Below are 72,089 nucleotides of genomic sequence, written 5' to 3' on the forward strand. Positions count from 1 at the left end.
TGAATTGTCATGATTGAACTTAAGAATTTTGCTATGCTTTTGTGCTTATATGTTGTGATGAAAATTTAGCTTCATGTTACAAAAACTTGCATATCTTTTAAAATAGCTAGAGCTACTTCTCCTTTTGTTGATAACAAAGGGGGAGAAATATATGAATTGATACTATGAGTGCCATATTTGAATGAGAAATATATGAATTAATTTGAATTATGTTAAGATATCAAAAGAAGCTTGTATCAAAAGATATGGTAAATTGATAATCGAAATGCTATGATTGCCATATGCCATGTTTGCATCATGTTAAGATATCAAGAACTTGCATCATAATTTTACTTGATAATATCTTGCCATGTGATGAAATGCTACGATTTGTTGCTAAAATGATGCATGCAATACTTATGCTTTTTATGTAACGTATTGCATATGATATGAATCATGATTAAAATGGCTTTAATTTAAATTCAAGGTTTATCTCAATTATGAAATTTTGAAATAAGAATGATTACTCACCTTTGTCATGATTTAGAAATTAACATAAAGGGTCTTCCCTTCTTTAGAAAGGGTCTTCCCTTCTTTTTGACAATGACTAAGGGGGAGATAACTAGTGTGCACAATTCAAGAAGAAAGCAAAAATTACACTTCTCAAAAGAGAAGAAATTGCTATCTTGAACATCACCGAGAATTGCTAGCTTGAAACATCAAGAAAATGCAAAAATGTGCTATTGTGCCTATCTCAAAAAAAGCAAATATGCCAACTTGCATATCTTTGAATTTGCTAGCTTATAAAACTTGCATATTTCAAGAAGCAAAAGTTGCTTTCTTGAACATCTCTAAATTGTTAGCTTGCAAGTTCTAAAATGTTGTAAAATTGCTAGATTGCATGATGATAAAAATTTAATATTATGTTTTTCATGCAATGAGTTGAACTTATATTACAAATACAAGAATAGTTGTACTTCTCCTTTTTGTTGATGACAAAGGGGGACATTTTAATGCATAAGTCCATGTATAAGTTCATGATGATGTGTTGCAAGTATTCATGATGAATATTGCAATGACTTCAATTCAGTTTGAATTCAAGGTTCTATCAATATGGCATATTAATAGGGGGAGTTTGTTTAAACTCCGGGAGTTAAGTTTAACTCCGTCATCAATTGGTTGTCATCATCAAAAAGGGAAAAATTGTTGAATCTCATATTTTGATGATAAAACCATTTGATAATTGTGTTTATGTTTTAATCTGCGTTTTGAGTGACGCAGGATGCTTTGATCAGGATGAGACAATTAAAGCAGGAAAAATCATGTTGTGTTGGAGGAACATGTCAGAAGATTGGACGTCGGGCCGGTGCAGCGGTCGACGTATCGACAGAAGGCTTCGGGTCGTGGACTCGGGTATCGAGCTAAGAAGAGCGGGTATTGTGCCAAGGATATCAGAGTTACGAAGTCAACTAGCCGATTGGGCAATAGGCCACAAGAGAGGACGATGCGCCGAAGAATCGGATGAAGCATCGAGGGACCAATGACATGTCGGACAACTTGGTTAATTGCTTAGGAATAATTGTCTCGATCGAAGTTTTGTTTTATATGTTTAGGATTAACTACGATAGATGTAAGACATGCAGCAGGAGTTGCGCCGGAGTCAAGACTATGATCACATTGGGAGTTCGAGAGTTTGTCGGAAATCCGTCGGAGCATCGCCGGAGGTTCATCGGATGTTCGCCGGAAGCTCGCTGGAAGAAGCGATTGACGCACCGGAGCAAGCTGTAGTAAATGTCTTAAGAATTGTCATAGTTAGCATGTAGATTAAGTTAGGAATGAGAGGTGATCCTATTAACTTAATCTGGGAGCAATTGGGCCCTTGACATACCCAAATTGGGCCGAATGGATCAACCCATTCGGACCAGAATTCCTACTAGGTGGTGGCACCGCTAGGGTCAGCGGTGGCACCGCCCAGGAGAGGGTCTCCCAGGAAAGTAGGGCGGTGCAACCGCCCCAGACAGGCGATAGCACCGCTTGGGCTCAGTCTCCGAGCGAGACTAGGCAGTGCAACCGCCCCTAACAAGCGGTGGCATCGCCAGGGCTCAATCTCCGAGCGAGACTGGGCGGTGCAACCGCCCCTGTCAGGCGGTGGCATCGCCCAGAGGCTCAGTCTCCGAGCTCTGCCAAGTGGTGCAACCGCCCCTGACAAGCGGTGGCACTGCCCAGAGGCTTAGTCTCTGAGCTCTGCCAGGCGATGCAACCGCCAAACCCCGAAATTCCGGGATATGACAGTTTTGAGCTCGGAATTCAAACTGGTTTGGAGCCTATAAATACCCCTCCCATCCCTGGGTAAAACACACAAGCATAGAGAGATTAAAAGAGAGAAAACGCTGCTGCAATCTCTAGAATTTCCCTCCTCTAGCTTAAGTGTTAGAATTCTGTTTAAGAGAGGAGAGTGAGTGCTTGTAAGGGTTGTCTCTTAAACCCGGTAAAATGAGAAGAGGGGTGTAAGAAGGAGATTGATCTTCACCTAGTAAAGGAAGATTGTTAGTGGATGCCGGTGGCCTCGACGGAAGAGGAATCGGAGGAGTGGATGCAGGTCACGATTGACCGAACCACTATAAACTCTCGTCTTCTCTGGTTTGCATTTACTTTGAGCATCATATCTTTACTGCAAACCTCCTCAGTAGCTTACTGCCTTCTGCTCATTTACAAATGTGTTTCTTAGTTAAGTAGTTTCCGAATCGGCGTTAAGACGAAAATCGATTTTATCGTACGAACATCATATTTTAGTTTGCGCTTACATTCTGATTTCTATCTTAATTGCAAGCTGCCTATGTTTCTGTAAGCTTTCAAAGTTATTATCTGCACGAAATGACTTTTACGTCGGAATCGGATTTCAACGTACGAACATAGTTTTAATCGTCGAAAGTTTTCCGCTGCACTAATTCACCCCCCCTCTTAGTGCTCTTGATCCTAACAGGTAGATTATGAGATGTGAATTACAATAAAGGTCTTATCATTTATAGGACATTTTAAACTATATTTTATATTCTTGTATTGGTCCTACAATCACCAAAGTGACTTGGACCAATAATCTATAAAATATATTATAAAATTAGTCCTAAATGATATTAAATAAAATAATATTCACAATGACAACATGAATCACGATAAATAAATTTGATGAATATTATTTGTAATTTATCTTCCTAAGTTTTATTTGACTTGTAACTACCAAAGTAGCTTGAGATGATAGACTTATGGGATATGAATTACAATAAAGTTCTTGTCATTCATGGGATATTTTATATTATATTTTATCTTTTTGTATTGATCCTACAACCATCAAAGTGACCTGGAACAATAATTTATAAAATATATTATGGAATTGATCCTAAATAATATTAAATAAAATAATATTCACGATGACATATAATTAAGAGATTTAGATAATATCAACGAAAAATCTATTTCAAATAATTACGTGATGGGGGTAGAATGATACTGTTTTGAATATCCTTATAGTTTATGTTCGTATACCGAAAGGTAATAATATTATTCCACAAGAATTACATTAATCCCCCATAAATGATCTTGAGTAAACAATAGATATGTTAATATTTCACCCAAATGTGAAATATATATAATATCAATAGTTCATCATATTTTAGAAACTCAAAGCATTAATGTTATATTATTATAGTGTTACTTCCTTCATTGTATTTTTGTAAATGTCCTTGTACTTTTTGAAATAAATAACTTTAGCATATGCAATTTATATTGAATGAGTAAGACCTTGATCAAATTAATTGAACAAGACACAAACTTAATTATTGAAAATTCTATGAAATAAATAACTGAGGTGACTGATCAAGAAAGGTATGAAAGACTCGATGATACTTATACAGTTTATAACTAGTGTATGAGAATATCTAAGGATCAATTTAAATTTTCTGATAAGTCATTAATTGATATATTAAAATGATAGAATTTGAGGAATTCAAGATTATATCTCAATATAAATGATAAAGCTGTAACCTCAAGACTCATAATATTTTGAGTACTACTCAGGGAATAGGTAACACTAAAATAAGGATGAAGCATAAGTCACCTGAGTTTATAATTGCTATATAAACTCATAAAAGAATATCTTTACAATAAAGTGTTACTTCTGTAGCAAAGAAAGTTATGTAAAAAATAAAAAACACTATAAGATTTGATTTGAAATGAAAAGGTATAAATATAACCTTTATATGTTCAAATCAAATATTACATAAATTATTTTTCTAATACTTGATGGATTAATTTGATACTTCAATATATGTTACCAATAATAGATATTTATTAAAAAAAATGAAAGGGGATAAAACTAAAAGAGAATGAGATATTCATCATTATAGGGAATCATTTTAAAATGAAAGCGATATTAGTTTGTATTTATCGCCTACATCTACAAATAATTCATTTGATAGATCTTGAGGATCCTATTATTATAATTCTAAAAATTTAGGTTTTTTACCTATAATTATTAGAGTATTATTTCCCTTTTGGTGGTTGCAAATTTACTATGATTCAATAAAATTAATCTTCGAATCCTGTATAATTGTCTATAAAAAATTAATATGAATCTTAAATTTATAATTATTCTATAATTAAATATTAAAATGAAATATAGTTTTATAAACTCCTTGAGATTATGCTTATATCTGTGGGTCACTATATGTTTTCGTCTCGTTAAAAAGAGACATTTTGTCACAATATAAATAACCTGTTGAGATATAATTGATTATATATATCTAATTTATGTAAAGTCTATGACTATTCATACTTTTGAAGTGTACATAAATGAAGTCAATAGATAATTAGATAGAAAAGTCAAGATCATCATACCTGACAAGGGTAATGAATTTTATAGTATTTATGATGAACCTAATTATAATTTTAATTCTTTTGCTAGATTCTTGAAAAAATAAGATATATATATATATATATATATATATATATAATTTATCAGATGCATTATAACATAATATGATTGCTAAAAAATATAATCATACCTTTATAGATATGGTTAGAAGCATAATATGTTATTATTCTTTTGTACCAAAATCAATGTGAGAAGAAGCTCCACCACTATGTATTTCTTGAATGGTGTTCCTAGTAATTACTTTTCTTTTAGTTATCAAATTATAGAAAACCTAACTTAAGATATTTACATATTTGATATTATTCTATAGAGATAAGGATCTTCAACTCACATAAAAGAAAATTAGATTTAATAACTATTCTGAATATTTTATTATCTATTCAGAAAACTTTAAAAAGGGTATATATTTTATTGCTCTAATCATAGTACGAGGATAATTAAATATGACAATGTAAGATTTCTATAAAATAGCAAATTAGTGGGAGTGAAAATCTCGAAATTCAATATAAAGGAGATACAAGTTGATACTTCTTTATTATTCGAGAGATTGTTGTTACTTAAATCATTAAATGATTGATAAAAGTGAACAACAAAATAACATTACTAAACTCTCATATTATATTGATATCGTTATTAATTGTCTTGTAGAATAACCATAATTAACAACCTTTGAAATATCTCAAAGAAAAAGGAATCTGTGATTTATGGTTATTATGTGGTATATCTACAAGAATTATATTATGATATATAAATCATAATGGATCCCTTATTATTTTTATATGTCATGAAAAGTAATGATTCTAAAAAATAATATGATATAATAAAAGAAGAGTTAAAATTAATAACCAGAATAGTGTTTGATAAATTTATCGAATTATCTAATAATTATAAAAAAAAAATCTATTATATAAATGTAATTCAAAGGATAATGTTGAACGATATAATAGTCAGGCTTGTAGTTAAAAGTTTTACTCATAAAGAATGTATCGATCATAATGAGATATTTAGTTTTTAATGAACTCGTTAAGAATCATCATGAAATTAGTGACTCATTGTAAGTTTGAGTTATATTATAATGATATAAAAAAAAATATATTTTTTGAAGATCTAGCTTTATATGGGTTACTCTAAATGATTTACAAAGAAAATAAAAAAAAATATAAAATTTAGTATGTAAATTTAGAAATCTATTTATGACTTTAAACAAACTTCAAGATAATGATATATAAAGGTTCTTGATGTCATTATTTTTTATTCAGATTTAAGAAAAATACTATTGATTAGTATTTATATTAGTGGGAGCAAGTTTATTCGATTGATCTTATATATGGATAATATTTTGTCTTACCAATAGTGATATTGGTTTATTATACTAAATCAAGAAATTTGTCATTTAGAGTTTTAAGATGGTTGATATGAATGAGATATCTTATATTATTAACATTGAGTAATTCAATGATAGACCTCAATGATTGTGAAGACTATTTAGAAAGGATATATCAACCGAGTCTTGAAAAGATTTAATATACAGCTTTGTTTAGTAAATCATAAAAGCAAAATTTTATTCAATAGTAAATACTTTAAAGTGACTTAAAAATAATCAAATAAAAAAAATATTATCTGTATATATACAGTTGGAAGTCTATGCTTAAACCTGTGTCGGAATAGATATCAATTTTACAATTAAAATGTTGGGTATATATTAGAATTACCCATAAGCAAAAACACTAAAGGAATGTAAAGAAAATAATAAGATATCCGGAAGGGATAAAGGATTATATGCTCACATGTATGAAATTATATTAGCTTGAAATAATGGTGTTTTTTTTAGATGCTGATTGTATAAATTGTCTCGTTAATAGGAAGTTCACTTTACGGTTAATATTTGTATCAATTAATGGGGTAATTTATTATTATTAATAATATAAGTTAATTTTGTGACATGCTTTGAGGTCGCTGATCAAACTTTTTTACTGTGAAATTTTATCTCAGGACTCGGTGTAGTCAAACTCAATTGCCAAGTTTTTGAAGATATTTTATGATATTGCAGTAATTTTCTTTTCTAAGAATGATAAATACTATTGCATCTTTATGCATTATAGTATAAAATAATTGATGGTTAGAGAAGAGGAGTCGAGAAATATCTAATGTCAATTAATTACTTAAATTCCACTGTATTGATTATTGATTCATTCACTTATAACTTATAGCCTAAAGTATTTTGAAAGAACATGTTCTTATGATTGGATTTGTGAGTAACCCATAAAGGATATTATGATGCATATTTGAGTGGATACTATAATTGATTATTTTTACTTAGGTACTTAAAGTTATTTGTTTCTGCTATCCTATTCACAATTATATATGTATATATTATAGTTGAATATGATGACATGATTGTCTTAACAAGATTAAATTATAGGGGTCATTTTGGACTGCATTAGGAAATGCTAACAATGTTGTAGTACATAGAAGGAAGTATGACACTGATGGCATACAATCGTTCTAACTGATATTGTTAGTTAGACTTAATGTAGTATTATTATATTTATTGGACTTATTGACTTATTTTTAAAAATTCGCATGCGTGCATATAGTTTTTCTAAAATTTCAAAATCTAATCGGGTCAAATTATTTTTAAATAAATTTTATTTATTTATTTATTTATTTTAAGTCTTTTTTATCTTACTAGTAAAGTGAGAGAATGTTAGATTATGTGACTTTATTTAATTAGGTAAGATATATTATAGATATGATTGGATTCCGATTATGGTTATTGGCCAATAGAAAAGAAGTTCATGTTAAAATAGGATTCCTAAGGAGAAGATATCCTAATAACCTACCCTGGACAGGACCTCTAAGAGTTAAAAAGTAGCATCTTATATATGATTTAGTTGAGGGATTATAGTCTCTCTCTCAACCCTTCTCCTTAACCATCAATCTAAGTTGTAGTATAGGAAGAGAGGAGAAGAATCTAGTTCTCTTTGCAGATTGATATCTCAGATCCGACGATGATACACTTGTAGATTAGATAAGGTTTAATATTATTAGATATAATATTATTTGATTTTATTCTTATTATAATTTTTTTTTCACATTATAGATAACATAATTACAAATTTTATGCTAACACATGTTTCCTCATCTCTACGCTCCACTAACAAGAGTTACCATTTCCGAATTCCCCCAGTTTGCCTTGCCGATGGATTAGATGTTGACTTTCTCCTGGTTGATATAGATTCGTCTCACACTGCTCTCACCTGTTATTGATATTAATATCGGACAGAGATTTAAATCCTTGACTCGAACTACAATAAAAGAATCGAATGATTAATCAAATGAGGTTGAGATGGTTGAATCGTCGAAAGCTGCATTGAGTAAATCATCAATATCAGACGTCACAAATTTACTTGAGCTAAAAGTGTTTGCATCGCTTTTACTTTTTGTGGCCGATGGGAAAGCACCCAAACACCTAATATCCATGGATTGAAAGGTCCCCTAAACCAAGATGATAGACTTTATGAGTGCTTAAGCCCCAAGTTAAACCTTTTCCCCATGGACACCTCCCTCTCACTTGCAAGTCTGTGTCATCTCCTATCATTCCTCATGGGTACCAATGCTTGACTTTGACTGCATGATGCTGTGTGCATAATCTGCTCATGCCATATCAGATACTTTAAGGTTCTAATGAATGCTGGAAATGCACCACTGTTTCAACCCGTCATGTAGCTTGTCTACATTTCCTGCTGTAAACTTTAACCCCTTGGGGGTCTCTTGAGCTGCGTGGGTTGGCGCTGAAGGAAGGTAAAAGTAGAAGAGCCCTCGGGATAGGAGAAGAGTAGAATGACTGACTGAGTTGGTGATTGAGTGGACTACACATGTCGGGGTTGCAATCTGCTAAAAGAGTAGGTATTGGACCAACTAATCCAACCCTCTCTCTCTCTGCTTCAAATGTCCGAAATCATTCATACGTGCAAAAGAATCCAACACCAGCTGATGTAGATCTGATATATCTTCTTGGGGGTTCATTTTGTTCTTGCTTCCTCGCTAACTCAGCAACTACTACTCCTGTTTCATTCATTCATGGGCAAGTTTGTCGTCCTTCCCTTCTCCCTCGGCTGCGTCTCTCAGTCGAGCGTCGCGGTCGGCGAAAACCGACAGAGGAGAGCACAAGCAGATGCGCCCTCAGCAATACCAGCCGGTGACAGTTCTTGTTCGTTCTCTCGTTCCTCGTCGCTATGTACCATGTAGATCTGCTCATCTGAATCCTGTACAGATGGAGAACCGGGGAAGACGAGGAGCTCGTTCATGTTTCGTCCACCTCCACGCCCTAACATCTCTGCGGGGTTTCAGAAGCTCATCAGGAGCTTCAAGAGCTTGCCTCAGTTGTTCGCAGTGTACGAGGAGGAGGAGGAGGAAGAGGTGGTGATGGAGATCGGGTTCCCGACCGACGTGCAGCACGTGGCTCACGTAGGGTGGGATGGCTTCCGCGGCGTGAGCGCCATGAACTGGGTTAAAGGCCCGGAGTTCCTCCCCGTCCCCTCCCTCTCGATGAGGCAGCTCGAGGTGGCGGCCATGGCCACACAGACCGGCTTCCCTCCGCCCCATGGTCCCCTGGGGCTCGACCACATGCAGTGAGGTGTAGTTTCCCCTTTGTTGTCTTCTCTCTCTTCTTTGGTTCTTCTTCTTGCCATCTTCTGGTGATGGCCAGGAGGTCTGCATGTGAACTCATATCATAGCTTTGTTCTCCTGTAATACCTTCAAACTTCACTGGTACTTCTCGTCTGCTATATTTGAGCTTGACATATGACATCAATATGGACTGTTTCTGAGTATCCTTGTGATCACTAACAAGTTGATCGACTTAATTCTCATCCATCCTAGGAGCATTTCTTGGCCAAATGAAACTGAGAATATCTGATAAATTTTATATGGAATATGATTACTATCTTTATCTTTTAGAATATATGCCTGATGTTGAGTGTGTGATCTTTCAAAATGGATCTCTTAATCCTTATAAATAGATAGAGGTTTATGATATGGTAAGGAAGAAAAACTACAAAGATCTATCTTTGATAACAAAGTGCAAGGATTCTTTTTGTGTGGTTCACATGATTTGACAGCCTACCAAGAACTCTCCAATTATTTATAATTTTTGTAACTTTTAGTATGAAAAGAAAGAGACAGAATTTGTTTGTATGCTCATCAAAAGTTTGTCTTTTGTACAAAGAGTATGAAATCAATGTTTAGGTTTCTCCACCCAACCCAGCAGCAATCTACAAATTCCCTTGCAACTTGGATCTGATTAAGTCTCAAGTTTCATCATCTTCAAACCCCTTGTGGTTTTGTATCATCACCATCTTCTGGTCCCTAAGAAATGAGTGACAGATTTCTATAGAAAATAATCTAGAGATGGCTATTGCACTAAAAACAGTGATAGTAAAAAAATAATGCCTGAATTATAAAGTTAATTTAATTGCTTCATTCTCAATCTTCACTTGCACAATTTGTATCTCCACATCAATGTATTATTGTTATTATCATCATCATCATCAACTTCACATATTATTGTTTTGTTATTTTTCTTTTTCTTGTTTTTATATCTTTTATTTATTTTTTAATCTTGTTAATTACTGCATAGAGGAACTTGAAAGTTAAATGCTTTGACAAAACAATTCAATCGAGAGTGGAAGTTAACCAAGTTCAGTAATATCATCAATAATATATTTGATCTCATGAGAGGAAAATATTGGATCCTTTATCTTTTTGCTTGTTTTCACATGAACATCAACTTAGAATTGTTGACTCTGGTCAAGATTAATAGCTACGATTTTATTGAAAACATAGGAAGGTCAAGATGGATGTGAAATAGTAAGGAAGGGATTGAGAATTAAAAGAGAATCTCATAAATGAATAATTAAGTATAGCTCCCATAGAATAAATACAAAATTAGAAAGAATAATCTAAGAGAGACCTTATAATATTGTGGTTACACAAGACAAATCAATTAATATTACTAGTATGAATGCCTATAAAACATATTTATCTTATATGACATGTTTCTTGAATCCTACTCAATAGATTACAGTTAAATAATCTTACCATAATTCATTCTTAATACTTCTACTAATTATAATAGTTTTTTAGTTATTAATAATCTTAAAAAAGATCTATAAATTGGCAACGGTCTTTATACACGTAAGTTTAACACGTGTCGAATATGTCGGGGCTTCTTTGGTCATTTAGAAGATAAGACCGTTGGGCCCAGGACGGTAGACTCGATTCCCCGTTTCCCCTTCCCGACGGGCTCTCCGTCGCCACCAGCAGGCACAACCGATAGAGAAGGACCCGTTTCCCCGTTTCACATCCCCGACAGGTTTCTCCTGTCTCCACCACCACACCACCCACAGCCGAGAAAGAGAGAGAGAGATATCCGCCTCTGTCTCGTCTGCGGCGCGTGAGGGAGAAGTGAGCGGAGGATAGAGGAGGCAGGGAATTGAAGTGGAATAACAGCTCGTCCAGGCCACTGTCGATAACGCATCTCCTGTCTCTGTGGTGAGGTTCTCCGGTGTTGGATAATGAAAAGGGCGATCTTTTTGGAAGCTATTCAGTTTGGTGAAGGAAAAGGATTCCGTGCCTGTTCGATTGGTGTTGGAAATCTTCGCCCACGAACGGATTCAGAAACGATGCGACCTTTATGGATCCAGGAGTCCTGATTCCCGGTTCGCGTGCTCAATCGCTGGGTTCTTGTCGTAGATTTTTGCGGCGTCTTTGCTGAAAGTAGCTTCAGGGACGAACTTTTTGGGGCTTTTTGGGGTAAAAATTGGATCTTGGTATGGAAGGAAGGCAGCTGCGGCGGCGTAGCGTGACGCTGTCGGAGCAGCTATCCGTCGGCGATTCCTCCAATCTCCGAGACCTTCTCAACGTTCGGGACGAGGACGAGACACGCCTCTTCCGGCGCGGGCCGTGCGAGGGGAGGGAGGGCTCCGTGGCCTCAGGCGGCGGAAGGACGCTGCTCGACATCATCCAGCGGGAGCACGAGGGGAATGGGATCATCGCCGGTGGTATTTCCAGCAACGGCAGCACTTGGAGATCGTTAAGAGACCGCCTCCGCCCTGCCGGCGCCGCCTGGGAGGCGGCGTCCTCCGGCCAAAGTCACCCGACCTTGGACCCTGAGCTCGTCGCCTCCACCCGTCCCAACCCCGACCTCGCACGCTCTGTTTCCCGCTCGGTCTCCGTTGAGAACTCGGAGCCGGGCGTCCCAGAACCTACGACCATGTCCACAGCAGCCGAACCGCCCTCGGTCAATGGAGGAGGAAGCGACGAAATCAACGGCCGCGAGAACTCCGAGGAGCAGCCGGAGAGGGTGTCGCTAATGGCTTTACTGGAGCAGACCGACAGGCAATGGGATGGAAGCAGGAGCGAGGAGGAAGACGAGGTGGCGGCGGAGGAAGCAATGGGCCGGGGAGGGGGCATGTTGTACGTGTGCTGTGTGTGCATGGTGCGGCACAAGGGGGCGGCGTTCATCCCTTGCGGCCACACCTTCTGCCGGCTGTGCTCGCGGGAGCTTTGGCTGAGCCGGGGCAGCTGCCCCCTCTGCAATGGCTTCATCCTGGAGATCCTCGACATCTTCTAGTGCCCACTCCCCTTCTTCATCTCTGTGCCGCCGCCGCCGCCGCCACCTCCACCTCAACATCTCTGGTAATTGCTCCTCCTCCACCTCAACATCTCTGGTAATTGCTCCTCGCTTTGTGATAATATAATTATTAGAAATTATCGTCAAATTTGATGCTGCTAAATGTTAGTGATGAGTGATTGATAAATTGAACGTTGTTGAACACCAATGTAAGAACTCGTCTCTGTAGCTATCCATAGTCTCCTCTCTCGGGAGCAGTGCAGATGGTAGCAAAAAAGCACGGCAGTTTTGTTTTCGATCCCCATCAGAATGGTTTAGAGATTATTGGGGTCTAAGCACTCTTTGGAGAACCAAAAGAGGACAACCATATGTTCGAGTGGGACGCTGCTGGTGTTGCCATGTTACATGCCTGTCCGGATCTAATGTGAACATGTGATGGTGTTTCCCAAGCAAATGGTGGGGCTACTTTGTGTTTTGGCTCTCTTCAGCAACTGGCTGGAAAGCGATGGCAGCACAGCTTTCTTCTTACCCCAAGAAGAAGAAGAAGAAGAAGAAGAAGACTACCTCCGAGAACTATATACAGAGTTAGTTGTTCATCAGAACCACACAAAAAACCGTTCTGTTCCCAACTATTTAAAGGTCAGCTAGATTTTGAGTATGTGGAGTACTCACTGTACAGAATTAAATAGTGAGTAATTTTCTGAAATATATATATATATATATATATATTAGTTTTAATTTTTTTTTATCATATTTATTTTAAAAGATAAAAAACGAATATGAAATTTGAGCTCAGGACCTTTCGATAAACTAACCGGGCTAGTTAACACATTCTCATTTATGTATTTATTAGAACGAAGCTCTGAAAAAATAATCAAAATACTCTTCAAAAAGTGATTTCTTATTGAAATCCAATTAAAGCTAAATTAATCTAGCACTTGTAAATAAAATTATAGTATTTATTGTTTACAATATATTCTAATAGAATTATAATGTTTTTGATCTACAGTGAATGGAATTACAAATGTTTTTTTTTATCACCGAACCAAAAATTCTTAAACTCCATTAAAATGAAAAAACAATGTTGCTAGATAACGTCTCATTATTTTTTATTATCTTTCCTTCATAATAAATTATTATAAATAAGATTTTTTAAATATTTAGACCTAAATTTAAGACAAAGTGGAAAAAAAATAAAATTTTTATCATGATTTATTTTGAAATATGTAAAGAAGACCTTCGGAATGTTCTTCGGAAACCATTCAAATTCGCATATTAATGATGTTATAATATCTCCAAACTGATAACTTAATATTTATTTTTTAATGAAAATTTTAATTAATTAAAACTGAGTTATAATATTTTTATTATAATTATAATGGTTTAATTCGGTGAAGTCTTTGAAAGCGAAAGAAATATTAAAATTATTATTTTTCTCTCTTTCGTATCAATCCATGTCACATGTTATGTTTTAGTTGAATGCAACTGACGACATTAGGATGAATGATACTATTTATTTTATTTTTAAAACTATATAAATTATAATATAATTTTTTCCAAATACATGAGGTAATTAATACGTAATTAGTCCCACTTTTTAAGGGTCGAAGTTTGCGACTACGATTTCACGATCCGATGCTTAGGGCTCAATAAATAGGCACCTAAATTTGAATTACTATAGATCTCATTATGCGATACACTAGCATCAGTAATTTCCAATGGAATCAACGCACACAAACTATGGTTGTGAACATCTCTGCACCTTCTACATTCTTTTAGCTTTGCTCTATCCTTTCTGCAGCTTTTATTTTCTTTGGGCTTCTGCTTTTATGATCTCAATATTTTGGCCAAGGATTCATAGTACATTGAAGAGGAATCTACTAATAGGCTTGTGAACTCACAACACACAATCATATACGTCTAGACAACTACCAACAATCATCCATAATTAGGTTGTACAAAATAATTATCTTAGTTAAATTACAAGTATTTACTTATTAAATCTTTCTCTATATCTCCTTATATCACTAATACCAATTACAACATCTATAAAATCTTCCTTCACATGTCTATATCATTTTAATTTTTTTTTCTAAACAGATAAAATGTATTATCATAAGTTCATCCATTACTAATATTAAAAAAAATAAATACTTGAGATTGAACCCTGATATAATAAATAAATAACCTACAAAACACATTCCCTACCTACGGTTCCAATGCTAATCCATGTACTAATGTATATATTTTTATAACATCAATATAATTAACCAATACATCTATTTTCTAAAACACACCTTCATAATTATCTGAGAACTCTATCATAAGCTTTTTTTTAGAATGTACAAATCTCTACTTTTTTTTTTTTTTTTTTCTCTCTATGGCTTTTTATTAATTATATTACAATTTCAAGTAACAAACTAATTTAATCTTGAAACACTCGTCTCCCATCTGATTCTATCTTCAATTTAAGTCCCCTACATTCTCACCTATTTTCATATTCTTTCAAAGTTTTTTTTTTCTTTATTCCCTTTGATTTAATAACAAATCTATAATTACTAAGCCTACCACTATTATTTAACTTTCTACGACAGAGTGCTGAATCCAAGCAGGATTCATAGTTTCCCCGGTGAGATCTGGATGTCTGGGGTCAAGTGAGGTTGGGTTACATGCCTTCTGCATGATCCTGAACTAAAACATATGCATGCCACTCCATCCAGCAAAATTAGATCAACAAGCAAACAAAGAGAATAGGAATCAGTTCATGGTAGTAGCACCTGTCAACAGGTTCATCATCCACCCAACTGCTGCTCCTGCAGCTGATATGCTCAAACGTTTTCAAGAATTCACATTCATTTTCCAATTATTCTTTGTCCAGTAGACTTCATCGATCTGGAAATGTATAACTCTTGCAAATGTATGATCTTTCAGTGCAAGTATAACTCATATAACTTCATCGATCTGGAAACATGGTGATGAATCTGCCTAACTTGAAAGGATACACTTATCTTTCAATACAACATGCTGGAGGCCTCTGCTAAATATATGTGTTCTGAAAGGTGATTGGTTTGGTAGGGCACTTGTCAGGCTGCCGAACTATATAAATCTCATCTCCAGTACTGTTGTAAAGATCCTGATTGCGGTGCCATGTCCACAAAGCATGTGTCTCATTCTTCACCTGCAAGCAATTTACAGGTTAAAGATCTGTTACTAGACGAAAAGTAAAAAGAGTGGGGATGAAGGTAAGGAGCTCTTTACCTCTAGGATCCCATGACCAAAGCTACTTTCTCTATAAGCACTATACTCAGGCTGACGGTCCCAGCAGAACTTGCCTGCAGCTGGGCCTGAAGTGAAGTTGAATGCGCAGAATCCACCCATGTACTCGTCAGGTGTGGTTAGTGGATCTGGACATCCACCAGGATCATCTGCATGGTTGACTGCCATCTTCTCACGGTTGCCACCATCTCCTACTGTGATATAGACCGGACCGCATGGGTCCAATGAATAGTTGTACACCCGGTTTGATCGTTCATAGGCATGAACCTAACAGCTCAGGAGATGAACAAGGTAAAAGGATGTTAGTGATTCAAATTTTAACAAAATATGAGAGAAAGAGCAGTACAAGAGATTGTTTAAAACTTTAAATAATAAAATAATTAACACTCTTTGAAAAAGATTGGGAAGCAAAATCAAAATTGATATTATATTTTCAAATCAAGATTTAAGTGACAGCACATTTTTTCTCCTAAATGTCCACATGTTCAGGTTAAATAAAACTTCATGTTACAATTCTCAAAACAAAGTAATGCAACTGATGACAGCTATAACAAAACAAATTGAAAAGGTGTGATGCTCAACTTGGGTTATTGTTTAAATGCTGATAATAGTTCCTTTATCGCTTAAAAATTCTTATCTGATCTTATAGCCATTACGTCAGATCGTATTTACGACTCATCAACTCTCCAAGGAATTCAAGTCGTACCGGCCAATTGTTTTGTTATCTATTAACTCTTGGTTTTTTTCCTTTGATAAAAACCATATCGACTGTTTGAACAGTCCAAGCATAGACAAAAGCAACAGAGGCTTACATGACCATTGAACACAATGTCAACACCATAAGAGTAAAGTAGTTCCTCCATTTCCACCCTCATACACTCGGCTTCTCTATAATGAGCTTTATATGTGCTGTACCAAGGTGGATGCCAAGTAGCTATCAGCCATGGTGTCACTGTTCGGTCAACCATTTCCAGGTCTCTTTCCAACCACTTGTATTGTTCACCTGAAATATGCAATAATGTATTACTTAAGAAACTGTCATCATAAGGAAGTTCAATTAGACAAATTGAACTAAGGGGATGCTGCAACATTCTGGGAAGCATCGTGACTGAATGCCTATCCAGATTGTCACAATGTCACTTTGTGGGATCTTACAATTCAGACTAACAAGCTTAGCACAAAATGGATAATTTGTTTTCAGTCAATTCTCCAATGGAAAAAAATCCAGTAGGAATTATAGAACATCCGGTTCCTTACATGACGCTGATCACATTCTATAAGTCAGCCTGACTTTCCAAGTCGTTCATTAAAAGACTAAGCCTTGTGGATTTTTGGGCAAATGTCGATGACATATTTTCATCCTCCAGTTTGCCATGGATGTCTTTGGTGAAGGACTTCTGTGGATGTAAAGTGAACAGGTCCACTCTCCATTGTAGGTGTTCATTCTTTAAGAGTAGAATGCATGGTGTTGAAAATTTTTGCTAGTGTGGATTATATTTGAGTTATATAGAGAGGTGTATCAGATTTAATGAGACAAATGGCTTGATGATACTCGCATAATCTGTCTTCTTGCAATACCTGTTATCTTCTCATATTGTATGAAACAACTATATATATTCAACAATGGCAACCAACCTACATCTCTTTCTTCACAAGGTTTGCTATGATTCAACTCAATGATTTTCTTTTGTTGAGTCCATATTATATGGATGCCTCCTGTAGATTTGTTAGAAAAAGAATTGTTTGTTGCTTTTGTTAATTATAGCAGCCCCAAAGAAAGTAAAGGTCATCATTTAGCAAGATATCAGTTCAAGATGAAAACAATACTAATTTACAGTTGTCAACTATTGGAGATTAATGACCAATTCCAACTAGAATTCCCTTCTCAAAGAATGTTTGAAAGGACTTTCAAGAGAAAATTTAGGATCACTGGAATGACTACTGAAGCTTTTAGGAGAACTGTGACCTGATTATGCATAGATTTATAGTAATAGAAATTCTTTTGAGGCATTTGGAAGGGCAGAACTTACAGAAGACACATAGAAATGAGCTCTTGCACATAAAAATGAGCTCTTGCAAAACAAGGATACGATTTATGACTATCAGTTCTTGAATTAAAAAATTCGGCATGTGATCCTCGTATCTTCATTGTTTGTTCTCATTCTTTATTTCGAGGACTGTTGTATTGCATATAGCCTACCCTAAAGAGATCCCTCATTGGAATGATATAATATCAACACTGTGTGTCAAGTGTCCATACACTCAACATGACACTTCACCAATAAAAATTCTTTTTTTTTTCTAAATTTTATTTTGGTTTTTAGCAAATTTTATCATCTATTGTATATATTACAATCACAAGATCTCATCTAGGATCATAGTAACGTATACTCAGCATAGTGTCATATAAAGGAGTAAAGGACAACATATAACTTGCTGAGTCAAGCAAATCCATCACAGTACATCAAAAATCAGTTAAAAGCAATACACAAGCCCAATGATTCTTACTCAATAATATCAAGCTTCAAAAGCAATGCAATCCAGTCAAAGAAACCTAAAACCATGTTGCTGGGATAGGGCCTGGAGGGTTAACAGGCACCAATATCTAAAATTATAATTTTGTCTAAAATATTCTCATTGCTAGTCTTATGTAATGATATGTCCCAGACCTTGTACCATTGAATAAGCCAAGAACACTGAATTCAGTCTTGCAAATTGGTGTGCACCAGACGATGCATAAGACTGATTGACATATACCAACCTGCAATGGTTTGGTACTGACCTTGTACCATTGAATAATTATAATTTTGTCTAAAATATTCTCATTGCTAGTCTTATGTAATGATATGTCCCAGACCTTGTACCATTGAATAAGCCAAGAACACTGAATTCAGTCTTGCAAATTGGTGTGCACCAGACGATGCATAAGACTGATTGACATATACCAACCTGCAATGGTTTGGTACTGACCTCTACTGATCTCTTATCAATCTATACTGATTGGTATATCTCGATAATATAACGTACCAGTACATACTGCCCATAACACCTTATACTTCAATTTCCTTGATAAAAGTTTTAGACAGGACTTTTCCCCAATTTGTGCTACATGAAATAGAAAATACTAGACAGAAATCAGGATGGTGCATACACATTTTAAGAAAATCAATAATTAATGTGGGAAGTAAGAACTAAAAGAATAACCTAAATTCACAAACACCTTCATGTGGATACCAAAGATGGAACCAAACTACTAAAGATCTGGTAGTGATCAAAGAGGAACAAGCAGACAACAAACTAACCTGACTTGTTATAGGAAATGTAGGCCCCAAGCATAATGAAATGTATTCCCCCAGCATTGAATGAATAGTAAAATGTAGAAAATGATTCACTTTCTTCGGATGGAAATGCAAATCTAGAGCTGTAAGACACAAAGGCCTTATTTTCAGCCTGCTGTTCTATCTCATGGTTTCCTTCAACCACCATTATTGGAATTTCTGAAATCACAGGCTCCATGTATCTGCAGAGAGACCTCCAATTTCAGTGACACATGAAATGATAACCAATCATGCTAATAGTGAAAGATATTATGGATTCAAGTTGTCTAATGAAGACCTTATCTCCAGACTTGATATATGCAAGAATAAATCAATAGAGATTCTTAAGACAAATGTACAAACCTTCCCCAGTAGTCCCAACGAGGCTGAAAGGTCTCGTGTATTGGTGTTTCAGGAAATGAACAGGAATAGCAGTCTGATCCAGTCCCATTTGTCAGATATAAGTTTGCATAAGTAACATCACCAACCAAAAGAATTAGATCCGGCTTGTTACTTGCCATATGATCCACTGTGGATGTACTATTGTACGTTAGACCCAGATCGCCAATAACAGCTATCCGCTTTGGGTATCTCTTAGGACCTGAAGCAGGCATGGTGCGGAAAACATGGACAGCACTCATAGCTGGTATTGATGGGTCTCCACATTGGTAGTAATATTTTGTCCCTGGTCTCAGATCTGCCAAGGAAATTATTTAGCAGCAAGATTAGAGAAATGTACAAACTAGCAAAAGATCCAGTGATGGTATTGGAATATATCCCACATTGGCATTACCACCAATGAGTAAGATTTCACTAAATACATGGTTAAATATTTGATATCTACTGAAATTTAAGCACTTTCTTACCTACTAGCGTCAATGAAGAACTATGTATAATACACATATACGAAATTGATTGATTGTGTGTGTGTGTGTGTGTGTGAGAGAGAGAGAGAGAGAGAGAGAGAGAGAGAGAGAGAGAGAGAGAGCAAGTGAATGAGTGTGCCTAAAGCCATAACAAGACAATAAAAAAAAAGAATTCCAAGCAAAAAATGGAACACAAGTTTAAACATCACCTAGCCCACTAAATATATATCCATGTCATTAAGAGTACTGGAATGAAAATGCCAACCTCCAACTTCCCAGAACTAAAAAATTTTACCAAACAAAACAATCTACAACTATTTTGTACAAGCATATTTGACAAAAGTAGACAAAAGGAGCCAAGAGCCTGAGAAGCCATCTGACAACCACAATTAACAAATATGAGTGAAACTGAACCAGATCATCTAAAATAAGAATGAAAACAGCATACCATCGAGTAGAACATGATGAATAATCCCAGAAGTGTAATTTTGGAGGCCTTCAAATGGATAAAGCTGATTATAAATGAGAGAATAGCCGGTAGCTTCATACATTAATAATTTCTTTGAATTCCCATAACGAACAACACTAGCCACACTAGTAGGATCCAATGGCTCAATGTCTTTGCCAATTTGAAACTCCCCTGCAATGCAACACCAAATACAGTCCTTAGGCAACATATCAAGACTCAATCACAAGAAACCAGAACCACGGTGGAGTGCAAGATGAATACATGCTCGGCAACCCAACAAACCTATGTTTTACATGACCAAAGGACAACATGCACAAGAGAAAAAGTGATGCAAATTCTTACTCAATGGAAAACCATTCCTAATGAAATACAAAAACAAAGGAAAACAGAAGTATATTAAACCTTCATCACCTTTTGAAGGCTGTTCTACTAAAATCATAGCCAACAGTGATATGAAATTTCCAAAGGCGAGAAAAAAGTTGCTTAATCATTCACAACCGCACACAGACAGAGAGAGATAGAATAGCTACCATAACTATACAGAGGCCTTTCACACTTTTGATCCACTCAGGCAACCATGCAGGGTGAAGAAGGGAAAGTATGGATAATTCAAGTTGACAACTTCAAGGTTCCGAAACAGAAGCATCCCACCGGTCATCTCAAGCTCAATTCTAGCACATGCATGAAGCGAAGAAGAAATCTGGAACAACACAATCCTAAGCTCTCTACTCGCTATCCGTTATCCTTCACAGCTTGTACATAATCTTACAAAACAACACCAAAGAAGGGCAACAACTCTCGACCAACAATTAAATAAGCATTTCAATCACTCGATAGAAGTCCTTGTTTAAAGCGAACTTGTTAAAAAGGAGAAACTTGATGCAAACTTTGGCAAGAAGAGAAGAGGAAAGACGACCTGTAACCCATGAGATCCAGACGGAGTCCTCAGTGGCGGAGAGGGAGACGGAGATCTGCTCCGGTTCCAACTCCGTCACCTTCCTCTGCAACCTAAAATCGGAGGCGGGCAGGTCGACGGCGTGCCCCCGAGCCACCCTACCGTCGAGCGGCACCGTGACGGGTTCGAAGGGGCCATCCAACGTCGTCGGGATCCTCCGGCCGCCGCGGAGCCCGGCGATGCTCCACAACAGCAGCGAGATGGTCGCCACCACGAGAGGGAGAGGCGCTCGATTCCCCATCCCCCCGGTCCGGTTCCTCGGTAGGGATTGAGCCTCCGGGCGTCCAAAGCATTAGGGTTATAGTGAACCGATGAGAGGAGGTTTGACGCTCCTTCGCTTTCTCTCTCTCTTTCACACCTGTAGAGAAAGAGAGAGAGAGAGAGAGGCGGAGGAGGCGAAGGATGGCAGTTCGTTTGTCGCGTGTCGTCTCCGCCGATACGAATCCAACCGTTGCTTGGAAGCATGCCGGCATTCCGTTCTAAGGTTCGAATGGGGTTCCATATTTTAAGCAATCATTGGTGTCTACTACATAATTCATTATTATTATTATTATAATAAAAATAATATTCATAATAAATAATATTCACGTCGCCATCTTCGTATGAAATTTTTTTAACAAATTAATAATTCGAGAATCTATTCATAATAACATTCTCTCGATGCAAGCTGTTATTGGTAATATATGATCTCCGATTATTAATTAGAGAAACTATATGATCTCTGGTTGATTCAATGGATATACCAATCTTTTGTTGCGCAAACTCTTTACCTCCTCGCTATCTATCTAAGAGCTCCGTCAACCTCCGATTAATAATAATATGGAGTCGTAATTATGACTCCACCATCATGTGAGTCCCATTCAAAGAAAGTATTTGCTCTGTATCCGTCATGTTCCTTCCAACGCCTGTTGCTTAGTGCGTCACCCAAGCAAACTCAATCCCAAAGGATCAACTCATAGCGCAAGAAGTCAACATCGGCACATCAGCACAACGCCACCGGTATTCCACAAAAGAAAACGAATTTTACAATATTTTCATCTTTTTAAGACTCAACGTTGCCATAACAAGTGTCTTACATCAAATCATCAATTAAAACGTTCGAGTGACATTCCAATAAATAAATAAATAAATAAATATATATATATATATGTATATATGTATGTATACACATACAAAGGGTGGGAAATGAATGCCCGATTGTTGTTGGAGAATCATTTAAAGAGAAGAAGAAAATGTATTCTGAAAGAAGCAATGTAGAATAGACTCCTGGACAAAAGAAATTAATTGCAAATTTCAAGTTGAGATAGGAACTGAAAACTTCCAACAAAAATATTTTATCCTAAAGGAAAAGCTGATTTGGTCAAAAGCAATTTCTCGAAAATTTGATTTCCAAAACCAAAAAAGCTTCACACTGATCAAGAGATAAAGTCAATATTACAATTTTTATTTCTCAAAATTTATTAAACCAAAAGCATTTATCTCATTGGCTATTATTTGTAAATATATATTTGTAACAAAAGAAATATAAAAAAATTTAATTATTAAAGTTCAACCCTTCCAACAAACTTCATAAAACCATATAGTAAATTTTCAAATGCCAACAAGACTAGATAAGCTCATTGTAACATTAGACCTAGTGTCCCGAGGATTAATAATATCATATTTGGCTTTAATCACCTTAACCCAAATGCACTTGGAATTAGTAAGAAGATATTGATAAATGTATTTAGCATTGCAAAGTAACTTTCATCATATGTACATCTTTACCACCAACACCCCTTAAAGTTATGTTTATTACTCTAAGAAAATTTTTAGTAAGCTCCAAATGACACTAAGAAAATGAATGAAAGTTTTGCCAGGTTCTAAATATGTTAGAAATAGATTCCATAAGTTCATGAGAGTGTCAAGATATTATTGTTATTATTATTATTATTTAATAATATAATGATAAATATCTAAAATTGGTAGTGATGTATCAGATTATATATAATATTTATTGAAGGTTGATGATTTTAATTCTCATTCCATAAATTTTTTAAGAAAATTGATATGATAATTGATATATCAAATTCACTTATAAAGGTTAAGGGTTCAAGACCTTATGTATTAGTAAAAATTATGTTATAAGGATTTTTAGTATCTCAATTCATTGGCTCCTATTTTTACTAAAAATAAAAAAAAGGATGATAATAGATAATTCTCGTATTAAAATATCTATCCCTCCGTTCAAATCAATTTAGGTTTACTATTTTTTAATCAAAATTTATCTCAATCCTAATTAAAATATAATTGTGGTTTAAATAAATAATTTAGATAAATCCAAATACCAAAGGGATAACCCACCATCCCTAAATATAAATAAAGCCATTGAGTGGAAAACAATATCCTCTGTTTAGGCAGGGAAAGCCACGTGACCTCCGCGTGAGTTGCTCTTTTTCCGCAGCGAACAGCTTTTTCAGCGAACCAAAACGCGCCACGCATCTCTTTGTAAGGACTTATTTACAAGAATGCCCTCCTCTCGGTTCTTGGGTATATAGACGGACCTCGGAACGCTCCCGATGGTCGCCGCCGCGCCGTGAAACGGCAGGGGAAACGCCAAGGCAATGGGGAAGAAAGGCGTCCCTGAGTGGCTCAACAGCTCGCTCTGGTCATCATCCTCCGCCTCTGCCGCCCCGTGTCCCGTCGATCGTTTCCCCCGCTCGCCGCCGGCTCCCATGCCGGAAGCCCCCACCCGAGCTCCGATCCCCGAGCCTCCGCCGCCCTCCCGGCCACCTCCCGCTCCGGTGGAGGCCCCGAGGCCCTCTAGCGGAACTCCGCCGGAGGATCCGAGCCCTTCGCGGTTGGCTCAGGAGGAGGTCTCCCGCCAGTCCCAGCTCTTAGCCGAAGTAGAACATACATCTTCTCTTGTTGTTGCTGTTTGCTTTGATCTCGATTCTTTTCGGTTAGGATTTGCTTATGGGTGTCGAATTCGTGTTCAGATATCGAAGAAGGTTGTAAATATTGGAGAATTGAGGAGGTTGGCCTCGCAGGGCATTCCGGATGGAGCTGGAATTCGGTCGACAATATGGAAGGTCCCAAAATAATTCATACTTTTGCCACATTCTTAGTTTACTGTGTTGTAAATCTGATGATTTCTTATGCTTGATTCCCCTCAAAAGTTGGATTTTGGTTGGATTCCCCTAATTAGTCAGAAACGGAAAGCTGAGGTTCTGGAACACTTTGAACATTTAGGTCACATGTTTCGTTCTTACTTGGATACTATTATTTTTATATGATTTCTCATGCTTATTTTGCTCTTAAAAAATCTGTTAGTTGGTAATGCACTGTCATTTATTCAGATAGATTCAATCTTTTCATTTTCATGTTCTTGAAGTTGCATCTTTTTACATGGTGCTGAACAGCTTCTCCTAGGTTATTTGCCAAACGATCATGAGTTCTGGGTGCAAGAATTAGACAGGAAGCGGGCTCAGTACAAGGATTTTAAGGAGGAGTTTTTGGTGAACCCCGTAAGTCTTCTTGAGGATCCTTTAATTCGCTATTTATTTGTTGAGATTATGAACTCGATATCGATGGACCTATCGGCCTCAAGATTGCTGGTTTACTTCTTGATATCTGAGATGTATGTGGCTCATGGAAATTTCTGATAATGAAAGGAAGTTTAGAACTATGATTGCTTTGGTGTTTGTTTTTCATGGTTGCATCAGGAATTTTTGATAGATTTGTTTTGTTAGTCAGTCAGAAATGGCACGAAAGTTGGAAGAATCTACTGGCCACAAAAATGGAGGGATGGAAAGTGGAGGTTGTGGCTTTCTGATGAGATCTGAAATAACACATGATGAGCATCCTTTGAGCCTGGGGAAGACCAGTGTATGGAATCAGTTCTTCCAGGTAAGGCATTTGGCTCCGACAGAACCTGCTGTTGTGATTGGTTAGATGAAGTTGATCCTTTATACTTTTGTTCCAGTCTTGTTCTCAAGTGGAAATATGAGTGTTGACATGGATAGTTTATCTTGAGAGTTTTCACTTTAGTGTTCTGTAATCAAGTTTTCAAGGATCCTTTTGTATCATCAACTAGCTGTGATTTTGCATGCATGAGTGTGACTTTCGGCTATTGAAAATTAATGCATATAAGTATGTAGATTGGATAAAATAGTCTAATGCTTCTTTGGGGTTAAATTGAATTGCAAAATGCTATAAAAAATAAACCTTGTATGGAACTCTAGAATAGATGGAAGTCTATCTTAAAAAAAGAAAAAAACAAAGGAATCCTGCCTGCTCTCATTTGGTGATCAACCACCTTATTACACTCTTTTAGGCATGAACCATATGTTCAAGATTACAAAAGTCAAAACATCATAGAGTATTAATCACAATTCAGGGACTTCTTTGGCTTATGAACTCAATTGGAAGAACCTTCACACAACCTAACTTTGGTTAAATGAATGAATAATTTTTAATCACTGAACTGGCTATTCGGTGGACTTCTTTGGCTTATGAACTCAATTGGAACTACTCGCACATGACCTGACTTTTGTGAGAAATATTCAGCTTGCATACAGAGGAATCATGTGACGGTAACAAAAAAGTTGATGCTAAGAGCCACCTGAGGCTTATGTATTTCTCAAACGAGTTCATTAGAGTTAAAAGCTGAGCTTTTGTCAGGATATCCATTTTCATAAACCTAGAATATGGAAGATCCTGATGTTACTGCATAAGAATGTGACATGTTGTTTTCTTGTAAACTTTCATATGTAAACATCTTTTTGCCAAATAATAATAAGTTCCTAGAGAACTAAGGAAAGGCAAAATCTTTCTTGAGCAAAAATGTTTTTATTTCTTTAACATGTGTTTTGGTACCAAATGTTCAGCAAGGTGAAGCGGCAAGTCTGAAACAATATTTCTCTGGAGTGTTGTTTTATAAGTTCTAATTAATTGTTGGTTGTTTATGGGGTTAATGCGATCTGACGTTTACCTGAGTTATATAGTGATGGTCATGTCTACATCATGATAACATTGCTCTATAAGCTATTGGCATTTAGTCATGGACTAATTCTGTAGAAATGACAGAACTAGGGTGCCCCATAAAAGTTGCCACATGCTGTTATGCTTTATTATTTTGTTCCAATTTTCTTTTACAAATAGTTGGATGTAAATCTAATTCTAATATGTCATCTAATTTCAGGATACAGAGACTATAGAACAGATTGATCGAGATGTAAAGCGCACTCATCCTGACATGCATTTTTTCAGCGGGGATACATCCCTTGCAAAGTCTAATCAGGCAAGCCTTTTTAGTTAATGAAGAGTCACTTTTCTTAACTTGTTTAGACTAATGAATTAATTTCTATTAATTCCAGGAGGCCTTGAGGCACATACTGATTATCTTTGCAAAGTTGAATCCGGGAATAAGATATGTACAAGGGATGAATGAAGTCTTAGCACCTCTTTTCTATGTGTTCAGAAATGATCCAGATCAAAATAATGCTGTATGTGTTATGAAACTCCTAGTGTGTCACTCTTTACAAAATAATTGCTTCATGTTTCTTGAAATGAATACTGCTAGATTACCATAGGTTATTCCCCTTAAGCAGCAAAATACTTTTATTCATCACTGGATCTCATCGTATTCAAGTGAACTGCCAGTTTCAGGCTTTATGGTCCATTCTGGAACTATCTCAAATATTCATTCAACAGTGTACAAACTTCATGTATTATTTCGGTAGAATCTATTATACAGGCAGTTAATTGTGGTCAACTCATATAAGTTATATCGAGTTTAGAGTGAAAATTCTGGTATCTTCAGTCCACTACAGTATGAGGTATTCTACTTCCACATGTATTTCATCACCAATTATATTGAAGATTCAATTGTGTTGAGTACAGACCATTGCTATTTTGCATGTTATGGACCCTTCTTAACATCTATTAATTGTCTATGTATTTGAAATAGTATAATGGTTGACTTAAATGTGTGGACAGCTGCCTAGGTAGTCATTTTAGCTTTAAAGTGAGCTGGAGTTATATAGGAGTTAAATCCGTATAATAATCACTTCTAAAGATCTGGAAGTTTCGTGAGGTGCTATTCATATGGGTGTGGTATACCTTTGGCAAGTAGAGTATACAACTTCATGTATATTATAACTTGTTCTCTTTTCCTAATTTAATATTTGGTCTTTTTGCACCGGCTTTTGATTAGCAGTGTTCTCTTACCTCTCTAAGGTAACACTGAAGCATGAAAATTCATGTACCAACAAAATTGGGTTATATCAACTGGTTTTTTGATTTACTCTTTCAAGATTGTTATTTTGTACTGTTTGTTACATATTAGATTACTCTTGTTGGATACTACTTGGGAATAAGTATGCATCTGTATCATCAGTGTGTTTCTTTAAGTAGAATGGTCCAGGTTACAGCTGAGTGCATCAGACGCAGTCTGCTGACTGGACATATTGATTTGTCTTTCTAAATCTGTTAGTAAATTATATGAAACTTGACTAGGAAGAAATAAACAACTATTTTGCAATCAAAGTTTCTTTTCTTCTCAATGACATTCATTTATTTTAATCCTACTTTGTGTCATCGAATCATTTTCTTGATTTTCTTTGGTCTCTTAAACTTTAACATACTTGGTTGCAGGCATATGCTGAAGCAGATGCTTTCTTTTGTTTTGTTGAGTTACTGAGTGGGTTTAGGGACAATTTCTGTCAAAAGCTTGACAATAGTGTAGTTGGCATTCGTTCTACAATTGCCAAACTATCAGAGCTACTAAAGAAACATGATGGAGAGCTTTGGCGTCATCTGGAGATTACAACGAAAGTAAGAGAACGTACCAAATTTATTTTTGTGTTTCTATCTGCAATTATTTCGAGTATCATCCAGAAACTAACTCCATTATTCATCTCTCATTCTTTTTCTTCAAATAGCAATTTATTTTGATAGTTTTATCAGAACGGTTTGTTCTACTTGGTGACTAAAGGTGTGTCTTTGCTGTTTGTCTCTGGAATGACAATTTGATTGTGGAACACAGTAATCCATACTGCATGTCAATCTACCAACAGCTCAGTAACTAGTGATATCAGATACTCATGGATCAACCACTTCATAAATGTTTGCAATTTCTTCGTATTAGTAGAGAGGAAGTTTTAGTTAAGCTAACTCGGTGCTTTTGGACTACAAAAGCAAGAACCCATTTTGGTTTCTCCTGTAACATTTTCTGATTTGTGTAGTCTCTAATTTATCACTCTTTCCTTGTCTGTTATCTCCTCTAGCTCATCCTTTATCTCCTCTGTTATTACCGTTTTCAACAATTAAAGATGATTGTTTGAATTTTTTGCCTTCTCAATTCTCTTTTACTATTTCTTTAGGCTGCTCTCTATTTTTCTTGTTTTGTTGTAACCTTTGCTTCCGATATTATCTTTTTTATCATTCTTCTTTTTTATCCAGTTTGTCTATGGTGTCAGTGTTCTCTTAGGTCCAGCTAGGTTTGTCCTATTCAGCAGTTTACACACACTGTCAATTGTATTGTCTTCCTTGTACTGTCTCTAGAGGCAGGCGTCATAGTGTTTTCACTCTGTTGTTTCAAACACGACTTAAGGCCCTTGATTTTATTTACCACACTGGGAATTGCAAGGCATAACAGTCTGGAGAAGAAGGAGAAGGATTCACTGACTAACTTCTCACATTAAATGTTCTGAAATAGTGGTTTTGTGGTAAAAACTTCTAGAGGTTCAACTGTTGTTACCTGCTAATATGACTTGGATGCCTGCCTTGATTTCTTCATATAATTAAGTTATGCTGAAACACGGTGTCTAAGTGATGTAAATGAATTTTGAAGGTGAATCCCCAGTTTTATGCATTCAGATGGATTACACTGCTTTTGACTCAAGAGTTCAATTTTGCGGACAGCCTTCACATTTGGGATACACTGTTAAGTGATCCGGAAGGTCCTCAGGTATTACCATCTTCCCTCGTGGAGCCGTTTTGTGAGATCAGAGGTCCATCATTATTCAAAGGTTAACAAAATGTGTCCTCGTAATTGCAGGAAACGTTACTCAGAGTATGTTGTGCCATGTTGATTCTGGTTAGGAGACGTCTGTTGGCTGGTGATTTCACTTCCAACCTCAAGCTGCTGCAGAATTATCCATCAACAAACATCAGTCACCTTCTCTATGTTGCTAATAAGCTGCGTGGGTCGTCGGCTGGTTAAGTTCCGATGCCATGCTCTTCCAATGTTGGTTAACATTCCATCTATTTGTAAATTGCTGGAGCTGTCGAACAACTTAAATATTTGTTGGAGAGCAAGCATTTAACTGCTTGTGCTCTTTAGAACCTTAGAATGAGAGTAAAAAACCTTGTGTTTTCTGTGTTCTACACCAGTGTTTATACCTCCAAAAGTTGTCCGGATGGGATGTGATTGTGGTGGGGAAGCTAAAAGAAATACTAGTATAATCGGTGCATTTGTTGTGCATCTTTGATTGCATCTGATTCTAATCTTGTCATGCCTAAAAACTTGTAATTTGACTTACGTTTACAAGAGAAACATCTGCTTGCATGGTGCTGTTTTCAAGCGTGTAAAGAAATAAAGAAACACGAATTTGCATAGTGACTGCATACATTAATTCTCTGCAAATTTAATTTTTTTGTTTTTTTTTTGTTTTTACTAAATTGTCATCATCCAATTCTCAAAAGATAAAACCCTGATAGTCTTGTTTTTGCTACTCTTTGGGATGAGATCGTAATGTCAAATGTATTCTTTATTAGGTGGTCTAAATCATTTATGCTAGTCTTATTATGGTAGGTCAGAAGTAAAACCGAACGATGAGTTTCTATTTCCTCTTCCAACAACAATCTAAATTTCTCAATATGATGATGATGTTGTGATGAATTCGACAGGGCATGCAAGTTTGGTACACATACAAAAAAATTTATCTATCTATCTAAAGTGCAACACTAATCGACTTAATGGACCCCAAAAAAAAAAAAAAAAAACTTGTACTAATTATCTCCAACTTTTGCTACCTCTCAAATCCATGTCAAAGGGAGAAGAATCAGCAGCACACAAAAATAGTTTGACATTTGAAAGGAAGTTGTTTCTTTATCAGAGAACTATCTATGGTTTACTCCTCTCTATTTATGGTTATAAGTTCAAAAGGTAAATTTTGAGAAAAAACACACACACACACACAAACCCAGTGAGCTGTCAAGAAAGTCATTTTCTTGTTTATTAAAACAACTTCGATCATATGTATTAGAGGAATTCAACTGTTCCGTCGAGCATCCACGCTCTTCCTAAGAACAGCTATGACATTTCCCTGCCTCTTCGGCTACGAACACTGAACGCGCTGCTACGATACAGTTTGCACCTGCCAAAGCTGCCATGTCGATTGTCGAAGGACCTCAGTCCACCATCCACCTGTTTTCTTACAAATAACGTCATATCGATGGAAATATATTTGTCTTATTTTCTCAAATAATTCTTCAAAATATTTATGAAAATATTTTTGAAAAAGAATTTTTTTTTACTCTTAAATAATGCTTCAAGAAGTTTGTCTTATTTTTATGTTTTCGTCGATAAAATTGATGTCGTTAAAATAAATAAACCTACATGTTTCACATTTTCAGAGATGTCAATACAACTTTTTAAAATATAAAGATCCAAACGCTAAACATAACTAACTACAAGAGATAATATATAAGTAAATATAAGGTGTGTTTCTATAGACTCGATAACTCGAGCTCCAATCGTTAGGTTAGGGACAAAGTGTTTAAGATCGATAATAAAAATGATAGAAAAGACTAAGCTTTTGGCATGATGTAGTAACTCTGATTTATACTGATCCACATTTAAAATAACACATACTGCTCATGGAAATATATTTGTCTTATTTTCTCAAATAATGCTTAAAATATTTATGAAAATAATTTTGAAATTCTCTATTCGTATCACATGTAGTAGATCAGGTAACATTCCATACAATAATATATCTTTTTTGTATGGATAATTCCACTATTAGTTTGGTGATTTAAGGATTATATAAGGTTATAAAATGAGCTTATTAAATAAGCATGTCCACAACCGTGATTATAATCTTACCATAAAGTCAAATTTTGATCACAACAAAATCCTTCCCAGCAAAGCTAACACACACCTAAAAGTATATCGTATAAGATCTCAAACTCTCGACATATGATAGGTGAACCTGATACATTATCACCAAATTAATATTTTTTTTGTATAAACCCTTAGAATTCTTTCAGAAAAACCCACCACTATAGATATACTTGATTGTTTGAAATAATAGACACTCAAATTTATAGTCGATATATTTGACAACTGCTAAATGTTTGTAACGAGGTATACAACTTAGATCCTGGATTCTAGTATCATGTAACAAAACACGATCTCACAAAATTTAGGAAGAAGGGGAAGGGGAAACAAAAAAGAAAAACAGAAAGAAACATTGGAAACACAAAGCTCTAATAGTTTGGTATTTAGAGAGTGAATTACTTAAGCCACAGGTCTTACTTTTGGCTACGTATGTAGCATCCGAGTTTGATGTGAACTATGCAGTGCTTGAATGAAAAAATTAAGTTTACTTCATAAAGTTATTTGTGATTGTCTGTCTTCTGGAGCAACACACTGCCACAAAGAACGATATGCCGATATCTCGGATGCTTCGATCCCCATAGCAGAAAGATTGCGCCCGTACTCCTGAAACCAATGCGGTCAAAGAGGAAGCACCACATTAGAGAAGTTCAACTGGTGCAACATAAAGATGTACTAATCAAAGATTACAATAGTTCAGAGGGGAAAATTATAATTGACCAATTGACTATCCTCTGTATGATGACAGAACATGTTTCAAGTAAGTACTTCACAACAGCTGGTCTATGCTGAGGCTGAAACTTTGGATGGAAAATTGTTAACAACTGGAATGTACATGTGCTATTTTAGAATCTAATTGCTTAAAAAATGCATCACAAGATCATTACAAGAAAATGTTATTATCTTTACAGTTAGCAGTAGTTGTATGCCCATGTAGCACAAGTATGGCCAAGTTTGGTAGGTTTTGTCCATAGCACAAAGTATGCCCATGTAGCACCATGAGTAAAGGTTTTTTCCATAACTCTTTTTGGTAGTTGCTAACCTTTTACTTCAACCATACTATCAGTAGCACCATAACTTTTTCCATAATCATTTATTTCTAATTGCATTTCAACCATACTATCAGTCTCAAATGATTATGTTTTTAAGTTGTGTTTATCTAATTCTTAGAATTTATCTGAACTACACTCTCATCAATCAGAACAACGTAATAAGTTATTAATAAACCATGTTAAACTTCATACTGGTTAGGTCTAGTAAGTTTAATTAGTTTAAGCAAGCAAAAAATTCAAGGCTGACCTTTCTATAAGCTCACCATTATCAGAAGTCTTTCAAAAACTGGACACAACAAGAGGCCACTATGCATCTAGCCTCAATCTACCCTCTTACACTGGCCAGCATAAGATTAAATCATTTCCCATTCTTAGTCAAAGCAGCCATTCTACAGCTATAAACCTCAATCTAAAGTTACTTCTACCATGAGCCCCAGATTTATATTAGTTCATATCCTACTGGAGAAATATTAGTTTATATTACTGGAGGTTACTAAGCACATGTTCTGTCACCTGAACATCAAGAAATAACTGCATGCAGATCTTCTCTGTGTCAGAAATATTATTATCCATGGAATCAGAAGTTGCTCCAACTCGTCGTTGTGCACCTTGGCGTAACCTCAATAAAGAAGACTCTGTTTTCCTTGCCTATCATGCAAACCAATCAAGCATGATTTACTGATCTGGAGAGATGAGAACACAAAATACCCAAAAGGATAAAGGTCTTGACAACTTACCACGTTAACAGTATCAGCTGCTAGTTCATAGTAACGAGTAGTGATTTTTTCAGTCACGCCATGCAGAAGTTCATTCCGAGCATCTTTCATTAAAAGTTTAATATGCTCCCCATCAAGGAATGCCTGTATACAAAAGCTTACTCATGGTCATGAACCATTTGAATAGAAATGAAACAAAGCAGGAGATAATAAGATTCCAGCAAAACAAAATAAAATATTAAAATGTAATATGCATGTCAAAATTAACCAATAATCATCAAAGATAAATTTGCTGCTTTTTCTTGCATAAAAGGTCCAAATGCTTATTATGCTTATTTTCATGTTCTCTAGAACACCCATGACCCCACAATGTGCCTAAATATGAGAGCAAAAAACTGACAGAAAATTAGTGAGGATAATTTTCCATTATGAAGGACCTTTCTGTTAGCTCCAATCAAATTCCAGATCTCCCACTTACAAGGTGACCTATTGAGCATGACAAAAGCACAATTGACAAAGCACAAGTTTGAAAAAAATGATAAAGAAATCTGAAAAGTTAAAACAGATCTATAATAAAAAAGAATCACGAAGTTTGCTCTCCACCTAACTATAAAATCAGGCCAAAACAAGGTTCAAATGGTAATTGAAGTTGCAAAAGAAAATTAAAACTGACTTTATAAGAGCAAAACCTATAGGTCCAGGTCACCCTAAGGCTTACCAACTAGGATATACAAAGTTTGTTGGTCTTATGCCCTTAAAATGTTGTGTGTATGTTGTGTGTAATACTGTGATGCCTGTATCAGTCAATAGAGATTAGTGACACTGAGTTTGATATTTCAGCTAAACAGTATATATTTATTATTTTTTTCTCTCAATTATATACACTACTTAAAATGCTATCCATGTAGGCTTGTAGCAGGTACTGCCAGACCTTTCTTTGGAACAATATGCTCAAGTATGGAATGAGAAGGTAGAACAACCCCTTCAGCCATTCATGAAAGGAGTATATCAGGATTTTCTATTTTTAGAGACTCTCGAATCTATTTTTGCCTTTTTTTCAGTAGTTATTTATTATGAATCCATTCAATATCCAAGGTCCTACTAGGATCTATTAAGAATAATATTTAGAGAATTCTAAAAGTCATTCTCATAAGGATTTTGAGAAGTGATGAGGCTTTCAAAATAGAATATTTTTTTTCTCTCACAACCCTGTATATATGAATGCTATGTTGCTCTTGAGGCAAATGATTGATCTTATTTTTCTATTGAACAATAAAGTTTGATTCAAAGTTTTGAATCTTGAGACTGATACATATCAATCCCCCACTGGACTGGTACCACACCAGAAAACTGACCAAAGTGCCATCCAATACCAACCAGTAAAAACTGAGAATAAAATGATACGAAAATGGTGACAAAGAAGAGAAGAAATTTAAAAAACACAGGGAAAGAGATGCATCTAAGTTATCTTCTTTTACTGTTCCACATCCTCCTTTACACTTCTTCTTTCTTCTCCATCGTTATTCTTCTTAAAGAATAAACTAGTCCAACACTAAAGTTTCAGAACAGAAGCGCTAATTTACAGGTATCTAGGACAAATTCACAGGGTATTTTTCTATTCAATTTAGTCATGATTAGAGAAATGCATCCAGGATAGGGGGCAATGTTAATCTTCCTCCCATGATCACTTAATTCAAGTAATATCCTAGTGCGTAAACACAAAATTTCACTACCCTCCTTGCTCCTGCCTTAATATCTTCAGTGAAGACACCATAAAACCACATCTACTATGGCCAAAGCTGCTCCCGACTCAATTTAAAGGATTCGGTGAATCCCGTATGTGACACCTATTTTCATTAGTATCTATCAAAGAAAAGCAAGAAGCAGATACTGGAATATCCAAGATTTTACATTCATCTGGCAAAAAAAATATTCCTCAAAAATCAAACTAATGGTGAAGAAGATCTAAAAAGGAACTAAGTACAATTAAAAAAATATATCCTTAAGAAGCAAGATTGTGACCATATAGTTAAATGTTCTGTGCGCCTAATTGGGATATGGCAATTTCAATCCTGACTCACAGTGCCCCAGACAGAATGTTCCAATTAGGTTGGTTCGTTCGATTAGATTTAATTGGAGAATGGGATGGAATCAGAACATGATGTTTCAAAAAGTAGATCAGAGCAGAAGGAAACAGTATCAATTATCCTCACACCAAATCCACCCCATTGAGATATATATATATATATATATATATATATCCAACTGTCATGAACTTAGCTGGTTTTACCTAAGTCGTGCGGCACCTTTGCGTGTCCGTCCGCAAAGGCCAACCTCTCCGAAACCTCCTATGGTCCCTCAGGACGTACAAAAGAGAAAACGGATTAGAGAAAGCGCCTCACTCGGGATCCACAAACAATCATTTTAGTAAACACTTCATAGCCAATGCAAATTACAAATAGACTTTACAAGCTCTGAACGGTCGCACAACAAAGGGTTCAAATAGTCCACTACAGACCGAAAGAAAATGGGGCTGCTAAGCCTACTGCCAGCCCTTTACATGCTGTGCAAAGCATGAAAAATCCAAAAGACACGGACATACATAAGCATTACGTCGAACACCCCATTTACAATTTTGTCCGTGACATTCTCCCCCACTTATTCCTTCGACATTCTCGTTGAAGCCTTTGTCGACGTTGCAACTCCTTGCCTTTGCTGAGTCTTCAATCTTCTGCTCCAGCTGCAATGCGCCTCTTGGCTCCCAATTGCTCTCCACTGTTGTTGTTGAGTAGTCGAACTTTTAATCCGCCATGCTGCTTCAACTCGCCAATGACTCTGACTCTACCGTGGGGTTGGCTGAGTTATGTTGATCCTTGTTAGTTCCTGCGGATCTTTCAGATAAAGAAAAAAACCATCCTTAGTATGCGTCAGTCCCTCAAATGCCTCATGTCGCTTGAACTGGGTGGATATCTGTTGGAGCTTTAACGAGCATCACCTCGTAAACTTTTGAAGTTTTTTGGGTCATTCCTCCACAAAATTTGTCTATCGACTCTTCATTCACTTAGTTGTCACCAAGGATTGAAATATCATACCGTACCGGAGTTTCGATATTCGCTCAGTACAGTACAGTACTATATACCAAGCAGTATACCGTTCGGTATATATATATATATATATATATATATATATATATATATATATATATATATATAAGTAAAAAAAATTATATATTTATATATAAAAGTAAAAAAGAATTTTTTGGCAACATTGCCGAGGCGAAGCGACGTCGCCTTTACCCGCCTGGGGAGAAAGAGGCGACGTCGCATATTTATATAATATATATTATAATAAATATATTATATATAATATATATAATACCGCTCGGTACAGGTGGTATTATTTAAAATTGTAATCCTTAGTTGTCACTTCCAAGTAGGTTCGCATCACTTCCGCTTTCGATTGGCATTCTGTTGAGAAATGAAGCGGATAATCTACTCTCAATAGCATTGATCACCATTGGTGAGGATTTGACAACTATTATCTTCGATTTGGTTTCTTCGAAAGGACTTTGAACATGTGCAAAGCTCCTTTGCTTGATAGATAAGAGACTTAGGGTACTCGGTTTCGCCTGTTCTCTTAAGAGTTAAGGCAAAGTTACTTGACTTCGCCCGCCTCCTCGAGGATTGTACTCCATGCATCGAACTTGTTACTGGCCTTCACCTGCTCTTTGCTCACACTTCCGAAGCACTTGAAGTGTTTGCACTCCTTGCGTTAAGTTAGTTACTGTGATTCACCTTCCCAATGCCATCGAACTTCTGAAATGCAGGAAGGTTTCACCCCAACTTGGAGTAAGTCTCTAATGTTTTGGTCGCCTCTGGGATTGTACCGTCTTCTCCATCAACCCAACCGCCTACTCCACTAAGTAGCAAAGGTATAACACCGCGTACTACCTACTTCGTTCCTTGGTCGTGCACTCTTGCATCGACCCGAAGTCCTCCACTTTCGGCTATCTTGATGAGAAGCTCGTTGGCACTAGTCTTATGAAGTTCCCTGGCCTCTACCCTTCAGCCTTGTCTCGGTACTTGGAGTTTGCCTCTGCATTCTCCACCTCCTCGGACCCTTTCACGACCAAGCGCTCTCCCCCCATGAGAGCAAGGGATCGATGACTTCACGGAAGTCCCGCCTCTACAGTACTATGGCGCTGCCATGCCCATGGCCCTACTATTCGTCGCCTCGCATCTGCATCCCTTTCTTCGCAATCGGTCTTACGAAGTTCCCTGGCCTCTACCCTTTAGCCTTGTCTCGGTACTTGGAGTTTGCCTCTGCATTCTCCACCTCCTCGGACCCTTTCACGACTAAGCGCTCTCCCCCCATGAGAGCAAGGGATCGATGACTTCACGGAAGTCCCGCCTCTACGGTACTATGGTGCTGTCATGCCCCATGGCCCTACTATCCGTCGCCTCGCATCTGCATCCCTTTCTTCGCAATCGGTAGATCTGTCTCTGTGGCACTCTTCCGAGTCCGCCTCAATTCTAACCGATGTTTGGTTTTGGGTAGCTAAGTCCCTCTAGACTCGTCGTCGCCTCCTCGCCCCTTTTGACCCCCTGCTTCAACATCTCTGTGTTCTCCAAGCAGTTCCCCTTGGTCGATGGAAAGACAGACTGCAACTCCTATGCATGGCCTCTGCCATTATGTTATAGGGTTCGCACCGATTCTGTTCTCCTTAGCTTCCTTGGTAGCAATGTTCGCTTACTCGGCCTGGTCCTCTGACTTGCTGGGCTCCCTTAAGCGAATATGGGCTTTGGAGCAGTCCAACTCTCCAATCGCTCTGATCATACCTCTACATGATCAAGTCCCTCCCATGGGACTTACTGATACTTGCATTCGAACTTTTTGCTCAGTGGTACACAACCCTCATATGCTGATGACCAAGGCTTTCATCCGATGCAAAATTCGATGCACACACGGAAGACCCGCCTCTGCAGTACCATGGCTTTCACTCCTTGAATCCATAGCCCTTCTTGTAGTTGTGTTGTTTACCGAAGTGGAGCTCCCAATAGCTCCCGATCATACCTCCGTATGATATAGTCCCTCACGGGACTAGATTCGTGTGTATCGCATTGCCACAAACTATTCCACCACGATCCGTTGCACCATGTCGCCTCCTGGTAACATCTCCATTGCATTTTGATTCTTGTGGGATGAACTCGGATTGTGATCCCTCCATGTATGGCCTCTGCCAACACATCGCAAGGCCTCTTCCACTTTTAATTGTGTTCGCTCCTTTGGCAATCAACCTTCGTCCACCCGCTCTCGGGTCACACTTGGACGAAGCACCGCTCTAGGACAGTCCATCGTCTAGTAGCTCCCGAAGTCCACCGACTTCGCTGAAATTGGTGCACCATTGTTTGGATCTTGAGCCTCTGCCCCTACCAGCACAATCTCTGCTACGCACCGCATCCTTCATGACAACTTGAATGGCAACACTATAGCATATTCTTCAAGAATACACGCCTCCGTGTCCTCTTGCCTCGTGCCAAGGTCTTCTGAACCCAACTTCGCCTCTGTAAGTTGAGTCGCCTTAGTTCCTCGGTCAAATGTTTCTCTGAGGTAAGGTGTATGTGCCTTGAAGCTCCCTTCGTCTTTGGCACCATGCAGGATGAGCCCGCTCCATCATAATGAGGGACCCATGGAACGACATGATCCCGCTCTTGCCTCTGCAAGAGTTCATATCTTTGACCTCTATTCAAGGAAAGCTTTGTGCCTCCGCTCTATGTTTCATTTTCTATGCTAGCTCCTTTCATGCGGCTTGGGTACTTCGCCAAGTTACACCCAAAGTTGCTCCGCTCCTCGATTTGCATTGAGTTGATGATGGTCCTCACGCCCACCATTCCACGGGTCAGCCCTCCATTGAGTCTGATCTCCATATCGACTCCAAGTGTGCCTTCATTTGTGTTGCCTTGGATCGCTCCCCCACTTAATCTTGCAATGCATCCCCACAATGCATTACCTCAAGCAAGATCATACGACAACTCCTCGCCGCTCACTCGGTTCGTTGAGCTTTGTGAAGTTATTTTTGAGGTACTCCTCAACATGTGCGGTCCGTTGCATATGGTTCTCTCTCTTGTCACAGACAAAATTCTAAATAGGATATTTGATGTAATGCTTATGTATGTTTGTGTCTTTTTGTTTGTTCATGCTTTGCACAGCATGTGGAGGGACGGTCGAAGGCTTAATAACCCCATTTTAGTTAGGTTTGGTGGCTTTTTTAGGCTTGTAAATAAAGGTTGTGTCATGTGGACACTTATGAGAGATATTCAATTTGTAGTGGACCATTTTGATTCTTTGTCATTTAGAGCTTCTAAAGTCTGTTTGTAATTTGCATTAGCTATAAAGTGTTTTCGGAAATGTTTGCTCGTGGATCCCGAGTAAGGCGCTTTCTCTAACCCGTTTTCTCTTTTGCAGGTCCTAAGGGACCATGGGAGGTTTCAGGGAGGCTGACCTTTGCGGACGGACACGCAAGGGTGCCGCACGACGTAGGCAAAACCAACTAAGTCCGTGACACTCTGGAGAGTCGGGACTTATCCCTCCTAGATATCTATCTCGTTGAAGCAACTTCTCTCTTCGCTTCTTTCTCTTTGAAAGTTTCGGATACCATTATCCCCTTGGACTACTCCGCCTTGCTGAACAAACTGTGCATTGTTCTGCCTCTCGCAAACGCACTTGCTAGATTGCGATTCCACATCAATACAACCCCCGCTGCACCCCTCAAGGCCTAGCAACATGCTGAACTCGCTGAACACTTCAGCCTCCTACGGATGTATCCTTCTCATACTAAAAAGAAAGTTTCAATGCTCCATGGCGTCGAGTTTCGGTCGCCTTGGAATGGCCAGAAACACTCCATCGTTCGCATACAATCCTTTGCATGAGTATCAAATTCTTCGAGTCAGCAATTCCCCTCACCTTTGTAAACTTTGCACAACTTTTTCGGTCGCTGAACAACTCATTCCACCTTATATGGTCTCATCCTTTACCAAGCGCCTCGCTTGCCTTGAGCACCATCAAGTATGGTTGCCAATGTTGAGCCGTAGCTCAAACTCAGCCATCCTAACCTTTATGCGCTATGCATTCTTCCCAGCTTGCTTGTCCTAGTGGTGCCTCTTGCACGAAGGGTTAGCCATTCCTCTGAATGCTAATCTCAGATGCCTGCTCCTTTAAGCGACTCATTTTCCCTACATCTCCATGCACGTTTTCCCCCAAACGGTCGCACGTGCTGGTTGCCCTCAATGTAGCCCCGCTAGGTCCCCCACGTTTGCATACCAAGTGTTTCTATGAGTGCTTGTCTCGCTCTGATACCATCTGTCACGGACTTAGCTGGTTTTGCCTAAGTCATGCAGCACCCTTGCATGTCCATCCGCAAAGGTTAGCCTCCCCGAAACATCTTATGGTCCCTTAGGACCTACAAAAGAGAAAACGGGTTAGAGAAAGCGTCTCACTCGGGATCCACAAGCAATCATTTCAGTAAATACTTCATAGCCAATGCAAATTACAAACAGACTTTACAAGTTCTAAACGGTCGCACAACAAAAGGTCCAAGTGGTCCACTATAGACCGAAAGAAAATGAGGCTACTAAGCCTACTGCTAGCCCTTTACATGCTGTGTAAAGCATTAACAAATCAAAAGACATAGACATACATAAGCATTACGTCAAACACCCCATTTACAATTTTGACCGTGACACAATGTTGCCCTGCAACATGTCACCTCACATAAAACCTTCCCATGATTTCCTATAAATTATTTCCTCTATTATATTATAAACACATTAAGTATATATACCAATCATATTATATATATTATCATAATTTATTCACATTAATCAAGGTAGGGAAACTAATATATTCAGCTGTGTGGATTAGGATTGTATGTCTTGTAAACCAGATTAAGGACAAAGCAGGAGTTATAAGTAAAACCTGCCCCCCTTGTATGCATCCCTAGTGCCTGGTGCAATTCCAATAACAATGCTATTGCAAATTTACATGCTCAATGCTTTCTGATGATTCTACCCGGCATTAATTTTTTTAATAATATAAAGAGAAACAATGAAATTACAGACAAAAAGTTCAACAAATATTATTGTTTTGTTGAGTGTAATATCAGCATACACAAACAAAACACAAGCATATTAGTCTCCATCAGAAAGTTGTATATCAACAGAGTTGTATATGCATGTGTATTGCAATTGGCCATGCAAAGAGTATACATATGTATTGCAATTTTCTAATCACATAGAAGTACCAGAAATAATATTGAATAAAATATTAGGAAATTTTGTTAGAGACAATCTTTTATGCCACCAGACCAGAGGTTTCTCGCACATGAAAAGATTGAAGTGCCAACAGGACATGGCAACCAGTTTGAGTAACATAAGAAGAAGAAGAAGAAGAAATGATTACACACCTTTAGTGGCCTCAAGATCAGTGATACATATTGTGAAGGTATCACAGGAAGTTTATTAGTCAGCCTATATGTTGCAGTGACTCCTTTCAGCTGCCTTAAGTCCTACCAATGAAATAAATAAGGTGGGTTAGTATCAAACTAGCAATTGTGATTTACCAACAGATCAACTTGGAAAATCATTGTTAACAGTCCAGAAGTCTGAATATCACTACTTATAATCTTTTGCAAGAAATAATCAAATGAAATATATATCAAGCCAACAAAATGACTGCATGTTCAAGAATAGTATTGTGCTTTCTATATTATAAATTGTCTTATATTGCATGTGACATTTTCAAAAGGAAAAGGCATAATGTTTTTGAAGGGATTTTTTTACATTGACATCATACAATCGGCTGTGTAAATTGATTTGATTGAATATTTGCATTTAATAGATATTTTGGCTATAATTTGTACCACTAGAGCAAGATTAGACACCCTCCTTTTCCTTTTTGTTGTTCTTTTAGGCAAAAAAACCTGAAGAAGCTTACATCCTTGATATTATCAACAATTTTCAGACACCAATAAGACCACTACTTTGGATATTTTGAGAAATGATCTCCCTTATAAGAGTTAAATAATGCTAGATTCCTTATCGCAGGATAGATACCTTGATCAATAAATGATAAAATATTCTTAAGAAAACCTTCCTAGCATCTAAACTCATGTCATCCTTTTATCGCCACCATGTCATAGCTTCACATGTTAAATTTGGCTTCAAGAAGCTCCAGGTTGGATCATCTGCAGATCCCAAGTTAGACAAAGCAATGTCATCATGACATAGCATCGACAGATTACCTTTCGCCTTTGCTTTTTGAAAATATTACTGCATTAGCAATGTAATGTCCTTCCAGCCTTTTCTTACATCCATAATCTTTGAGAACCATTTAGAAATACAATCGGATAAATGGAATATGCCTTGTGTTATCATTTAGAAAGATTTTGGAAGTTCCTCTCTCTTATTGAAGTGCACGAACTAAATTTCAAGTTAGCCCCTTGTTACATATTGTGAACGCAAACAATGCTTCTCAACTCCTAAGAAGCCCATCAAATAAATACAAGGATATATAGTGTACACAGGCACTAAAACATACACAAACATGCACACATGGTAATGTGTATCTATGTATATATTATCATGTAACTGAATCAGGTACACACATAAACAGATAACTTAATACACCGGATTGCTTATTACCTATGTCCTTGGCTTTTACACACGTTTGATTGCCCAAATTTCCAAATTATCTAAGAGCATATAAGTTCATGTATTATGGCCTCTAGAGGATATCAGATACAAAAGCACAGTGATTGGTAGAGATTCAACACATTAATAACAATAGTATCTATTATGTGCAACAAGGACTTGTCATAGCAATAATCTCCTCCATTTGCAAATATTTTGATATGATTACTTATATGATTTACCTCCACAGATTTCTCAACTATAGCCTCAACCATTGTATCCATTATGGCAGGTAATAGATCCTCCAAATTTTTTCCAGCTTGCAATATGCTTTGTCTTACAAGATCAACTACTTCATCCGAGCATGACCCAAGAACTTGAATCACTTGTCCAAGAAAGACACCAGAAAGCTCGCTTCCCAGAAAAGTCACATCATGCATTACCTGCAAAAGAAGCACAATGTGAATACACATCTATAAAAAGATAAATTTTCCAATTAAACTTAAAAAATATAGCAGATATGAGATTATCCAACTCATAAAAGTGTTCACACCCTTTTTTTATTTTTTTATATATTAATGTACCAAAAATATGAATGATACAGTAATATATCACTTCAACATCAAAAAATTCTTAGCCATGATTATCCGTGTCACTTTCTGCAGGTTCTTGCCAAGGTCAACAACCACATGTTGCACTCTGTAGATGCATAGCTGGTGCAAATATAGTGGTGGAAAATGATTCTTTTGCAAGATAAGTGAGCTACTCTCTAGTGGATCCTCTAATGATGGCATTGATTGTGGTTGAACTACAATGCAAAGTGATGATGGAATGTTCAGATTTTGTGCTATGAGTGAACTGAGATTCCTCAATTTCTGTCCACAGGAACCTAATAAGTAGAGGACCAAACCATGTTAGCTCAAGCACTGAGCCACTTGACACAACAATTTTTTGGCAGGAGAGCAGAAGTACAGATGTAGGTTCTTTCTTGCCAAGAATTAAGCCACTAGAAAAAAGGGCTAGCAACAGATTTCATGTCAGTTCTCAAGAAGCATACATGGCCCACTGATGCAAGGATCTCAGTTCTACACTAATTTATACTATGTTAACCTGATTCCCTCACTATATGACTCAAATATAAGTAAATTTGATGATATAGTTGTACATGATCCGCATCTCTTTTATGCAAATTTTCTTTATATCCTGGTATTTTGCCCAGCCATCAACTCTCAAATGAAAGATCTAGATAAAATGCATATGGCAAGATCAAATATTGTTGAGGCACCAGACAAAGAATAAACTCCAAGATAACTGTCACCGTGCAAAGTTAAAACAATCCAAAATGATAGAGACCTAGACAACATCTTGCATGAGTTCATCTGAGAATTGAAACCTACAAACTCTGATATCCCATCAACTGATTTGTAGACCTTATTCAAATTAAAGTTGTGACTCCAATAAATTAATAATATACCCATTCTCCAAGAAGAATGAAGATTCCTTATCTAATGTCTAAATTCGAGGACCTTATATCCACTTTGACCTGAAGTAATGCCATATTGCTGCATATGAGCATGTCATCTTATTTTCCTGATTTCAAATTCAATTTTTGAATATCCAATCCCAAGTTTGAAGAGCATTAGCTAATTGAGAACCATCTCAAACTTCAGAAGAACACATATCAACATAGTTCTTCGGCGAACAAATTTTGGGTGTCCCCTTGCACTAATAGAGGTAAATGTGAGGGACAGGTCTATGTCCCAGAACACAATAGTTGGAAATGTAGATCTCTGAGAATCTACCTATCAAGATCCAATGTCAAGCAAAAAGCCATAAGTTACCACTAGAAGTTAATTATGCAAAATTTAGAAGACCTGTATCGATGAAAATTGTGAGAAGAAGAATTAAAATTGAAACATGGATTATATTTGTAGTCTTACATAAATAAAATCTTCTACTTGTGCAGAAATAGACCATTCAGAATTCTGCACAGGCCTTGAGCTAGCACTACGTGCTTTGCGAGCAGACAAACCATGAGATAGCCAAGACGAGTACCTGCTTGCATGCTCAAAAATATACATAAGAGGGAAAAAAAGAAGTGAAATCATATAGTCACATGGAACAGGCTAACCTTGAAACAAGTTGCAATGTTAAGCGTAGAAACTTGTCCGAGTGAGAAAGAATAAGAACATCATCACTCCAGCAAGATTTCAAGCTTTCCATCAATGTAATACTCTGCTTCATTGTCAACTTATGGGGTTTCCCTTGAATATCAACAGGGTTAATTGAAGAGGCCATAAGGGCAGAATCCAGTGCACCAGCAATTTCCTGAAATCTGATAGAAAGAAACCACTAAATATAAGCTAGGCCAAAGTTCTTTTTAAATCCCACAAACACAGGTACTCAGAAATCATGTTTAGGTACCTCAAGGAGAAATAGACACCAACATTCCACTGTCGTATGAAGTCCATATACACAACTTCTGAACGAAATTTAACTACAGCAGATCTAGATGGGCAGTAACCTAGCATATTACAAAGAAAATATGGTCAAATAGCATGAACAAAAAAAAGTTTGAAAAGGCTATTTTTTGAATAGTATGAAATAAAGGATGTGCTAGTTAAATTGCATATGAAGATATTTAAAATTTTAAAACAACATGAGGAAACTGAGACAAGCAAAAACTAAACATGATAGGATCTACAGAATAGCAAATCAGCTTAATGACTTGACTTAACGGCGTATACTTCAAAGAGTCCTTTTAACTCCAACCAAAATGGCAATGAACTTGAGAATTTCACAAAAAATGAATTATGAGAACTTATAACTCCAGGATGGAATCTGTACCCTCAAGAATGGCAAGAAAACCAAGGCTTGACTTGTAGTTCTTCAAAAATTCTGCTGGCCTTCCAGGAGAGAATGCCCCTGGTTTCCCCTTTTGAATAGCAATAAGGACCTCTTTAAGCACTGAATTGGCCAGGAAATCAAAAACATGGAAACCTGAATTTGCTGAAATCACAAAACAATATTGAATAAGATGATAAAACACTGAACTATAAATAAATTAAAATTATATTGCTTATATAACATGTCATGTAAAACCAAGGTTTGCCGTATAGCTCGGTACGGGCGACCTATACCGATCAGATAGGGGACTGGTGCAAGTAGTACATCAATACACCACCATGTACCATGTGTCGGTATGGCTCGATACAACTCAATATGTATCATACTAACAGCTGGTCGGTATGCCAGTACGGACTGATAAAGCGAACAATGTACAAAATTACTATAAATTAATTTCTTAAAAACCTGTTGAAGATATCTCCAGCAAAAATTTGCAATCCTTCTCAATGCATTGCATAATCTGCTGATAATCATGCTCAAGTTCATCTGAGGAAGCACCACCAACTGTTTGCAAGTGGTCATGAGGAATAATTTGCTGAATCAGGGGAGACACAATGGTTTTTCGGAAAAGCTCTTCGGCAGCTGAGGTGTTATCAATAGCAGCAAACGCACGCAAGCAATTGTAGATTGCCTTTGCATCTCGATTTTCCAGGCCATCCACAAAACAATTGCCTAAACTACCATCCAACATCAGTGTAGCATTTTGGATCCTCTTCTCCATGTTCTCAATGAAGGGGAGATTCTGTACTGCCATAATTTAAAGCAGAAGTAAGTGACTACATAACTTTCCACAGAAAATGATATGAACTATATCAATGTTGTCATAAGAAGACAACTAGGCAATCTCCAGCCTAGGCAGGCCAACCAACGACTGAAGTACCTAGATGGGACCTAGACAGCTATCTCAGGCTTGCTTTTTCTCATACGTGGCAGATCGTTAATTTATTAGCAAAAGTAAAATTTATCATTTTGAATTATCATAAATTAGTTGTTCTTCTTTATAAAAAAATTTCAAGTTCAATTATTTGCTTTACATAATACACGATAATCATCAACAACATTGAGTAGCCGAGTTTGTCAAATCATTTTTAGTATGCTTCTTTTTATCTATGGTACTAGACAATTATCTTAAAGGTAGAAATATGCTTTTAAATTTTGGTTCTACTTTTATTCATGCATCTTCAAAAGGATCTTTCAGCAAACACCTAGAAATGGAACATTCAAGCTAACATTAAACAAGTCTTAGGACTTCAATTGGAACAACCAATGTGAAACTATGGACAATAAGAACACCATCTTGTAAAACTTAATGCAACATAACTGAATATAACATATCATACGTCTCATGAGAAATTACGAATAACTAAAAATAGTTTCATTAATATTTATACTTATATATTTATTATTCTTGAGAGGATAATAAAATATACATCAGAACAAACAACATTCTATATGTTTACATCCATCTCTTATAACTTAGCTAACAAGCTATCAATCTTACAACTCAACCAAGAAACATTCATCTTATGAGCAAACAGCAAACAACAACATCACCTAAATGGTGTAGAAGAAAACATTAGCACAAACATTCTTCATAGCCAATTTCCAATTTGAAATAATGAATATACCAGTATCTGCAGATATATTATTAGTACTCTCAGTAATGATTGACATTCTTACATTTTCTACTGGTTTGTAAATTTTGTCATGTTTTAAGTTTCTTAAAAGTTGTGCTTTTCTATTTTATCAATATTCATTTACCATCAAGCAGATAAAAAATTTGCAACAACTTCTACTCCCTATGCTAAAAACACCATTAAAGTTAAGCACATATTGAAAAGATAAACAAAATCAACAATATGAAACTAAATTGAAAGACTATGTAACCTTTGCATGACTAGTGTAAAATTTAAGCCGATTCATCTCACTGGCAATTCTTTCCAAGAGAATGCTTTGATCCTCTCTAAGATTTGACCCAATTTCGACATTCTGTATGGAATTAGCATTGGTTAAGGAACCTTTCTCACTAGACACTGTGTCTGGACTTGACTGATTAGAGTGAGTAGTTGGTAATTCCTTGATAAGTTTCTCAACCTGCAAAAGAGAATACTTGATATTTCATTCATACTCTCAAACAAGAGAACATGGTAAAAGTTCACAAAACACTGAAATTCCATACTATAATCAAACAACAAGAATAGACATCTCATGGAAGCAGTATGCAGAGACAACATAGTCCATGCAGAAAAGAAATTACATGATAGCAAAACTTGAATGAAAATTCAGTAGTACAGTTACAGGCTAGGAACAAGGTACTCAGTGAAAAACAGGTTACAAGATCTTCAGAAATGAAAGCAGATAATTATTCTGATCCTTATTGGCGAGGCTCAAACCAAAGACCACTGGCAAAAGTTTAGGCGGACACAACTACAGAATGATAAATAGTCCACAACCAGAGCTCTGAAATACTATAAGACAGATCAAACAGAGTTCAATAAGGTGTCCTCACACTGATCTACAACTGGTCCACCAGGAAATCACTCTCAAGAATGCATAGGAATTTACTTATATTGACATGTAAAAATGCAACAGTGTGTCAAGGGCAGCCGAAATATAGAATTTTGATCAATTACATAGGATCAACGTCAGAGTTCAATCAGGCTTTAATGTCTATAAAAATAATCTTGACATACAACCTATTCTAAAATCTGCACTATAACGTTAATCCTGTCAGATAATTCAAATGTACAAATAGACAATTCAAAGATTACCCAGAAGACGATATCGACAGTAACAAGAACAAGGTAGAAAGGCTCGAGTTCAGGGTCACCTTGGAGACCACGTGGAAGGTGTCAAGAAGCAGCTGGAGGATCTCCCTTGCAGCCGACGCCTCAGACCGCTGGCGAAGGCCGCTGCGGATGGCGACGAGGGCGGCGTCCACGACGGCACGGAAAGAAGCTACCTTATCGCGGAATTCGACGAGCGGGGCGCGCATGCGGCCGGCAGCCGCGTCGACGTCGACGAGGCGGGTGCTGAGGCCGACGAAGTCGGCGTAGTCGCGGTTAATGAGGTCGACGAGCTCGGCCTTGAGGTCGGCGAGGTGGGATCGGAGCTCCGCGGCAAGGCTCTCGAGGGGGACGAAGGAGCGGAGGTCGGCGACGTAGGACTCGGGTACGAAGTCGGGGCGGAGGAAGGAGGAGGACTTGAACCAGGGGGGTTTCGCGTCGATGGGGTCGCCGAAGAGGTCCGTCGCCGGGGATCGTGGCGTCACAAGGTCCGTCATGGTTGGGCTTCGAAGACCTCTCTCGCTGGTCTGGATCTGGATCTGCGCGATTTGGTTTGGGGGACAGGAAGAAGAGGGGAACGGGCGATCAAACGAGTTGTACCGTCTCAATGTACCCGGATCCGATCCAGGAACCGGATCCGTTAAAGAAGAAGATGACGTGGATTTTATTTTCTTTATGTGGGTTTATGCGTTTGAAAATACCGTTTTTATTTTATAAAAATAATAATAGACGCTGGTTAGATTTCATATATCGTTGATAAAAAATAATAATTATATCATTTCCTCATAAGGGTTATACATTTATATTGTTGATAAAATCTCAATTAATATCATCTACAATAAAAAGTGACTAAGTTGTATTTTAATTTTTTTTTCAAAATAAACATATTACATACGAGGAGATATTTTGGATACATCATATGCTTCAAATACTTTATTATTTTAAATAAATGTAGCATGTATAATGAAAACATGATGGATGCATAAAAATACTTCGAAATATATTACCAGTACCAAGCGCTTCATATATTTTTAAGTCTTGGATAACATCTTGCATGCAAATTAAACATTTTTGGGTGTGTCGAGTACTTTGGATGCATTTTATTCGGAACAAATCTATCACACACAAACAAATATTTTGGTGTGTTTTAGATGATTTTTTTATAAGGTACTTTGGGGTGTGTTAGATGTTTCAAATGCATTTGTACTCTAGGCAAATGCATCATGCACAGAAGGAATACTTTGAGATGGATTAGGCATTTTACATGCTTTTCTATCCTAGGTAAATATATCGTGCATATTTTGAGGTAAGTTGGGTGCTATAAGCATAATAAATAAATGAATATATATATATATATATATATATATATATATATATATATATATAATATCTTTTAGCATAAGGCATGAACTAATATGGTGGTAAATAGATTTATTTATAACCAAAAGGTATTATGTTTGAACTTTTGTTAGTGTAGAAGTTCTCTTTTGTTCTAAGAAAAAATAAGAAAAAATGTATAATGCACGTGGGCCAAATCTTCTCACAAGCCTAAGAGTTGGCTGGTCTAGCCTTACTCATCTTAGTCCAGCTAGACTTCATCCAGCTTAGTCAAGCATTAGGCCCATGTGAGCTCTGAATTAGTCGAGCCAAATTGACTTGAGTTAAGTTGATCGGGTCAAAAAGAAGAGGAGAGAGTAACCTTACGAAGGGAGAAAAATCTACAATGAGAGTTATCTTGAGGACAATTGAAAGGCAATTTATAGTTGAAGATGGCTTGAAGGTATAATCAAATTTAAATAATCATCTTAAAGAGGTGGTCGTCTTTGCAATTGTCTTGATTATATAACTATCTCAAAGATGACCAACCTAAAGGAATGATTTTCTAACAATGCAACCAGCTTAGAGAGTGACCATTTTGAAGATGTGATCAACTTGAGGAAATTATCAATGCTAAGAGATCAAATTATTATGAGCTTGACGGAGCGAGGGTGTGAACATTTTTTTAATTTTAGAATGTGTTATAATATTTAGCATATATTACCCATAGAGATAACTAGATATCATGAAATTGTGAAGGCTAAAGTTATATAGATTACTTATCTTTTTGTCACTTATTAACAGCATCCCTTTTTTTTCTCTAACATAAGGACCTCGGTTATATGTCGATTCACCTTTTGGAGTAATTCAAATATGCCATTGAAGGCTTCTTGTTAGTAACCAGAAGAATTGTGAGTCTTAGTGCTAATTGACTACTTGCTATTTCTCATTATTGAACCTCATAACATAGTCGATTAGGAACTCATTCTCACCTTATCAAACAGTTAGCAATGTCATTATAGACTTCTTCGAGAGTGTTGACTGTTGACAATGTGGGGCTCAAATTCTTCAGGTGTTGCCTTGTCAAAATTATCCTCACTTTGTCGATTAGGTTTAACAAAGAGACTACTCAGGCTTTATGGTCCCAAAGATTCCAGTAATCAACACTCCTTTAATAACTATATGGTATTATTCAGGATCAACTACATAAGTGATCATAATAAATACTAATCTTCGGCTATAGTCAGTGATACTCTAAATGGTGTCGAACCTAGGAAAAGAAGTTGAAGGAGCATTGAGGGAGGAGGCAACTAAGGCCATAATTAAGGAGGTCTCCACTTCGATGATGGGGGAGGCACTTGAAGCTACTGCGATCAAGACCTCTGTGACTATCAAGAGGGCTATGGGCACCAAACCCTCAAGACGTCCAAAGCAATTCCTATGGAGGACACCCTTCAAGTGATAAAGGTGCTCGAGCAGAATACATATTTATAATTTTTCTTTCTTCTTTGCTATCAAGAGTCCTGTCCTTTTTTTATTTCTAAATATTACATGTACAGGGGATCTCGACAAAAATTTAAATATTTTTATCTAATAAAATATAACTTTTCCTTCATAAGAATTAGTGTTTATATTGGACTCTTCTTAAACTTAAATATCCTTTATATATAATATTTTCTGAGATATATAATGTTTCAAGTTCTTAGAATATCCAAGTCCCTCAAGTTTAGAGTCGATAAGTTTTAGATCAAACTTCTTCTAAGACATGATAGGATCCCTCTTAAAGCAAGTTTTCCTAAAGAGCGAGTAGGATCAATGACATTGGTCTTACGTAAGATCAAGTTTCCCAAATTTAGGAGTCGATGTCAGACCTTATGATTATAGTGCTTGAAAGTTAAGTGTAAAAAATGAGCCCTTTCCCAAGTATCATCAATTAGGTTAAGGTTTACCTAAAGTCTTTAATCTAACATCTCCTCATTATAGTATGAGGTTTTGATTGTTAAGAGGATGATTCTTAGTGAGATGATGGCCTCAATTTTATAAACAAGACAAATGAGATTCCTTGGTCCAAGACCTTAGAGTGGTTCGATGGCTCCAGAGGATGCTCGGAAGTTCATCTACTTAAGCTCCATTAGTCATGATCAGTTGCATTTTCAATCCTTCCAAGATGACTTAGTTACTTAATTATGTTTAGTCATTCAATTGAGCATACACCATGGAACTAAATTATAAAGATATATCAAAGAAGTCATAATTAAAAAATAAAATAAAATTATTAAACTAAATGTCATTATCAGTGCTGAAGATAATTGAAAAGTGGAATCAAGAAATTATGCTCTTTCAAATGAACCCCTAACCTATCTTTTGTTGAATCTCGAATTTTGATGATGAAGTCAATTGATGGATTAATTGATCTAATCCATATTATTGAGCTAAGTGTGCAGGATTAACTATGATAGCTTGAAGACATAAAACAAGTTTACCGGAGTCAAGTTCGATGGGTGTTCGAGAGTCTACCGAAAGTCCGAAGAATCGTCGGAAGTGCTATTGGAACCAACCGAGAAAGAATCGAGGACTTGCCGAAGTTTTTGGAAGTCCGTCGGAAAGATCATCGGAGGTTTACGGAGATCACCAAGAAGGTTCGGATACTTGCCAAAGACTTGTTGAACTCGCCACAAGACCAAGAGCCTATTGGGAGTCCGCTGGAAGAAATTCGAGGGTGTATCGGAAGTCCGTCGAAAGTTCGTAGTAAAGCTCGCCGGAAGGAAACTCGACGTTGCCGGTTAAAAATTTGCTTAGGGCTATGTCTTAATTTCGTAGTTTGCATATAATTTAGGTTAGGATTAAGGATTAACCCTATAACCCGGTTACGGGCCAATTGGGTCTGAGTTTGGACTGGTTTGAGCCAAGTTTGGAGCCCAACTAGTGAGCTGGAATAGTCCAAGCGGTGGCACCGCCGGACTGGGCGGTGGCACCGCTCAAAACCCGAGAGGTCTGACGATGGCATCGCCAATACACTGTCGGACTGGGCAGTGGCACCGCCCAAAACCCGAGAGGTCTAGCGGTGGCACCGTCAGTACACTGTTAATGTCAAACACTGACAAGCGGTGGCACCGCCAGCACCGGGAAACCCAAAAGTAATTCAAATTTGGAGCCCAAATTTGAATCCTCTTAGGGTCTATAAATACATCTCAATTCTCAGTAGAGAATACACCTTTTTGAGAAGTTAAAAATTGAAAAAAAGCTTTAGCAAAGTCTTGTTTTCAGTAGCTTAAGTGTTCACCTCCCTTTTTCTCTTTAAAAAATCTATAAGAGTGTAAACCACTTATAAAAAGGTTGTAAGAGGGGTATTTAGCCCTTCCCCTTCAAAGTGATTTACTAGTGGAAGTTGGGAGCCTCATCGAAGAAGGCTTTGCAAGTGGATGTAGGTCATTTGACCGAACTACTTTACATTATGGTGTTCCTTAAATGTGTGAGTGTTTCAGATGAACCCTAACCTATCTTTTGCTAGTCACAGGTGCCCTACAAGTCAATTACGTGAGTTATGACATATGTGACATGATACATATTCTTTTTACTTATTATTATTTATTGATATTTTTTTCATTTTATATTACCTGCTGCATATATTCTGACGTCTATGGATCTATGTAATGAGAATAGGATCGTGATGAGATCACGATAATGAGATTGATTCGCCTTTAAACACAGACCCTAAATAATCTTAGTCATAGGTTACTCGAGAGGGACATCGAGATAACCAAACAAACTGGTATATCGTATACCTATTTATATGATAGAGACAATTAGTCTCATAGTTGCTCGTGTGGGGACATTAGGAATACTGTATAGGTGCTCATTGGAGAATAAGTTCATTGATCGATCTGCTTACGAAATATTAGATGGTTGATGATACCTTATTATCAAACAATGATTTTGTCATCACAGTAGTTTATTTAGTCCTTAGACTTGAGATACCAAAAATATCCTGTTTGAGTACTCCACTCTTTGATATCGGACTTATAGGTTTGAAAGTTTTAAATCTAGCACAGTTGGTCATCGGGAGTGGTAGCCAACCTTACGAGGCAATTGAGTATCGATAGAGGATCATCCGCTCTTGGTGTCATGAGAAGAAAATCCTATTTGTTCTTACTCAAGAAAATCCCTAGCTATGGTTATTCGAATTGAGAGAAAAAGAGTTCTCCGAGAGAATCTGATTAGAGCGAGACTCGAGTAGATTCCGTATGGACTTGACAATACCATGTCCGGTATATGGTCTCTGGGATATTAGATGGATAAGGGATTCTAGATACACGATAACTAAGGACAGATAGATCTAATAGATTAGATCCATTTATATCGTCTGGGAACTACCGCATAGTAGCTTAGTACGTCCGTAGTCGATGAGTGAATTATTATGGAGATAATAATTTACTGAGCTCGAAGGAGTTTTGACAGGTATAACTCACAACCAGCTTGATATTGAGCCAAGAGGATCACACACATATAGTAGGTGTTGCAACGAGTAGAGATTTAGATATGAGATATCTGCTGAAGCTCCTATCTTATTAGATATCCAGTAAGCTCCTGAATTATTCGATTTTATGGATATGAGCCAATAAGAGCCATTGAGAGATTATTGGGTAGTTGGATGGAGATTCAATACCCAATAGGGCAGGATCCATTATGGTTAAGTTTATAAGGACATCTATACATAGGAGAGAACCAAATGGCCATAGGCTAGACCATTTTTGGCTACCACCTCCTACACTCTTCTCTCTCTCTCCTCCTCAGCCAACAGCCCCAATTTGGGGCATGTGGATAGTAAGACGGGCTAGTCTTTTCTTGATCACATGGTGTGCATGGAAAGGAGGATTGTGTAGTGATTTGAGAAGCATCTTTATTGCGCCAATCATGTGGATCACTATTGGAGAGGAGGACAGTTGACCTCCTTCATCCTCTCCTGTAGATCTATGAGTTTTTAGGGATATATGATCTTTTTAGGTAATATCTTTTACGTATGCACAGTTTTTGATTTTACAGGTTTTTGCACATCAATCTTTGTACGACGATGAGAAACTTTTTTTGCAAAAAATTATAAGAATTTTATTTTCTGTTCATCCACTATGCATGTGATGTTGCCCCAGGTTTCTTAACAGTTGTAACAAAGGTAGGTTGCTTATATGAAAGATTGGTTTTTAAATTGTGTATTATGTTGAATCGCGTAGAATTATTTTTGCATGATTGTTGTGATCTTTTATCATAGTTTTTAAATCTAGACTGCACCCTTTTTCTCTATTATATTTTAGAGAGAGCTTTTGATATAAAAATTATTGACGCAAAAGGGGGAGAAAGGACAACAACTGTTACTGCCCTATGGATTGACTGAAGGCTGCTTGCAGCCTTGGCTGAGAGCACACCTTGCTACTCTCGACCTAGCCAAACATAGCAAGGATGAGAGCAGCAGAGGTCCTCTTGGCATGAGGGTTGGTAGCCTCTTCCTAGCTGCAAGGGGTAGCCTTGGCGACCAGGGTTTCTTGATCATAGGGGAAGCCCTAGAGGCTAGGATTCCTAGCCGCATGGGGCAAGCAGGTGGCCAAGAAACCTGGCCACGCATACTTGCCCTACAACTAGGGTTTCCTAGCAGTAGGGGAGTCCCTAGTGGCTAGGATTTTCTAGCCGCATAAGGGACTACTTGCCATGTAGGGTAGCCTATGGTAAGGTTCCCAAAATACTATATATAATTTAATTAATTATTATTATCTAATAGTCCTACATGGTATTGTGTATATGTGATGTGTGATGTGTGATGTGGATGGATGATCATAGACCATGATGTGTATGTATATGTGATGTGATTATTGTTATTATTGGGGCTTGTGAGCCTTCATTTTTTTCTTATTTATTATCAGGCCTATGTGCTTGTGATTATATTGTAATTAACACAATGGGAGTGTGGAGGTGATAGTGGGACCCATGAGGCTGAGATGGATGATCATGATGCATTGAGATACACTGAGATGCCAATAGAACCGATGAAGATGAGATAGACAATCATGGGGCATGGAGATGTGTCGATGCATACATAAATCGTGATGTTAGTAATTGGGGCCACTAGTTTGAGCTTAATTACATTAGGCTATGGTCTATGATCATCTGATGTGATTGTTCATATGGTGTAATTGACTATACACATATTAGATATGTATATATATTTGCATGCGATGTAGATTTATATTAAATATGTATGTGTATGACATGTCATATTAGGAGATCGAATCAAAATCCCCTCTCTTAAAAATATTAAATCGATAAGCATGAGGCAATTAGATTGTCCCACATGACCTTCTATTATTATAGGGAGAAATCAATTTCTAACGTAAGTTGAGTCGGTCGAGTCCCTCGAGGCTCACCTATATTGCCATTCGAGTTCTTGCCTATGACATAGAGATATCACCGGTGATCTGAGGACGTGGTATGCTTGGTCGAGTCCCTCGAGGACATATCATCAAATTAGACTCATCTTGTAATGATTATGATGACTTAACTAAACATCATGATTGGTCAAATTCCTCAAGACCATGATGGTTTAGAAGCCGAATAGGACAAGAATTATAAGGAGTTGTGATCGACAAGAGTTGCCTACCTTTTGGGCTTAGTATGATTGTTCGAGTTCCTTGAGGTTACACTAAGACATCCATTATATTTTGATCCCTACTAGAGATCTGTCAAGGGTCTTCGATTCACATACCGGAGGGAGTTGTGTGTTTCATGAGAAAATAGTAGGAGTAGATTAAGATAGAAGACCATATCTTGATTGTTTATTTTTATAAAACTTACATATTATTTATTTCTACTACATCTTTATTTTAAAAAAAATATCGCTTTCAAATCACTTACATAACATACTTAATGGTAATTACCTTATTAGTCTAAACTATACGAATTGGCTCAATAACTTGAGAATCGTTCTCACGGTAGAGAAAATAGTGTATTTCCTTAACATAGTAATGATCACACCTGAGGAAAGGATAAATGAGGATAAGATCGCTCGCTATATGAAGTATATAGATGACTCCACTCTTGTTCAGTATTACATGTTAGGCTCTATGACTCTCGAGTTACAGAGACAACATGAAAAAAAAGATGCCAAATCCATTCTCTTGCATCTTCGCAAATTGTTTGAGGAACAGAGAAGAACTCAACGACATGAGATATCGAAGAGTCTCTTCTATACCGAGATGACTAAGGGGACATCAATTCAGAACTATGTCCTTAAGATGATTGAATGGATAGAGAAGCTCATGGATGTAGGAATAGTCCTAAAGGATAACTTGTGTGTGGATCTTGTATTTTAGTCCCTATGAGATTCCTTTTCTCGGTTCATTATAAATTTTAATATGAATAAGTTTGATGTGACTCTCCTTGAGCTCTTCAATATCTTGAGTAAAGCTAAGAGTACCATCAAGAAAGAGAAGCTAATTCTCTATACTGGTAAGACCAGAAAGAAACAAAGGCAGAAAAATCCCTTAAGGAGAGCAAGGCCAAGGGTAGACCTGTAACACCCCCAATTTTAATGATGAAACCAATTGATAGTGTTTATGATCTGATCTGTGTTTTGAGTGATGTAGGAAGCTTCGATCAGGGAGAGACAATTAAAGTAGGAAGAATCATGTTGGGCTAGAGTGGAACATGTCAGAAATTTGGATGTCGAGCCGAAGGATCAATCAACGTATCGGTAGAAGGCTTCAGGCCATTAGTTTGGGCATCTGGCCAAAAAGAGCGAAAATTACGCTAAGGAAATCGGAGTTGCGGAGGTCAACTGACCAATTGGGCAATAGGCTACAAGAGAGAACGATGTGTTGAAGAATCAAACGAGGCATTGATGAACCAATGACATGACGGACAATATTTGATTTAGCTTTGTAATAATTGTTTAGATCGAAGTAGATTTTAGGTGTAATTGGGTTGGAATTGGGCCAACTAAATTAGGAGCCAATTAAGCCCAAGTTTGGGCTATGTTAGGCTAAGTAAAAAGGCTCAAACAGTGACCCAACAAGTGGAACCATCGGTGGCGTAGTCTCTAAGACTATGTCATGTGGTGGCATCGCTAGACTGGGCGGTGGTACCGCCCAATGTCAGTGCTGCAAGCGGTGGTGCCACCAATACCCGAAAAACCCAGGATGAGACTAGTTTTGACTCCAAAATTTGAATCCATTTGGAGCCTATAGATACCCCTCTCATCCCTGGTTAAGAAAAACAAGCACAGAGAATTTAAAAGTGGGAAAACGCTATAGCAATCACTTAGAAATCCCCTCCTCTAGTTCTAAAGTTTAGAATTATGTTTAGGGAGGAGTGAGTGCTTGTAAAAGGTTATCTCCTAAACCTGTGAAAAGGAGGAGAAGAGTGTAAAAGGGTAGTTGATCTTTGCTCATTGAAGGAAGATCATTAGTGAATGCCGATGGCCTCGACGGAAGAGGAATCGGAAGTGGATGTAGGTCACGACAACCGAACCATTATAAAAATCTGGTTTGTATTTACTTCTTTCTATTTACCTTTATTGCAAACAGAATTCTTACTTTTACTACACTTCCATACGCTTTCAAGTTCAATACATTTTCGATATCGGTTTTATCGAAACGAAGATTTTCGAACTGACGTGGTTTTTATCCGTTGTACTAATTCACCCCCCCTCCCCTTAGTGCCGACTCGATCCTAATAATTGGTATCAGAGCCACATTTGTCTCATTTGGTTTAACACCCAAGAGAAATGACTCTTTTCGGCTTTCAAGAGGGTCACTCTATCATTCGTCCTCCCATGTTCAATAGGAGGGACTACATATATTTAAAAATTCGAATGAGAGTTTTTTTGCTTTCTTTATATTTCAATTTATGGAATATCATTGAAAACGGATTTCAAAAGTCTTCTCTTTCAATGAACAATTGAAATGATTTGGAGAAGAAGACTTTCTCTTTGAATGCCAAAGCTATGAATGCTTTGTTTTGTGCTTTGGATAAAAATGAATTTAATTGGGTTTCTATTTATGAAACTATTCATGATATTTGGCACACTCTTGAAATCACACACGAAGGCACTAGTAGAGTTAAAGATTCTAAAATAAATCTTTTGATGAATGATTTTGAGTTGTTTCATATGAAACTAAGTGAAACCATTGGAGACATGTACACCCGTTTTACGGATATCGTCAATAGTTTAAAATCTCTTAGTAAATATTTTTTGAATTTTGAACTTGTTAATAAAGTTTTATGACCACTTTCTAAAAATTAGGATTCGAAAATAACGGCAATACAAGAATTAAAGAATTTGAACCATTTTCCGATTGAAGAACTTATTGGGTCTTTGATGACCTATGAAATGACGTGCAAGGCACATGATGAACTTAATAAACATAAGAATAACCTTCCAAAGAACACGAAGGATTTGACACTTCGAACAATAGAGTACCACTTGAGTGATAACTCAAGTGATGATGATGATGACATTGAACTTCTCACAATAAAGCTTAAAAAGTTCTTAAAACATGAATCAAAGAATAAAAATGAACTTAAAAAGAAGATGCTACTAAAGAAGAAGAAAGTATTCAAGGTGGCTTGGAATGAATCGAGCTCATCCGAAGATAAGAAGCAAATCAACAAAGACAAGGTGGCGAACTATGCCATAATAGCTTTCGACGATAAGGTAACTAAAACCCCTTTAGTTACTATGAAATTACTTGATATATTTCATAAGTTATTTTTTAGATTAGTATATAAAATGTAAAAAAAATAAAATAAAAGGGGATCATGCTTTTCTTTCTAGTGTTTTTGAGAAATTAAAAAAATTGATCATGACAATTGCATTTCTTTATGATAAAGGAACAAAATATTAGATTTAAATCTAATGATTGTACATTTAATAAGATTAATCCTATATATGTTTTTAAAAAGTAATAATGTGTATCTTGATAATTTCCGTATTGTTTTTTTTATTTTGATTAAAGATGCTTTATGTTCAATGAAACCATGCTTGATGATTTAATGATATAATAATAATTTAAAATAATGATGATTTGAAGCTTATATTTTAAAATTATGCATCATAATTTTTGTGATTTATGGCTTATTGATCTTTGTCGTAATGAAAATTGCTTTTCGGTTTTAAACATGATGGTTGGTTTTCATATAAAAAACTTGAGCATATTTATATGAAATTAATCATATAAAATGAAACACATCAAAAGAAAAATGTATTATCATTGGAATTAAAATGATAAATCAAATCTCTTGTTTAAAGAAGCCTTATGTTTAATATGTTATATTTTTTATCATTTTGGTGATGAAATTTGTTTTTCGGTCTTAAACGATGATGCATATTTTTATTTGGTATAAAAGATAAAGGCATGCTTGCATGAAATAAAAAGGGAATATATTTTTCTTGAAAACTTCTCAATCCCTATCTTATTGAGTTTTCATAAAGAGATTGATGAATCTATTTGTATGAATCTCTTAGACTATGAAAAAGATTTTGATGATTTGAATCTAAATGAGATTTTTCCAATTGAATCATGAATTTTCTCTTGAAATATCTTCAATTTTATGTGAATCAAGATTTCTTCTTACCATTTACTAAAGAGAAGATTTTCTATATGAATCATAAGATTTCTTATGCATGAATTGAAATCTTTTTCTCCTATGTTTCTTTTTGTGATTTACAAAAGTGAATATCTTTTTCAGAATTTATGACTTCAAATTTTTTTTAAAGATCTTTTACTATTTGATCTCTTAATAATTCCTTTTGATTATTTAAGAGGAGATTTGTCAAAATCAATCATGTCTTTTGGTATTCACATGATCTTTGATATTATCTTTCATGATATGATGTGTAATTCCTTTGCATTTGTGGTTGTAAACCTTATGTTACAAGTAGAGCATTGATATAAAAAAAAAAGGTACCATTGTATGCTTCCACTTTTCTTCTTTCTTATTTACAATGACAAAGTGGAGAAAGGAAATCACTTGCATTTCAAGAGATCGATAAATCTATTTATTTCATTTTGAATCTCTCGAAAGTGATCTTGATATCTTGACAAATTGAATGGGGAGAAAATAAATGATGAATGTTTGGTATCATGATCAAACTGTTGATCTAATGCATGAAGTGATAAATGCTTAAAAATTTTAATGTCTTAGCATCATGAATGTTATGCCCAAAATGATGTATCATAAATGCTTGAGTATCATGTATGATATGCCCATAGTGATGATTGATTTATTTTTGGTATCATGCATGAAGTAAGGATGAAATGTAAGGTTTTAAAATTGTGCATGTTTTAATTTGAAACTGTAATGATACACAAATATATTGAATTAAGAATGATACTTTATCTTTATCATGGTTTGAAAATTGATGCAAAGGGAAAAGAATTATAACATTGTATTCTTCCCTTCTATTTGATAATGACAAAGGGGGAGATAAATTTGCTAGCTTACATACTTTAAAATGATATAAAATTTGTTAGCTTGCATGTTCTAAAATGATGTAAAACTTGCAAGGAAAAAAAAACTTGCTAGGAAGCAAAATTGTTAGCTTGCATTTCTCGAAAGAGAAGAAAGAACTTGCTATCTTGAACATCACCAAGAATTGCTAGCTTGCGATCTCAAGACAAACAAAAGTACTATCTTGCTATCTTAAGAAGCATAAGTGCAAACTTGTAAAATTTATAATCTTGCACATCTTTAAAATTAATGATGATTTAGTGATTATGCATGTTGTAAAGTGATGAAAAATTTGTTAGCTCGTATGTTGTAAAACTTACATATCTTAAATACTTGATAGTTGCATTTCTCCTTTTTGTTGATGACAAAAGGGGAGAAGGTATAATGATAATCATGCATGGAATTATGTATTGAAATTTTGATTATGCATGATTTTATGATGACATATTGCTTGAATTTTTGAATTCAATAGTTCTATCAATATGACATATTGATAGGGGGAGTTAAGGTTAACTTCGTCATCAATTAGTTGTCATCATAAAAAAGGAGAGATTGTTGAATCTCAAATTTTGATAATGAAACCAACTAATAGTGTTTATAATCTGATCTGCATTTTGAGTGACGCAGGAAGCTTCGATCAGGGAGAGACAATTAAAGCAGGAAGAATCATGTTGGGCCAGAGTGGAACATGTCAAAAGATTGGACGTTGAGCCGGAGGATCGGTCGACGTATTAGCAAAAGGCTTCGGGCCATGAATTCGGGCATCGGACCAAGAAAAATAGAAATTACGCCAAGGAAATCAGAGTTACGGAGGTCAACTGGCTGATTGGGTAATAGGCCGCAAGAGAGGACGATGCGTTGAAGAATCAGATGAGGTGTTGATGAACCAATGATATCGAGGATAATATTTTATTTAATTTTATAATAATTATCTAGATCGAAGTCGGTTTTAGGTATAATTGGGTTAGAATTAGACCAACTCAATTATGGGCCAATTGGGCCCAAATTTAGGTTATGTTGGGCCAAGTGGAAGGCTTAAATAGTGACTCAATAGATAGAACCGTCGGTGGCACAGTCTCAAGACCGTGTCAGGCGGTGGCACCGCCAGTTTGGGCAATGGTATCGCCCAGACATAGTCTCTAAGACTGTGTCAGGCGATGGTACCGCTCACTGGTAAGGTGTCAAGCGGTGGTACCGACTAGTGTTAGTGCTGTAGGCGGTGGTACCGCCCAGCACTAGCGATGGTACCACTAGTACCAGGAAAACCCTAGATAAGACTAGTTTTGGCTCCAAGTTTGAGTCCATTTGGAGCCTATAAATACCCCTCTCATCCCTGGTTAAGAAACACAAGAACATAGAACTTAAAAGTGGGAAAACACTGTAGCAATCACTTGAGAAATCCCCTTATCTAGTTCTAAAGTTTAGAATTCTATTTACAGAGGAGTGAGTACTTGTAAAAGGTTATCTTCTAAACCTGTGAAAAGGAGAAGAAGAGTGTAAAAGTGTAGTTGATCTTCGCTCATTGAAGGAAGATCGTTAGTGGATGCCGGTGGCCTCGACGGAAGAGGAATTAGGAGTGAATGTAGGTCATAACGATCAAACCACTATAAAAATCTGGTTTACATTTACTTCTTGCTATTTACATTTATTGCAAACTGAATTCTTACTTTTACTACGCTTCCATATGCTTTCAAGTTAAATACATTTCCGATATCAGTTTTATCGAAATGAAGATTTTCGAACCGACGTGATTTTTATTTGCTATACTAATTCACTTACCCCACGCCCCCCCCCCCCTTAGTGCCGACTCGATCCTAACATAGAGAACCTTTACACCCCCTTTTTATAAGGTAACCCTCACACACCTCCTTAGCTCAACTTCTATGCTCAAGGAGGAGAGAGCTCAACATTTTGGTAGAGTTTTCTTAGTTTTTTTCTTAAGAATTCTTCCTCCTTTCTTGATGCCCAAGTGGTGTATTTACAGACCCCAAATGGTTTAAAAAATAGAGAAAAAAATTAAATTTCTAGGTCTTCTAGATACGGGTGGTACCACCACCTACACTAGGCGATACCACTGTCTACTAGTCTGACACTGGGCAGTACCACTACCTGAAACACTAACACTAGGTGGTACCACTATCCAGCCTGAAGGTACCACTGTCTAATAGTCTCGGAGACTGCTTTTGACTTTTCCAGCTCCTAGGCGATTCCACCGCTAGTTTGGCGATACCACCACTTGACCCAACTTTTGGGTCACTGAATGGGCCTCCCAATAAGCTCAAATCAGTCCTAATTTAGGCTCAATTAGCTCCTAATTGAGTTAACATGATTACATAAAAAACTAACATAATTAGCCCCCTAAATTACTTTAATCTGGATAAATGACTGGGCGGTGCAACCGCCCCAACCAAGAGGTGGCACCGCCTGGGCTCGGTCTCCGAGCTCTGGCTGAGCGGTGCAACCGGCTCAGTCAGGTGGTGGCACTGCCTAAGCTCGGTCTTCGAGCTCTGGCAGGAGGTGCAACCGCCCCTGACAGAGGTGGCACCGCCCAGAGGCTCAGTCTTCGAGCTCTGCCAGGCGGTGCAACAGCCAGATCCCGGAATTCCGGGAATTGACAATTTTGAGCTCCAAATTCAAACTGGGTTGGGGCCTATAAATACCCCACCCATTCAGCACTGAAAGGGCACTCAAACACACCGAAATCCTGATCTTATTATGTGATTCTTAGAGCTCAAAATTGTTGTAAAGGCCAAAAGTTCTTCTCCCTCTTTTCTTCCAAGTTTTGATCCTTAAAGAGAGGAGAGAAAATTCTGTAAGGGTTGTCTCCTAAGCCCGTCAAAAGGAGTGAAACTGTAAAAGGGTGGTTGGCCTTCGCCTATTGAAGGAAGGCCTCTAGTTAACGTCGGTGACCTTGTCGGTGGAGGAAGCCAAAAGTGGAGTAGGTCAAGATTGACCGAACCACTCTAAATCTCGGTTTGCATTTACTTTGAGCATCTTATCCTTACTGCAAATCTCCTCAAAAGTTTGCTGCTTTCTGTGCATATTCGATCGGGTTTCAAGCTTTGCACTTTCCGAATCGGCATTTAGACGTAAATCAGTTTTATCATACGATCATCATATTTCAGTTTGCGTTTACGTTTTGATTTCTATCATAACTGCAAACTACCTTTATATCCTTGCTTTAACTGCATCTCACTTAATCAAGTGATTTACGAATCAGCACTTAGACGTAAATCAGTTTTTTCGTACGAATATCATATTTTAGTTTGCGCCTACTATCTGATTTGAACCATAACTGCAAACTACACTCATATCTTTGCTGCATCTCGCTTAATCAAAAGTTAAAGTGATTTACGAATCGGCTTTCTTATTGAAATCACTTTTATCGTACGAACGCGATTTTTATCGTAGAAAGTTTTCCGCTGCACTAATTCACACCCCCCCCCTCTTAGTGCTCTTGATCCTAACACTCGGCACATCTCCATATGTCATGATCATCCGTCTTGGCCTCATGAGTCGCATTGTCACCTCCACGCTCCCACTACATCTTTTTGTGTAATTATAATATAATCACAAACACGTAGGCCTAATAATAAATGAGAAAAAATAGAGGCCCACAAGCCCTAATAATAATAATAATCACATCACATATACACATATCTTACAATTCATGACCATCCGTCCATATCACACATCACATGTACATATTACCAAGTAGGACTACAAGATAACAATAATTAATTAAATTATTTTATTAATTATTTGTAGTATTTTAGGAACCCTACCATAGGGTGCCCCACATGGTAGGCAGTCCCTTATGCGGATAGGAAACCCTAGTCATTAGGGACTCCCCTGTGACCAAGAATCCTAGATTATAAGGCTGCCTTGTGTGGCTAAGAAACCCTAGCTACCAAGGAGTCCTATTCAATTAGGAAATCCTAGCTATAGGGCAATCATAAACCTGGTCGCTTGCTTGCCCCATGCGGCTAGGAATCTTGGCCGCCATGGCTGCCCCTTGTAGCTCAGAAACCTGGTTGCAAGCAGACTTCGACCAATCTATAGTTGTTACCCTTTCTCCCCCTTTTACATCAATAATTTTGACGTCAAAACTCCTCTCTAAAATAGTTTTTAATATAGAAAATAAGTGCAGTTTAGATTTGAAAACTATGATAAAAAATCATAGCAATTGGTTAAAAATAATTATACACGATTCAACACAATATATATAGTTTAAAAGTTAATCTTTCACACAAACAACCTGCTTTTGATACCATTATTAGGTAATCTGGAGTAGCATCACATACGTAGTGGAAGAATAGAAAATAAATCACATATTTCCCACAGAAAAGGTTTTATCATCATGCAAAGATTAGTGTATAAAAATTGTAAAACTAAAAAACTACGCATATATGAAAGATATGTTATCTTGAGAGATCGTATATTCCTGAAATTTTACAAATCTATGAGAGAGGATGAAGGAGGTCAACTGTCCTTTGTCCTCCTCTCAAGCGATGATCCACACGATATGGGCTGCAAAGATGCTCCTAGGGACTCCCTTGTGGCCAAGAATCCTAGGCCACAAGACTGCCTTGCATGGCTAGGAAACCCTAGCCACCAAGGAGTCCACTACAACTAGGAAACCCTGGCTGCAAGGCAACCATGGGTAACCAGGGTTTCCTATTCGCCTACTTGCCCCATGCCGCCTAGAATCTTGGCTGCCAGGGCTGGCCCTAAGGCTAAGAAACTCTGGCCACTAGGGTTGTCCCTTAGAACCAGGAAATATAGCTGCAGGGGCTGCTAACCACCAGGCTAAGAGCACCTCTACTGTTCTCAGCCTTGCTACCTTTGGCCAGGCCAAGAGTAGTAATGTGTGCTCTTAGCCAAGGCTGCAAGTAGCCTTCGACCAATCTATAGGACAACAACAGTTGCTGCCCTTTCTCCCTCTTTTGCGTCAATAATTTTGATGTCAAAAGCCCTCTCTAAAATAATTTTTAACAAAGGAACTAGGTGCAGTCCAGATTTGAAAACTATGATAAAAAATCATAGCAATCGTGTAAAAATAATTCTACATCATTCAACACAACACACGTAATTTAAAAGCCAATCTTTCACGCGAACAACCTAGCTCTGATACCACTGTTGAAAAATTTAGGGCAGTATCATAAGCATACTAGAAGAATAAAAAATAAAATTATAGATTTCCCATAGAAAAAAAAAGTTTCTTATCGTTGTGCGAAGATTGGTGCATGAAAAAATCGTAACATCGAAAAACTGTAAGTATATGAATGATGTGTTATCTAGGGAGATAATATATCCCTCAAATCCTACATATCTATGGGAGAAGATGAAGGAGATCAATTGTCCTCCTCTCTAATGGTGATTCATATAGCGGAGCTATGAAGATGTTCCTCAAATCACAACACAATCCTCCTTTCGACGCATACCACACGATCAAGAAGGGGTCGGCCCTTCTTGCTATCCATACGTCCCAAACAAGGGCTGTCAATTGAGGAGAAGAGGAAGAGATGAGTATAGAATGTGGTAGCCAAAAAAGGTCTAGCCTATGACCCTTTGGTTTTCTTCTATTTATAAAGGCCATATATCAATTTAACCCTAATGGATCCTGCTATATTAGGTATTGGATCTCCATCCAACTGCCCAAGCATCTTAGATTAGTGGATCTCTATCCAATAATCTCTCATTGGCTCTTATTGGATCTTATTCATAAAATCCAATAATTCAAGGGCTTATTGGATATCCAATAAGATAGGAACTCTAACGAATATCTCATATCTGAACCTCTACTCGTAGCAACGCCTACCAAATGTGTGTTACCCTCTAGGCCCAATATCAAACTAGCTATGAGTCATATCTATCAGAACTTCTTCTGACTCAATGAATTATTATTTTCATAATGATTCACTTGACTCATCGACAACGAACATACTATGCCACTATGTCGTAGTCCCTAAACGATATACGAAAATCTAATTTATTGGACCTGTATATCCTTAGTTATTATATATCTATAGTCATTCATCTATCTAATATCTTAGAGACTATATACCGAGCATGGTGTTGTCAAGCCTATACGGATTCTGCTCGAGTCTTGCTCTACTCAGATTCTCCTAGAGAACTCTTTTTCTCTCAATCCGAATAAACTTGACTAGGGATTTGCCTAAGTATGAACACATAGGATATTTCTCTTATGATAATGAGAGCGGATGATTCTCTATCGATACTCAATAGCCCTCGTAAGGTTGGTTGCCACTCCCGATGACCGACTGTACTAGATCTAGAACTTCTTAGCCTATAAGTCTAGTATCAAAGAGTGGAGTACTCATATAGGACATCCTTGGTATCAAGTCTAAGGACCAAATATACCATTGAGATGACAGAATCGTTGTCTAACAATGAGGTATCATCAACCATCTAGCATTTCATGAGCGGATCGATTAGTGAACTCATTCTCCAATGAGCATCTGCACTGTATCTCTAGTGTTCCTACACAAGCAACTATGAGATTAACTGTCTCCATCATATGGACGAGTATGCAACACACTAGTTTATTTGGTTATCTCGATGTCCTTCTCGAGTAACATATGATCAGGATTATTTAGAGTTTATGTTTAAAGGTAAATTAGTCTTATTATTATGATTTCATCACGATCTGATTCTCATTATATAGATCCATGGACATCATAATATATGTAGCAGACAATATAAAGTGAGAAAAATATCAAATAAATAATAAGTAAAAAGGGTATGTATCATGTCACACGTGTCATCACTCACATGATTGGTTTGCAAGACACCTATGACTAGCATCTAGTATCCCAACACAAGTAGCTATGGGACCAGTTGTCTCCATTATATGGACGAGTATATAACACACCAGTCTAACCAATTATCTCGATGTCCCTTTCGAGTAATATATGACTGAAAATATTTGTGGTCTGTATTTATAGGCGAATTTGTCTCATTATCATGATCTCATTATGATCTAATTCCTATTGCACAGATCCAAGAATATCATAATATATTCATCATCAATATAAAGTAATAAAATACCATAATAATAATAATCAAAAAAATTATACAGTGTATCACACATGTCATTACTCACATGATTGACTTAAAGGCACATGTAACTAGCATCAACTAATGCTTAAGTTTTGATGGTAGTTCAAGGATTATATAAGATGTCAAATTCTCTAAGCTTGATCAAGCGTTCGAGGAGTATGACTTTGTAGGGTGGGGAGGCTAATTTGTTAATACAATGATGTGATGCACTTGAAAGTAAAGAGTGGGTCTTTGGGCGGTCATTAGAGTAATGACACTTCACATCCGTTTAAAACATGACTTGTATAGTAAATGAGTCTTTATGCCTTAATTGTTTCCTGAATTAACACGGAGCTCCATTGAATAAGTCATTGATAGGTAAAAATATAACAACTTTCTTAGTTGAGGAATTAAGAGTTGTAGAGGTTAGCCAAGATACTTCTTTAATTGGTTAAAATTGTTATGATCGAGTTGGCACTAAGAGGGGGGGTGTGTGAATTAGTGCAGTAGATAAAAACGTCATCGGTTCAAAAATTTTTATTTTAATTAAACATGTTTTAGAAAGATATTAAACTTAAAAGCATTCGTAAGAGTGTAATGAGAAAGGAATGCAAGTAAGGAAGTTTGTAGTAAGGTAAATTACACAAATAGAAATATAAACCAAATTTTTATAGTGGTTCGATCGTCATGACCTACTTCCACTCTATCGATTCCTCTTCCGTCGAGGCCACTATCATCCACTAACGATCTTCCTTCAGTGGACGAAGATCAACTACCCTTATAACTCGATTCTCTTTTTGATAAGTTCATGAGAGAACCTTTATAACCCCCTTCACTCCTCTCTTAAGCAAGACTAACACTTTAAGTTTGAGGAGTTCACACAAGATTACAATAGTATTTTCTTTTCTTTTTGCTCGTGTTTATTAACCAGGGATGAGAGGGGTATTTATAGGCCTCAAGTTGATTCAAACTTGGAGCCTAAAAAGGTCTCATCCTGGGTTTCCTGAGTCTTGGCAGTACCATCGCCTATGTTGAGCGATACCACTACCTGCAACATTGGCACTGTGCGGTACCATCGCTTGTGCTGGGTGGTACCACCACCTGCATCACTAACACTAGGTGATACCCCTGCCTAAACTAGCGATACCACCGCTTGATAGTCTCGGAGACTGTGCAACGATAGTTCCACCTGTTGGGTCACTTTTTAGGCCTTTCACTTGGCCCAACACAGCCTAACTTTGGCCCAATTGGCCCCTAATTGAGTTGGCCCAATTTCAACCCAATTATGTACTAACTACGAAATTTAAGGCATACATTAAGCTAAATAAGTCTGCTTTCTTCCAGCGAGCTTCCAGTGATCTTCCGATTTACTTCTGATGATCTCTCGGCAATGTTCCAGCGGATTCCCGGTAAGCTCCTAGACTTCATGACGATCTTCTTGGCAAGTTCCGACGAGCTTCTCTAGCAAGCTCCTGGACTTCTTAGTCAATTCTAACAGAACTTTCGATGAACGTCCAGACTTCTGATGAACTCTCGAACTCCCAACGAAATCTCGTTCTTGACTCCAGGACTTTATTTTTCCTAACATGTTCTGTTCTGGTACAACATGATTTTTTCTGCTTTAATTGTCTCTCCCTAATCGAAGCTTCCTGCATCACTCAAAACATAAATCAAATAAATACTATCAATTAATTTTATCTTCAAAATTTGAGATTCAATAAAATATTACTTACCAATGTCCATTGAAACTGCTACTTTAGCATTTCAAAGAAAAAAGTGAGACACTTGTCGCATAGAGGAATCGATTTAATGCGGTAATATGACACATCAAATGCTGAACTTCTTTGACTGAAGCTGAGGGCCTCATGTCTAATATAACCTTAGCCTTCTCTAGATTAATGTTGATTCCTCTCTTATGAATCATGAAGTGTGAGAACTTCTCCAACGCAACACCAAAGACCTATTTTAAGGGATTCAAATGTATTTGGTACCTTTTAATTGAGATAAAAATTTTCTTAAGATTAGCCAAATGGATGTCAGCTGTTTAGCTTTTGATAAGCATGTTTTCAATATATGTTTTTATGTTATAATTAATTTATTGTTTGAATATCGTTTGATAGGTATCTCATATATTTTTTAATTTAAATGATATAACTTTATAACAATATAGTCCGATTATGAAGGAGGTATGCTCTTCCTCTATGGACACCATTTTAATTTGGTTTTAACCCAATAATATACTCACAAAATGCTAATAACTCATAATTAGAAGTATAATCATGGTCAATTCAAAAGAGAGAAAAATTATCCGTGAAATAAGTTTTATTGAGATCAATATAATCAATATATATATATATATATATATATTATTGCTTTTCTTTATAAGGACAATATTAGTAAGTTATTTGAAATATTCAACCTTACAAACAAAGCCAACACTTAATAGTTTATATACTTATTCAACTATATCCGATTGATGGGGTTGATGCTACACCATGATTTGGTCGCTGTTGGACATGTTACTAGGGGACCAAGTGAAAAATTTAGAATTATATCGTAGGAAGTCGATAAGCTCGTTTCTTTATTCCTCAAGTAGTGTGACAACAACTTTCATCATCTGATTTGGGGCTAGATCTAGGGGTACTTTGATAATAAGATTTCTTTGGCTTCCAGATAAATAACTTATTGGGATTAATGATCTCTTGGATCCATTTGCTGGACTAAATTTTCTTTGGGAAAAAAATAAAAGTCAGATATGAATATCAAGACTATTGGGGATTTCTTTAAAGCTCACTGACTCCACTAATGAAAATTTTTAGCATCATGTAGTAGGTTGATACCATAACATGAAGTTTATCGAGGGTTCAACACATGATGATGGTATTGTGAGCTAACGAAACATCCACCATCAAAAACTTCTTCATCGTAATTAGGATTGGCTTCACCAAGTCTTTAACAATCCTAAGCAAGACTACCAATATGTCATCATAATTAGGATCTATTTATTCAACTTATTTTTCCTGTGAAAGTAATCAAAGGGTCACTATGCAACCAATGTCTCTTGGCCATAGTTTCTTTTATATAAGATCTCCAAGTTACATTACTATCATCTCTTGAGGTTGATCCTCTAACTATTATATCAACCTACCTTTCAATCGAACCATGGGACATAAAGATGTCTCCTAGGTTTGTGAGAGGTATCAGTCGAGGTGTACCCTTCTCGTTAGCTTGTCAATTCACTGCTTCATATGTCTCATGATCGTGAATCCTAATAGAACGGATAGTACTTTATCTTGTCCCTCATCATGGATAGAGTATGGTTCGAGGTGCTCATGGTTGATCATTCTTTTTGATTTAGAGAAATACTTTAATATGAGAAATATTTAGGGGCAAATACTCTAGGGTGGTACACAATTATTGTGGAGCCTTTTACCTCCAGACTAGTCATTTAATGATGGTTAGAAAGAACACTTATCCTTTATTAGCTTTTTTTCCTTTATCGCTTTCTTCTCAATAATTATTATAGATTCGAGT

The 72,089-nt window shown here is 36.9% G+C and overlaps 5 protein-coding genes across 6 annotated transcripts; 3 read left to right on the plus strand and 2 right to left on the minus strand.

The window, feature by feature from the left end:
* Nucleotides 1-8,796: 8,796 nt before the first annotated feature.
* On the plus strand, nt 8,797-9,744 carry LOC103972843 (CRIB domain-containing protein RIC4-like). Its single transcript, XM_009387221.3, has 2 exons — nt 8,797-9,110; nt 9,186-9,744. The coding sequence occupies exons 1-2, from the start codon at nt 8,993-8,995 to the stop codon at nt 9,545-9,547; spliced, it is 480 nt and encodes a 159-aa protein (XP_009385496.2). The 5' UTR covers nt 8,797-8,992; the 3' UTR covers nt 9,548-9,744.
* Nucleotides 9,745-11,227: 1,483 nt separating this feature from the next.
* On the plus strand, nt 11,228-13,203 carry LOC135595988 (uncharacterized). The gene is made up of 2 exons (XM_065087590.1): nt 11,228-12,610; nt 12,775-13,203. The coding sequence occupies exon 1, from the start codon at nt 11,745-11,747 to the stop codon at nt 12,543-12,545; it is 801 nt and encodes a 266-aa protein (XP_064943662.1). The 5' UTR covers nt 11,228-11,744; the 3' UTR covers nt 12,546-12,610; nt 12,775-13,203.
* A 2,075-nt stretch (nt 13,204-15,278) lies between these two features.
* LOC135595992 (purple acid phosphatase 15-like) lies at nt 15,279-21,886 on the minus strand. The gene is made up of 7 exons (XM_065087603.1): nt 21,390-21,886; nt 20,453-20,644; nt 19,502-19,835; nt 19,124-19,341; nt 16,634-16,824; nt 15,804-16,088; nt 15,279-15,723 (listed from the first exon to the last, which is right to left on the minus strand). Exons 1-7 carry the CDS (start codon nt 21,667-21,669, stop codon nt 15,583-15,585), a joined length of 1,641 nt encoding a protein of 546 aa, XP_064943675.1. The 5' UTR covers nt 21,670-21,886; the 3' UTR covers nt 15,279-15,582.
* A 2,084-nt stretch (nt 21,887-23,970) lies between these two features.
* LOC103972840 (TBC domain-containing protein C1952.17c) lies at nt 23,971-29,907 on the plus strand. The gene is made up of 9 exons (XM_009387217.3): nt 23,971-24,313; nt 24,407-24,499; nt 24,830-24,934; nt 25,164-25,316; nt 26,611-26,709; nt 26,786-26,914; nt 28,065-28,244; nt 29,263-29,379; nt 29,470-29,907. Exons 1-9 carry the CDS (start codon nt 24,032-24,034, stop codon nt 29,632-29,634), a joined length of 1,323 nt encoding a protein of 440 aa, XP_009385492.2. The 5' UTR covers nt 23,971-24,031; the 3' UTR covers nt 29,635-29,907.
* Nucleotides 29,908-31,728: 1,821 nt separating this feature from the next.
* On the minus strand, nt 31,729-49,246 carry LOC103972839 (conserved oligomeric Golgi complex subunit 2). Of its 2 annotated transcripts, XM_009387214.3 has the most exons (12): nt 48,725-49,246; nt 47,782-47,988; nt 46,300-46,636; nt 45,835-45,996; nt 45,412-45,511; nt 45,119-45,322; nt 44,928-45,042; nt 43,230-43,430; nt 41,763-41,864; nt 33,323-33,445; nt 33,099-33,233; nt 31,729-32,139 (listed from the first exon to the last, which is right to left on the minus strand). In XM_009387214.3, exons 1-12 carry the CDS (start codon nt 49,175-49,177, stop codon nt 32,026-32,028), a joined length of 2,253 nt encoding a protein of 750 aa, XP_009385489.2. In that variant the 5' UTR covers nt 49,178-49,246; the 3' UTR covers nt 31,729-32,025. The 2 variants fall into 2 exon arrangements, with proteins under 2 accessions (XP_009385489.2, XP_064943702.1); XM_065087630.1 differs by lacking the exon at nt 41,763-41,864.
* Between the last annotated feature and the right edge of the window lie 22,843 nt (nt 49,247-72,089).

This window comes from Musa acuminata, chromosome BXJ1-2 (assembly GCF_036884655.1).
Source record: "Musa acuminata AAA Group cultivar baxijiao chromosome BXJ1-2, Cavendish_Baxijiao_AAA, whole genome shotgun sequence".
Taxonomy (NCBI): Eukaryota; Viridiplantae; Streptophyta; class Magnoliopsida; order Zingiberales; family Musaceae; genus Musa; species Musa acuminata.

Coding starts and splice junctions, on each gene's coding strand:
- LOC135595992 (XM_065087603.1), bottom strand. CDS start 21,669: ATGGGGAATCGAGCGCCTCTCCCTCTCGTGGTGGCGACCATCTCGCTG. Junction 20,645..21,389: donor CTGGATCTCATGGGTTACAG/GTCGTCTTTCCT, acceptor GTTGCATTGCAG/GGGAGTTTCAAATTGGCAAA. Junction 19,342..19,501: donor CGTTGGGACTACTGGGGAAG/GTTTGTACATTT, acceptor GTCTCTCTGCAG/ATACATGGAGCCTGTGATTT.
- LOC103972843 (XM_009387221.3), top strand. CDS start 8,993: ATGGGCAAGTTTGTCGTCCTTCCCTTCTCCCTCGGCTGCGTCTCTCAG. Junction 9,111..9,185: donor GCCCTCAGCAATACCAGCCG/GTGACAGTTCTT, acceptor AATCCTGTACAG/ATGGAGAACCGGGGAAGACG.
- LOC103972840 (XM_009387217.3), top strand. CDS start 24,032: ATGGGGAAGAAAGGCGTCCCTGAGTGGCTCAACAGCTCGCTCTGGTCA. Junction 24,935..25,163: donor AGGAGTTTTTGGTGAACCCC/GTAAGTCTTCTT, acceptor TTTGTTAGTCAG/TCAGAAATGGCACGAAAGTT. Junction 26,710..26,785: donor CCCTTGCAAAGTCTAATCAG/GCAAGCCTTTTT, acceptor TATTAATTCCAG/GAGGCCTTGAGGCACATACT.
- LOC135595988 (XM_065087590.1), top strand. CDS start 11,745: ATGGAAGGAAGGCAGCTGCGGCGGCGTAGCGTGACGCTGTCGGAGCAG.
- LOC103972839 (XM_009387214.3), bottom strand. CDS start 49,177: ATGACGGACCTTGTGACGCCACGATCCCCGGCGACGGACCTCTTCGGC. Junction 47,989..48,724: donor CCTTCCACGTGGTCTCCAAG/GTGACCCTGAAC, acceptor TCTCTTTTGCAG/GTTGAGAAACTTATCAAGGA. Junction 46,637..47,781: donor TTTACACTAGTCATGCAAAG/GTTACATAGTCT, acceptor ATGGCAGTACAG/AATCTCCCCTTCATTGAGAA.